The 72,089-nt window shown below is 44.4% G+C and overlaps 1 protein-coding gene and 1 pseudogene across 1 annotated transcript; both read left to right on the top strand.

Moving 5' to 3' along the window:
- The window catches only part of LOC120849675, an 899-nt pseudogene extending 675 nt beyond the window's left edge, over positions 1 to 224 (top strand).
- Positions 225 to 25,450: 25,226 nt separating this feature from the next.
- Positions 25,451 to 28,770, top strand: LOC115315065 (PI-stichotoxin-Hcr2e-like). Its single transcript, XM_040221891.1, has 2 exons — positions 25,451 to 25,523; positions 28,595 to 28,770. Exons 1-2 carry the CDS (start codon positions 25,451 to 25,453, stop codon positions 28,768 to 28,770), a joined length of 249 nt encoding a protein of 82 aa, XP_040077825.1.
- Positions 28,771 to 72,089: the final 43,319 nt, after the last annotated feature.

Here is a 72,089-nt window from a genome sequence, read left to right on the forward strand (position 1 = left end):
AGACCATGGCGCACTTTGTCAACACGTCTTTGAAGGTGCTATACCCTATTGGATTGGAAGACCAACAGGGGGCTGCTACTTTACACGAATGCGGCGTTTTATATTCACACAGCTGCCCTCCTCCTGAAGGAAGGCTTTCTACCTGTGGATGTTGCACGTCAGCTGCCTCGCCCACGGCATTCACCGCATTTGTGAAGAGCTATAAAAACACTTCAAGCATGTAAACGATCTCGTTGCTGCAGTGACGGCTGTGTTCCTTAGGCCACCCGTTTCGTGTTTGTTCATTTAAGGAACAGCTACCAGGTGTGCCTCTTCCACCAGAACCCATCGTGTCGCGATGGGGAGCGTGGCTTAAAGCTGTAGAGTATTACAGTACTGACGTTGCTTGTGTGAAGATGGTCATTAACGGGTTTCCAGTAGACGATAGTGTCTCAGTCAGAAAGGCTCAAGATATCCTGCGCGAGGACACTCTTGAAGGTCACTTGGCGTATTTGTGCTCCAATTTCACGTTTCGGGCGGACGCAATCAAGAGCCTCAAAGCGCTGGCGAAACTCTGGCTCGGAACATCGGGTTCATTTCGAACGTTAAGAAGGAGTCAACGCCGTCTCGCAGTCCGCGCTGCTGTACAAGTTCGTTCAAAGCTTCAGTCCGTCTTGAGCAAAAATAGTGTTTTTTTTTTTGTACTCAAAGAAGTCTTAAAGGTCCTCATCGGGGAACACTCTTTTTCGCGTACAAAGTGGTTCTAAGCGACAAGAGGCAGAAGTTTGATCCCAAGAATCTTGAGATGGTGCTTGTTTGCTATTGTTCTCTGAATTTTTACCGCTGTTTCTAGTTAAACTACGTACAGAATGGGACAGCTAAGTACCGGTGTGGGCTTGAGTCAACTATGTTTTTCGAATGTTCGACAAATTAAATTGTAATTACTATTGTACCGCTTTATTCTGTATTTCTTTGAATAGGGCATAGGCCCTGAATGCTTTCAAAATGACCATGTGCATAAAAACTGATTGTGCCTATAAATGCCTAGTACGAAGTTTTAAGTGCCTTTTCTAGGCGCCTAAAAGTGGCTTTTTTAGTGCCTAAACATCCGGCCTCTAGTAATAACTGACTAACAACTTGCACATGTACTCTTCTTTTTCGCACGTGCAATCGTATTTTTTACAAGCTGTTCATATCCACATAAATTAACAATTTGTTTTAAATATTATTTATACAATAAAAATATAAGATTTACCGTTACCCGTTCTTCCTACTTGTTATGTGGGCGAGGCACACCGCAAACACTGTTTTTCTTTGGTGTGGATAGTGATGAAAGATAAGGCGAGCACGACCTTTGAGATCCAAACAGTGTTGTAAGCGAGCATATAATGTTTTGATCCACACTTTAAATCGGGCCGAACCATTTTGAGCTTTGTGTAATACGAAAATCCCCCGCCTGCGCGTGCCCCAGATCCAAGAATATAATAGATGCATCACCAGCGACAAGCATTTTTTTTAAGCGCGCTTGAAATAAATATTTATTTATTCTGGATAGTGTTACCGACCGCGGCGAAATTCCGGCTACCAGTGTAAAGAGATAATTAGAAAATGAATTGCCTAGACTTCACTAACTTCTTAAAAGTTCAGATTAGCTGGTGCATTCCAGTAAAAAGATGTGTTGCCCGTCTTCAAGATATGCTCCAACTAAGCACTGCTTCGCACCATTCTTTGACAAACTAAAGCCACCAGGAAATGTGATACCGAAATTAAACGCAGCAGAAAAGCGGCGCAAGTTCCACCCGGAAGCAATGTTGGTAATTAAGTAATCTCGATTCAACAACTGCTGTAATGTGTTTTGACAACCGGCAGCAAACTTCAAGTTCAGATGTGCCAGTTCATATGCCCAAAGGTAATCAGTAGATTTCGGGTAATTATTTGGTGCGTTATCATTTTATCCTTTACGCCTGGCGTCTTCCTCGGCAGAGGACGTTATTCTTAAGGAAGCATTTGCTTACTTAGATGCCTTTTGTTGAGCATTATGAGTAGGAGAAGTACTCTCTATATCTGTATCCTGTTGAATCCATGGCCACTCAAATGCGGAAGTTCGAATAATAGCTTTGTATCTATCAGCGGTTTAGCTATTTGTAACCTTTCATGATTATAGTTACTGTCGAAAACCACATTACTACATCCTTTCAAATATGTATTTTTAACTTTGATGACATAAATTTTGGTCCTATCTATCTAGTATGGAAAGATATCAGGTAAAATTAGCCACTCCAAAAATACGCCATTTTTTGCTTATTTTAACGATGGGGTAAATGTTCTTATAAATCGATATAACGTGCTTTTTTCGCGCCTTACAAAAACTTTGTATATAACCACATTTACTTCAGTGGTATACTCGCGAGTGTACATGAAGTGTGAAACACAGATCGCTTGTAAACCTACCGTACCAGTCTGCTTGTATCAGTGTACTACAGGCCTATGTCTTCAATACAATATCAAATGATGAATTAACTCGCCTACAACAGGCATCATTTGTAAACCGAAGCTGAATGTATTAATTTTTCATGGTTTTGGTCATGTTCATAAATATGACCAGATTGTCTTGTTGATAAACAACCCCAAATTAGGTGATTATTCTTATATTTACGGCAAAGCCAATAGTTAGTAACATTGCACTAATTAACATTTTTCATATATTAGTTAAGGGCGTTGTGTGTGCATGTTTGTGTATTCATAGGACCCACCGCAACCCCTCGGCCCTTCCGTAAGTAAAATTCAATTCTGGCCCAGCAATGAACGAAAGCTAAGAGTGATACTAGCCACCATGTCGGCTGTTTTTTGGCCGTACGTCAGGAAAGCCAACAATTTGTGAGGTGATATCTGTGCAGAACCATTCAAAAAAGCTGATGTAGTAATCGAATGTCTAAGTTTCCGCTCTACAATAGAAACCATGCTAAAACGTTTACAGTAATAATGCAAAACCCTGTGTGGGGATGGCCCAGATGCAGTCAAAGTACAACGTGTTGACTTCATTTTGCCGAGAAATGTGCAAGTATAGTTCGAGTCGCAGCTTTGTAGCTGCTGTCTTTCACCCTTAAAGCTCAACAAGCCAGCGTAGTAGTAAATCTAAAAATATAATCGGACCATGGCAAATAATGTGTTATATTAAATAGTCAAAATTATTTATTAATTCAAACATAGTCAAGGTTTAAAACACTTGGGGTTAATCTTCACCATTCCCTATATTATTGCGCATTTACATATTGCTAATATTGCTAATGATTCGCTTGTTTTGTAAGCATCGCTGTAGGCATCTTTCATTAAATCGCACATTTTCATTGTCGGGTGCACATTGCATATTAAATCACCTACAGAAAAAGCATACACCTTTAGAGGGTCCACAATTCTTGGCTGCGTATTTTCGGCACCGATTTGGAGTCCAGGGGGCTGGCCAGTGACGTCACGGATGTCAAAAATAACAGCTTTTATTTTGACGTCTTAGTTATTTTGACGTCAACAACACGTTTTCTTTGCATGCCGCTGACTGCATTTTGAAATGTCGGCCGCTCGGTGTGTGCGTGGCCGGGTGCTCGGCGACTCGGCGGTGTTCGCGCTGGTGCGTGTTGTCAACATCGCCGGTCAACATCGTCAACATGACGGATTATCACCCTCGCATAGAATAGCTGCGAAGGCCTTGCAAGCGGCAAGCGAGTAGCCTTGACTAAAGTCACTGGATCCTAGGAAAGTAGCGCCATTGCCTTCCCTACCTGCTAGCCGGACACAAACGGATACTAACATACAGACGACCCAAACCTCGCAAGGCGAATCGGCCTACGTTGCCATGGACATCGCCATCTTGGTTTATTGAAATCTTCGAAGCTTCCAGGGGGTCGTTCTAAACCAGTCGCGCCAAGATCGCCATGGAGCATCATCGTACTGGAAGCGTTCCTCTTCAATATAAGTGTCTTTGGCACTTCGTATGCGATCAACTTATTAATCAGGCCCATCTCCATGGATCTCTTACAATTATATTGTTCTTCTTGCGCATTTCAAGACAGTAAACTTATTTTTCAGTGCCTCCAAGCACCGACAAAGCATCTGGTGGTGGTACGAACGTCTACGCCTGTTTCGCCGGTGTGCGGTTAGCAAAATCTCGGTATACAAAAAACAACTCAATAAAGCTACCCGTCACCAGCGAATCTAGATAGGCTCACCAAGAATGAAGGGGTCAAGTAGAAATTGCTCATTTCATGGACCAAGATGGCGGCCACACGCGGAGCTTGGCGTTACTTTACCAGGATCCAGTGACTTTAGCCTTGACTGGCATGACTGGCGCGGATGGCGCGAGCCTTGACTGGCGCGATCCAAAGCAACTAGCTTGCGCTTTTAGCACTGTCGTCGACAGCATTTTTTTTTCAGTGCTAGTCGTAAAGAAGACATGTTGTAAATATCGTCAAATGCCTAACAAAACAAAATGTTCGAAAAAAGAAGTAAGCCTCCACTGCGGATCGAACCCACGACCGCTTGCGTATAAGGCAGACATCTTAACCACTAAGCCACGCTACAGCTTCGAAAACCACGTTTTGACAATTCGTTTTATACGAGACTTTCGGACGGCACTTAACGCGGAGTACCATCGGTGGAGTGCCGTCGGACGGCACTTGAACGCTCTGTAAAAGTGCCGTCGGACGGTACTGTAGTCACTACGAATCTTCTTTTGCAACAGGAGTGACAGACGGTACCGGACGAACGAAATTGGAAAACACTGTTTCTGCATACGCGACGAGCACAGGCGGCACGTCGACACACACCAGCGATTACACCGCCGAGCCACCGAGCACCCGACCACGCGCACGCACTCGCCGACCGACAGACGTTTTAAAATGCAGTCGGCGGCATCCAAAATAAAACGTGTTTACATCAAAGAACACCAAATAGAATCTCGACGTCCGTGATGTCGCTGGCCGCGCCCCCTGGACTTCAAATCGGTGCCGAAAATACGCACCCACAATTTTTGAACTAGTGTACATGGTTGCTAATGAACTCAACGCGCTTAACTCTCGAATATATTGTGAATGTACATCTAATAATAAAGCAAATTGTATAGAGCAAATATTGCTCGTCAATAGGCGCATAACAGGGTGAGGCGGGCTCTCTGGTCACTTCAAGTTTTGTCTTTACTAGAAGGAAAATATACTGAAGCAAAAAAATTAATTTACTGAATGGACGCTATAACTGGAGCGAACCAGAAAAATAAATAATCTCAAATCAACAACAGCTGCAACATATTTTGACAATCGGGAGAAAATTTCAAGTTCAAATGTGCCAGTTTATATGCCCAAAGGAAATCAGTAGATAGTAGGTAATTATTTTTTGCTCTCGTCCTATCCTTTATGTCTTACGTCCACCTTGGCAGAGTACGTTATTGTCAAGGAAGCATATGCTTACTTTAGATGCCTTTTTTAAACATTCCTAATAGAAGAAATGCTATATATATATATGTGTATCTTGTTGAGTCCATGGCCACTCAAATGCGTAAGTTCGAATAAAAGCTTCGTAGCGATTAGCTTTGTAGCTATTTCTAGCCTTTCAAGATTATAGTTACCCTTCAAAACCCCATTACTCAATGCTTTCAAATATGCATTTTTAACTTTATGACACACATTTTGGCCCTATATATCTAGTATTGAAAGATATTTAGGCGAAAGCTAACCGCTCCAAACAATTCACCATTTTTTGCTATTTTCAACGATCAGGTAAATGCTTTTATTAATCGATATAAGGCGGTTTATTCGCGCCTCACAAAAACCTCGTATTTAGCCGCGCTTACTTTAGTGGGATGCTCGCGAGTGTAGATGAAGTGGGAAATGACCAACCAAAAAAAGCAGCAACACAGATCGTGCGTAAAACTCTCATACCAGTTTGCTTGTATTAGTGTACTACATCCATATGTCTTCAATATAATATCAAATGATGGAAAACTAGCCTAAAACAGTGAACCGAAGCTTAATGTACTCATTTGTTCGTGGTTTCTGCTCATGTTGATAAACATGACCAAAATGTCCCGTTGATAAAAAACCCCAAGGTACGTGATTATCGTAATATTTATGGCAAAGCCCATAGTTTGCAACATTTTACTCATTCACAATTTTAGACATTATTTTAATACCTTGTTTGTGTGTGTGTTTGTATATCCGTAGCAATACCCCAAGAAATTGGGCCAAACGCACGTCGCCCGAGTAAGTAAAATTCAATTCGTGCCCAGCGATAAACGAAAGCTAAGAGTGATACTAGCCATTATGGCGGCTCTTTTGACCGCACATCAGGAAATCCAACAATTTTTGGGCTGATATTTGTGCAGAACGATTCAGAGAGGCTGGAGTACTAATCGTATGTCTGATTTTTCGCTCTACAATAGAAATCAGGCTGAAAAGTTTACAGTAATGATAAACAAATCCTGATCCGCGGATGCCCCAGATTCAAACAAAATACATCGTGTTTACTGCATTGAGCCACAAAAGTGTGCAAGTATAGTTCGAGTCAGAGATTCGTAGCTGCTCTGTCTTTCACCCTTAAAGCGCTGCAAATCAGCGCTTTAAGGGTGAATCTAAAAAAATGTGTAAATCTAAAAAAACCCAACCATCGCAAATAATGTGTTATTTTAAAGTTGCAATTTATTATTCATTCAGACGTATCAATCAAGGTTTAAAACATTTTAAGGTTAATGTGCGTATCGCTGTAGGCATCTTTCATTAAACCACGCATTTTTATTGTCGGATGCACATTGCATATTAAATCACCTACAGAAAAAGCTAAGAACTTTAGAGGGTCTACAATTCTTGAACTAGTGTACATGGCTGCTAGTGAATTCAGCGCGCCTAACTCTCGTCTCGAATAGGTTTTGTATGTACATAAAATAATAAAAATATATTGTCTAGAGCAAATATTGTTCGTAAATAAATGCATAATAGCGTGAGGCAGGCTCTCTAATCACTTCAAGTTCTGTTTTTACAAAAATAAAAATATATTTAAGTAAAAGATTTACCTGCTGCTCAATAGACGCTATAAAGAGATCATTTTCGGGATGAACCCAAAGATGATCATCACAAGGTTATTTCAAAACGTAATTTGACCAACTCGCGAATATTTATCAATATGACTCAGGCCTATCGCATTCTATATTTTCATAGAAATCTATTACCAACAAAACACAAATGCTGTTCATATTGATTTTCACTCGTATGTCTGTTTGCTTCGCACAGACGACACCAGCCCGCCCAGCGCAAGCAGTAAGTAATGGACACCAGCCAACGGAATGAGAGGGCCAGGGAGCAGTCCCTGCCCCGACCTTCCTACCTTCAATCACACTTCGGCGTCTCGTGCGCCTGGAGCGTGCATGTGAAGCGGAAGACCAGAGAAAGTCAATGAACACTTGCTGGAGACCGGGCCTTCGGAAGACATATGCCCTTCCGTTCTTACCTTGGCAGTGGCTATAGCCGACATGTGGACTGTGTATGACCGTGCATCAGGCAAAATGAAAAGTATATTGTTACGTTTATACAAGTTTTGTGTATTTCAATATGGTTCGAGAGTTTTGAACTGCGAATTTCTAGGAAATCTATTCGGATACCATGCTTGCCCTGCCAGGCTGGGAATTTTCACGAACATCACAAAATTATATACCGAAACAAAATATTAGCTCGGACTTTTTAGTTTCAATGAGAGTGGTGCGGTGGCGTTCGGATAGCTAATTGTACGGTTTTCACTGAAATCAGGGTCATATCTTCTCAGCAGTAATATAATAACTCCGGCCTCCGGGTGCCCCAAAACACATCGAGGCATGACATAGCGAGTTCAGCAAGCAATCGATATTTGTCAGCATGTTTGAGGAATTCTTTTTCACAGTTATCGTTAAGCTTGAAACTGCGCATAAAAGTATAAAACATACTTGCAGAAAAGCATTCCAGACTTTCGTATGTATGTGTTTTATTTAGAGTTCTGTATTTTCTGACAGATGCGAGATAATCCGAAAAGACTACCCGGTAAAAGGTGTGTCAATTCAAATTTATTAAAAAATCCCCTCATTTTGACGTCATGAAGGCAAAAAAGAGGGTGTTTTACAACTGAAGTTTATAGTAGTACAGGGTCAGTGATCCTGGAAAAAGGTCATCTCAGCATCCTTTCCTATCTTGAATTATTGAAAAAGGCGAGTTTGCCTCTTCTCTCATCAAGATTCATTCAGGACCTCTTAGTCACGGCAGATGACATTATCTAATCGTAAAGTTTCAACCTACCTATCAGTGCTTTTTAAAGGAGCGAGTGTTTCAATAGCAGCAAAGGCCAGGTACCCATAGCTTTCAACGGAGAGGAGTGTCAACTCACGACTGCGTCGAGGAGTTCTTTCAATGTATCGACGGTTGTTAAGGCAACACATCATTGCGATATTTGTCGTGTGATAGTTCGAATTCCCGATGGCGAGGGCAGTAGTGCCAATGCAGCTGCAGAAATATCATTTGAGACAAGTGCGTCATGATGAACTTAGCACTGATTTGTGTCTGGACTATTTCTTCTGTATTTCTGTTTCGAGAAACTGAAAACAAAAGTTAAATGGCAAAGAAGACAGAAAGAAAAAAACACTTAGGACATTCGGACGACGGACACTTCTTTCATTTTGAAAAAAAAAAAGAAGTGTCCGTCGTTCTTTGTCTTAAGTGTTTTATTCTTTCTGTTGTAGTTTTCCAAAAACCAACACGCTCCCAAGTTTATAAAATAAAATGAACTTCGAATAAAAAAAAATTAAATCTGACAGAAATAAACATCGATAAACTTGGCTTTTCAGCGAAAACAATACTCTGAAGAACACCCTCCGAATTTCACTTGAGAAAAACTCCGAAAACACGGAACCCTAGTTATATTATACCGCGATCGTTTTTAGATCGTGAAGTATACTAAGGCAGTGTTGAAACACACAAGGCCCAATCACTTCCGCGAATACGATTCTCTTCAGTACCGTTATTTTCGCTAATTCATTGTTTGCCATCTCAAAGTACTTGTTTTTCTTCCATCACTGTAAAAGCAGTATGTGAGGTAAAGGGGCGACGCAACAATTAGAACTCCAAAAAAATACGCAGTTTTAAATGGTTATTTTTTTTTTCTCGTACCAAAAAGGAATAGAGAAACTACGTCACTCTTTTGAAATATTGCACCTTCGTCGTGTCAAAGCAAAAAAAAAGAACGGGAATATTTTGTGTCTTCCAGCCACGGGGTGACGGACATTGAAACTAAAGCGTGAGGCGCAATGGGTATAATGTATTAAGTTGCCAAGATGTGACATTAAGTGGTCAATCTAGTGCTACATTTGATAAATATTGCCGCTTCAGCATGAGTAAATGTGTCAAGAACATCATATTAACAAGGTTGTACTATTCGCCTCGAGATTCGATCAACACGGCTCATGCGGTGAAAGGCAGAGCTACACTTTGTTTAACACAATACTTGGAGCAAGACGAATGCTACGCACAAGGTGCCGAAGCCATGTGAGGCGCCAATGCAGCACTCGCATACTGAAATCAACTGCTAAGAGCTCGTGCTATGTACACTTGCCTGTGTTCTGTGCCGTCAGTGTGGATGCTTGGTCTCCACCCGCATTGTAGAGAGATGACATAACTACGTGCCTCATAGAGAACCATGGATAAACAAAAGCACGCTTCCACACAATTCAATCTGGGTCTTGAGGCCAATATTCAGTTTTTGTGGCGCCAATTGTCAGAAGAGAAAAAAAAAAGAAAAGGAATTATGCCTCCCTTGAGCCCCTTCGTCAGTCGAACTTCTTTATGGAAAGGCAAACTCTTTGCTCCCCCTCCCCTGGTCCTCTTTCTCCCCCTCTCCATATTACTCAGACCAACTTTGAAGGTCGCCATGTAAATCGCCAACAGACGCCGTGCGCCCTACAGGCTCTGAAAGAGAACCCAACCGGATCCTCCCTAGTTTCATTGCGCGTCACTGCTCACGTGACTTGGAAGACGGTGTAAGCTTTGAGAGTGGTTAGGAGGCGCCCAAACATTAATTGTGTGACTTTTTCTTTTCTTCTAAACAATATTTTTTGTATTTTTTCAGAATATGTTGCTGTCTGTATGGGCCCCCAGGCACTCTCAAGCTGTCAATGACAGCTTTTTCGCCCGGGGACCCCCAACACTATGTTGGAAATAAAAATTGAAATTGAATTGAAACTAACACGCGTAGGGAAAATTTGTTTCAGGTCTTGAATTCAGACGTAACAGAAAACAACTACCACAATTATTTGACCAAAGTCCAAACATTTACCAGCAAGAGGAAAATATTTCGCGTAATGCATTAAGTTTATCGCATAAATACATTTTTTTTTTTTTTTTATGTTAGCGCGGTTGGTGGCGTGTGCTGATTTATCCGAGGCCCGTGATTAGTTCCGAGGACGCGACTCTCGAAGATTCGGCGCTGCGTACTCCCTATATAACATATTTTACGCTTAATTTATCGATCTGGGGTAATGGATAATTGTAAATTTTAAGCGATGCTGCACACGTTTTCGCAAGCCTATACGAGAAACGCTATTTTATTTTTCATTGCCGTATGTTTAATTTTTGTTTTTGTGCGTAATACGACGCATTACCTGAGAACCGATTATACCTTGCACTAAAGTACCCAAACGCCAGAAGTACGCTGCGAGTGTAGTAAGACGCATTGTACGTGCTGGCGTCTGCAGTAATCACTGTTCAAAAGCAAAAACCTGGAACAAATTTTATCTTGCACGCGCGTTCGCCAATGCCTTGCTTTTGGTTATTTAGTACGCATCTTTTATGCGGGGAAGGAAAGCGGGTGTGGCGTGCAGACCGATCATTGCCACCATTCTCGCTAATGCGTGTGTACTGACTTTTCAAAAAGGTATTTTGCTTTCTTCTACAACGCAAATAATTTATTCAAATTTAAACGAGTCGTAGTTTCCCAAACCAGGCAAATCAGGTAGCAGGATAAACGGGAATTGAATTCCTTCTAAATTACAAGTTTTGCACTAGTTGGCAGAATATTGCGATGCTTGTATAGAACACCTGTAATATTCGCGAGTTTAAAAGTAAGCTTTTAAATATAAGAGTTCCTTGACATATGTTCGTGGAAAATCACACCTAAAGTCTTAACGGAAGTTACAAATTTAACATTGGAGGAGTTCAATATTAATTTTGCGGTGGCATTGCACAGTGCATCTTTTGCTGTGAAAACAACTGCTTTTGGTTTACCTTGATTTATTATTAAAGAATTTAAAGGCAGTTCCCGTGTCAAACGTTTCTCAGAAAATGTTAGCAGATGAAACCAGTATATCAAAATTATTATCCGAAAAAAGAGTAGTATCATAAGCATAAATTACGAATAAGGTATTATTTGCAATGGTGACTATATAATTAATAAACAGGTTAGAAGGCAATGGTCTTAATTATAGCCTTGTAATCTAGGAGCTGGTAGTTGATCGAGTTTGATACCTTTTTATCTCGGAGCTGGTAATTGATCGACTCTAAAGCTGGAATATACGATCTAAAGCTGAATCAATGTTTTATTTTCAGAGTAAGCTCCCGGCGGATGACTCCAGAGACATGCGATGGCGGATATACTATTACCGATGCGCTCGAGATTTTCTGAATAAAACAGCGCACTATAAAACCGATTTTTCAACGTATTTTCTTTTCTCCTGACGACATTTTGTGTACGCCATTCTTCAGGGGCAGATTTTTAAACTGTTTTTATTACTATTGTTATTGTTGAATAGTATCACTATCACCGAAAACATTATTTATGTGAGAAATTTACCCGTTAGGAGACGCTAACCGGTTGGTCGAATAAATCAACCGAACAGAGTAACGAATCGTATATGGTTACGCTCACTGCAGTATTTCCTAAAAATTGGATTTGTTTTTGCTTTTCCTATAAAATATCACCGGTTTAGTGTTTCCCACGAACCGGATAAATATCCTGAAAACAACGACCGTAAATATGCTTCAAAACCTGTTGTTGATTATTTTTACACCACACGCTCTGATAAAAAAGTGGCCTTAACGTACTAACGGCAGCATTTGTTACTCTGAACTCCGAATTACTCCCTAAAAGGACCATCTGGTTCAAGCTAGGTACCCCGTGTAAAAGCTGGGGACAAACTGCGCTCGACTGGGACTAACCGATAGGCGTGCGCGAGCAAAAGCAGCCATTAGTCCCCCTCGGACAGGGTGCATCTGTATGATTTAGTCCCCGAAGGCAAACGGAATGTTTGCCAGGAGGACGGATGATATTTCGTCTTGGGGATCGGCGAGACTCAGCCCAGCACGGCTGAAAGTGTTGACAAAACTCGGACGAAACTGGCGAATTTCTTTATTGTGCCACGAACATTTAGACATTACATGGAAGAGCTTCGCGCGTTGTCCGAATGCGAGTTAACGAATGTGTTGACTCTACTTCACCCAACTATGTCGTCAAAAATGATCTGTTGGCATTTCACAAGCCCCATTCACGTAATTTGCCTTCGCGCAAAAAATTAGCATTTATCCAAACGCAACACCTCCAAATACTAACACTTTTTTTCTTTTAAATGAAACTTAAGAGTTTGTAGAAGACGCGCTTTCAACACCGGAGTCTCGCAGTCAGAATAAATGGTCACTTCAAATACTAAAACTGAGTTACTGAGAACACGTCTCTGCGTCTCACCGTAACCAAACTTTCTTGGTAGTCTAATGTCGAACTCAAAATCCGCAACGACACGCTTGATGCACGGCACGTTCCACTTAGAAAGCACATTCAGGGGCAGTATTTAGACGCCTTCATACGATCGTTGTCGCTATTTCATATAACATTCCAGATGAACAATGAAGAACGAACCGCGCCTGGAACGTCATCCATGGCAAATCCCTGCTAATACAAAACAAATGCGAACTAAAAAGGCCCCAAGCAAACTGAAAAGAAAAAAAAAAAAGAGAAAAAAATAAACGTGTTTGCTTGTACGTCATTTAGCCGGCGTGTTGAAAATGGCGACCTTCGACCTTGTCCCGTCCTTGGGGCATTGGTGTGTCCGTGTGTCGTGTGTAGTGGGAGGGGGAAACAGATTTTCGGGTGCACGCCCTTCCCCCTCCTGCTCACGCGGGGGGTTGGGCAGATGGGGCAGAGAGGGTCCGTCGGGAAAATGGGAAGGGGTTTTTGTTTGAAAAGAACCCGTTTTTAGTACAGCCTTCGTCAAAACTTAGAAACTGGTCGCCGTTTTTTCTCCCTGTGACGTCTCCGATCATTGCGGGATCCGGTTTGGATTCGCGGTGCTGCAACACTGCACTTGATCTGTTCTGAAGTCACAAGACAATGGAACTCAATGAAGGTACGCCGAAGTACTTCTGTTTGTGGTATATTCATTAACTGTGGCTTCAGAAAGAGTTTTATTTTGAGCGCGTTCTCTAGCTTCCAAAGCGCGCGCCATGCTCTACTCTTTTTGGCATTATGCTTGCTTATTTTGTTATGCAGCACAGAGACCTGATATTCAATCGTATCGGGCAAAACGCCAGTTCCACCGTAGGCTTATTTTTTTGTGTTCTGCAGACCCTAGCAGGATCGCTTTACCATAAAGGCCTGTTCACACATGCAGCAGAGAGCTACAAGCATAGCGCTGACCTATCGCTAAGCGCGTGCTGACAGGAGCTTTCACCAGCTTTGTATCGCACCGTCAACACTGTTGTTCATGGCAGACGAAAAGCAGCTCACGACACATGAGCAGCGCTACTTCAGCGCTTCGCTACGTGTGAGAACCGGCTTTAATGGATACATTTATTCGATTGTACAGACTTTCGCGTTGATGGCGGGAGCTCGTTCCGTCACTTTGAAGCATAGTTTGAGCCCGCACACGCTGGGTCTGTAATTCGCAGCGAACGGTCTACTAAAATATAATATTGCGCTGGTCTGTTGTCAACAGATCGCATGTTAGATATGAACTATTGTATCACTTTTGTAGCTTATGCGTTATTTTATTATGTGTATGTTATATCTCATACTTTTGTTGAGCGATCGGGTATTTCACGCCTCCCCTGTTGCTAATAATCCAACTTCCTCCCAAACAGGCAGGAAGCGGCCGGTACCCCAATAAACGGTGCTGAGACCACGACCGGTTTGGACAGACGTCCCAGTGTTCAAGCCATCGTCGACGCAAGTGCACTCTTCGAAGTTTGGCCTTATCGTGGATTCTACCGCTCAGGAACTTCAACTTCAGTCACCCTTGAATGCGATGTGTATCTAAGAGGCAATAAAGCTACGTTTAGCCTGAACTGCACAATTTCGTTTGGGAGATTTGTGGCTCGGGACCAAATGTAAAGGATAAACCTTTAGTCCCAGGGGTCTAAATCCAAGGGCGCAACGTTTAGACCCTGGGGTCCAAGCGCAAGGGCCTAACAGTTGGTCCTCGGGGTTCAAATGAAACTGTGTAACAGTTGGTCCCAGGGGACCAAGTGCAAGGGCCTAACAGTTGGTCCTCGAGGTGCAATTGAAACGATTGAACAGTCAGTCCCAACGGTGCTAGTGCGAGAAAGACTAGTGGAGGGGTGCAACTGTTACGCCCCCTCCCGTTAGTCCCCGAGGGGACTAACGGTTGTGGCAACGCTCTTGCTTCCCTCGGGGACTAAGTCGCGCTCCCCTTTTTCTTAGAGTGCATTACTTGAAAAAAAAAAATCTTTGTTATATTTTGGTACCATGGAAATAAATACCGAGCATGGAAAAACACTTTAGCTGAAAAGAAACGAGTGTAACATACAGATAAATACTTGCGTATCAGTCAGCGTCCGCATGGACGGGGCTACTCTGGCGAAGAAGCAAAGGGCCGCAACGGTTGTCTTATCTTGCGCATCACACGTAGACGGTGTCGTTGCCATTTTCGACATGAGTATAACCAGACTAGAGAGTTTACACCCCTAAGGGTGTATAAAGTTTTAGTACGATTATACTCCTCGTTAGTCAAACCAAGTGTACAAATTCAGTAAGTTTATTGCGAGTACTATACCCTTTATAATGACGCTATAGGGTATCGTCGCATTGAACGACCTAAAATTTTGAAGATTGCAAAGAGGATGTAGGGTAATATGGGACAAAATGAGACGTGGGGCAAAAAGCGACAGTTTGTGTTTAGTGCCATCCAACTCCTAGACAAGCAATCGGAGTACATTCAAACTTCACCGAATGGTGCCATGATCTGTATACTTTGCATGTGAAACCTTGAGAGCTATCGGCATGAGTGCTCAAAAGAAAATAAAAGCGGAGTTGAGGTTGACGTGTTTACCCCTCGCCGAAAAGGCTCAAAATTCAGCGCGATGTTTCGCTTCGAGACGTGTACCCTGGTTAGCACTTTCTATATTGCCGAAGTAACCTTTACTTTTATCGGTACGCTTTATTAGATTCATGCGAACCGAATTTGAGCAATCTATGGTTGCGTTTCTGTAATGAAATAGCTATTTGCATAACAGGCTACGCGGGGGTCAAAACACCAAAAATCTGTCACTTTATGACGCGCATCTCAATAACGCACGAGTCTCCTGGTTCCTTCTGAGCCATATTCATTTTAGAGCGCAGCTCTTAGGCGCCCGTTTCCGGCTTGAGCGGTGTCGGCGTCACCGTCGGCGTAACCGCGATCCCCCCCCCCCCCCCCCCCCGAGGGCCTCGGGAAGACCTCGGGTTCCTCGGGGAGGGAGGAGGTCACGTGACCCTTCCCCTCGAGGTCACGTGATTCCCCCCCCCCCCCCCCGAGATCACAAGACCCCCCTCAGTTTCCTTCCCTACTCCTCCTCAAGAGCTGCGCTCTAATTCGGCGTTACAGGGAGTTGTAAACGGATTTCACTTATTAACCGGCGTCTAGGGTGGCCCGAACGCATAAAAAAGCAAGGGCTTCATAACCCAAAAGTTACATAAACAAAGGTCGTGAGAGTGTCAAGCAATAGCGTCACTCCCTTCGCACTGCTGCCACACTTTTTTGGCGTTCTAAAGGATGTGCTTCAAAGGCGCGTGCCAATCGGGTTGGTAAATATGAAGAGCACCGGCTCTACAAATAACGGCTGGGCTACAGAAGGCGCGTTCTTTCCCACGTTTCGAGCTTCAAGTACATTTATTCTGTACTTAACTTAGGACACAAAACGGGAAAAAGCAGGTCGAATAGCCATCCTGTTCTGTGGTCGTCGCCCCACACGGCAAAGATGATGTTGGAAAAGACAACCGAAAACCGGGGCGTTTCCACTGTGCCCCCTTCCCCCCCAAACACGCATACATACACAAGATTACCGCGAAACCAAAGAGAAAGATCATAAGTGATCCCCCAAAGATGCGCGCAGTCTCTGAGCATTCTGCAGACTGTGCGGTGTACAACACAAGGGACTAACAGTGCCTGGTATGCAAAGAAATTTGGAGTCAAGCAGCCCCGCATTTAGTATGAATTAATTGCATGGAATGCGAGGAATGGGCTCGTGAAGAGTGCTTTGGAGCTCACACAGTGCGTTTCAAGTGTTTTGTTCAAGAAACTTAACGGCATATCAGGTTTTTGAAGTGTGCGTCTTTGTACCCTCATTTTGTCACATAAGGCAGGGCAAAATTAGACATAGTGTAACTTTCCGATATTGTGGCTTTGTTGCGCACAGGAACATCAACGCCTTCAGAAATACGTCTGTCCTTGCCCTGTGGGTCAGCCGTGTCTGCCAAAGTTCTCACTAAGGCCAACCTTTCCACAGGTTTTTGTCGTGGCACGAGGTTAAACTTGGGTTCCTTGTTTAGAATTTCCGTTACCTTGCAAAGCGCACATGCATCCTCCAGAAAGGTAATACCGTTGGACACCACTTCCTTCCTTGCTTTTGTCGGCAGCGTGGCTCGAAGCTTGTTCCACATAAAATCCGTCACTTTTGAGTCTTGACGCAAGTCTGAGAAGCTCACCGTACCTTCTGCTTGCTTCACGTTGAGTGGCCGTAGAACTCACACACAGCATCCTTCAGAAGTCCCGGTGCCTGCTGACTTGCTTCCACATTTCCCTCCTTCTGTTGCCTTATTCGATAAGGAGCAGGCTTTTATCGGTCACTCAACAACGACCGCAGGCTTTCCAGGTGCTAAATGAAAGTCCATCATCTTTGCGCATGTGCGGTTTTATTCATTTTATGTGTGTCCTTGAGTAAAGTTCAGTTGCATGTTACGCCTCGTCCCGTGTGCTTCTTTCTTTCTCCGTGTTTTTAGGCGTAGTTACTACCATGCATAAGTACCAACTAGCCCAACTCGCAGTTTTAACTAAATTCACCCACACTACAACGATATAAAGTACGCACAGCGTTGTACGGCCTTCCGAAAAAAAAAAAAATGCTCAATTTGGACATGTTTCTATGTTTCAGTTTCTTATTGGAGAGCATCTCTGCGCGGGCGGCGCGGGCAATCCCGCCCCGTGTCTAACACGCGCAACGTGCGTGCGCCGCCTCGTATCACACGTAAAGGTACGTCTTCACAGTGGCACCGACGTCAACAAGGCAAACCTGATGTGATAGCCCCTTCTACGTTCGGTGCGAGGCCGCAAACTCACGTTGCGCGTCTTGGACAGTTAAAGACAACACGCTCTGTTCGGCGCCAGCTCGCGCGCCCTGGGCCGAGCGCTTGTCACATGCCCCCCGCCCCGTCGTCTTCCATCCTCGTCCCTCACAAGCTAACGATTTATATCGAGTTGGTTCATTCTCAACCATGATGAACAGCGACACTCAATTTTTAATACGGTATTGCCTTTTCCTGCTCAACTTCCTCTGTAGTGCGCAAACTGTGCAAACAGAGAAGTTGCATAAAAAGAAAGATTATAAGGAAAAAAAACTCGAAAAATCTGTCTTGGCAATATACATATTTTTAATTCTGTTTTTCATGTTTTTTTTTTGTTGTTTTTCTTTGCGGATTGTACTGGGCAGGATAGGTACGACATTGAAGTTCACATGCAGATGGGCTAAATAAATGCACGTGGCAACTTCTCATGCTTTCCAGCTTTATTTCTGCTCACATTTTTGCCTGGAACATTCTAAATGTGTGGGTCGTCCAGATTTTCGTAACTTATAACGTCTGCCGCTTGATAGAGGCTTTAAGAATAGACTGTCGCGAGCTCACAGTGAGATAAAGTAGAAAGTTGGGCTAGTTGGTTTTGGTTATACATAATGACAAATACACAGCGCAAAAGGACAAAAAGGGAAGAGACAGCGCTCTGTTCTATCCGGTGTGTCTCTTCCCTTTTTGTCCTTTTGCGCTGTGTATTTGTCATTATGTATAACTCACAGTGAGAATTGACTCTCTAGATTCTCCAAGACGAAAAGAAAATTAAACAGGGACCCATGACGCTTCGAGGGCAGATATGAAAAATGTTACAACCTAAAAACTAATTTCCGAACATGAAGAATGTACCAACGCTGGTTCTTTAAAAAAAAAATCAATTATCATCTGCCTTTACATTTAGGTACATGTTTGGAAAAAGTAAGAATAAAACGGATACGCTTTCTTTTCTCTTGAATGTTTGATGTATACCTTTTTGTTACCAATTTTCGGATGATTTCATAGAGCAGTCACTAGCATAAGAATTGTTCGGATTTTTTTTTTTAATTTTATTACATCCCACAATATATAAATATGTCCCAATACATTATTCCAGAAGTCTATACTGTAGGAATTGCTATAATGGTCCCGCTATCTTGGTGGTAAACTAGAGAATTCTGGTTTCACTTTTCGTCAAAAACAAGAATTACTTTGTTCACCTCCACGGGAAGTGCAATCGATCATTCCGGCGTAGGACGTTCCAACAATTGTTTGCGTTTTATTTGGCTGGCGTTGGCCACCTTTGTGCCTATTTTTGATGTTCTTTGATTTACATATTGAATTTAATTTCACCTTGAATTGGCATGAAGTGAAAAGTTTAATTCAGAGAAATTCGTTGTCAGCCAATGTCATATACACACGCCAACACAGACAAAGACATAATAGACGCTCGTGTACACGCACAGACGCTTGCACACAGACGCTTAATAACACACGCGAAGGTACTTAGGCGTGCGCACACAGGGTTATACACACGCACGCAAGAGTGCATTGATGTGACGTTCACGCGCACTCCCACACGTACACCGACACACCTGGCCACACCCACTCACACGTGCACATGCAGACACACGCTTACAGACGTGGGTACTAGAAAATAACTGCTGCATTACACGTGTGAAGGATTCCATACATTATAACTGGAAGACGATGTAGGTGGCTTTGCTGGTGCTGCAACATCTTCTGTTATTACATTTTTATTGTCATGAAACAAAGCCCGCATTAAAGCAAGTGTTTATCGCAACTACATTGTTTACGTGTAGGCTTCACGCGTAAAAGAAATATATTTTTTTCTAAGTACAATGCCTCTTTCAACATGGACGTCTGCTCCACGTGCTGAGACTCTTCCATGACGTAGAATCGCGAGGCTTCTTTTACCTTAAAGAGTATATTCACTCAAGTATCATTCCTGCAAACCAAGAGAACTGCAATGCCAACTCTTTTGTTTCTTTACCTAGGACCGATGGACAAAATTATGATGTGCAGTTATATTGACGACCGTTGCGTTTTCTAAGTCAAGTATTTGTTAGTCTAAAGTTCACCATACTGCTCAAGTGTGTAAGTCGCTAGCCGCAGGTGGGATGGTCAAAATGCGTGGAAATACGTATCCAAATACAAATACAAAATACTTCGCCAAAAATGTATTTAATTACAACTCTAATTACATTTCCGAAAAGCATATATATAAAATATACAGATACAACCAAATGTATTTGGTCTCCTCCAAATACTTTTCTTATTACATTCCTCATAATTTGACGTCAGCGACTTCACGACATTCTGCAAGGGGTTTCTGGTATATCATTTTAATATTGCATTACACACGTGGAAGTTACTGTGCGAGACTCTAGTAAAGTAATAGAAATATAATCATGCAGAAACGTAATTAGCCTGGACATAATAGTTGAAAAAAATTACCGAATTTCAAGCAGCTTTTCTTGTCGATTACATTTTGCTGTAGCCCAACAAAGAGCCGAGGCGACCAAAAGGCACAGCACTAGCTACCGAATAGCTTTTTTGGACAAACTTGCACCAGTTCTGATAATCTGGAAGACCCGCACATTCAGAATGTTCCGGGCAAAAATCTGAACCGAAATCGGGCAGGAAAGCATCAAAAGTTGCCACGCGCACTTATTTAGCCTCTCAGCCTGCGAACGTCAATTTCGTCACTATTCCTGCCTGGACCAGCGCCGTAATCACAACGTCACTAAACGCTTCTGTTTGATTGAAAGAGACTGCATTCGGTGCAGAACGTAGTTTTATTCCTGCTTAGGACAGTGCCTGTAAATTTAAAACGTAGCAGAAAAAAAAGCCCCCAAAAAGTCCCATGGTTAAATAAAGAATAGATACTATATCTTACAAGCACATCCATAAAAATATTTTTTTGGCAGTAACAATAGTTTAACGTAATATAGGCAAGTGCAACATGAAAGAGACCTTTTCAGTGCAGTGTTATTTCAGTGCGTGCTAATCTGTGAAGTTTCAACTAGCCGACTAGTACGACTTCAGCAGCAAAACCTTTTCGAACAACGCGTCGCTAAGACGGCGCCTGCAGGGGCATAGAATAAGGCTGCCAGGGAAAAGTAGGCTCCCTACAGAGGCAGAATAACTGAAGTTCGTATTATACCTTAAAAAGACGCGGTTCGCAGCGAGGTATTTATGCAGAGTCGTAATCGAGGTGCGCATGTTTTCCAAGTAACGAAACACCTCAGGGCGCACGCTAAATGCGCTCGACATCTCGGTCAAGGGAATGTGACCCGAAAAGTTAACGAATGCGTAGCTCTCATTTGGCTACGGCGCCCAGACTCCGGTACACGTTGTTGACAGATCCTGCGCACCTTGCACAAGGAGATCGCTGATGTCAAGCGTACCATCGCGTAGCATCCAACGGGTCTTACAATAGTGGTGTATACAAGAACTGATAAAAACATGTTTGTCACCCAGGCACTACAACCTTTGGAAACGTCTCTCCAGACCGTCCAGGACAGCGTGCGCGATGTTTTCCGTACGTGGATCTTGTCAACTTTCCAGCACTTCTTCTAGCTTGACTCGGACCGTGAACAACACCGGAAACAACTCGCCATAGTAACCACTGTTGCTGCTTCCTTGCAGGCGTTCAATCGCTGAAGTTAATGAGTGAGCTGTGAGTACAATGATCCAGTATGCGTGACATAAAATGAAAGAGGCGAAGGCACGCATGTTATAAAGCAATTTCTGTCCACGTTATGTATATTACGTTCTGGCATGTGAAATTAAATCAGCGCCCCAAAATGACAGGGAAGTAGAGAGAAACACACTCCACGCGCTCGTCCTGTGTGCTTCTTTTTTTTAAGTACTGTCTTTTTTGCGGGCAACTTCAAATTTATTAGGCCATGAACCAACTCGCTGCATTGCTAGGTTATTCCACTTTGCGGCAGGCTAATATTCATATCATAAATGCGAGCTAATTAGATTTATTTATTTTACAATACTGCAGGCCAGTTCTCTGGCCCAAGCAGGAGTTGTTGAATTGTTGAATATTATTCACTATCTACCTGAAGCAATTGATTTTAGAATGGTGCAATATTCCTCAATAAGCTCAATCTTCGAGGACTTCAATGAGGGCAGCTGGAGCTTGTTCGGGAGAAGTTGTAGGTTCTTGGTGAGGACGTCCAAGGCGTGGTACAGAGAGTTCGAGCGAGTGATGCAAGGGTCTCGTAATTTCTTGCCAAGGATAGATGTAAGAACTTCCGCTGATTTTGGCCGACATGAGGCGTCCCAGTATTATGAGACCCTTCTCGTCACGCTGGAATGGAGGCTGTCTATAGCGATTAAACTAAGCATGTGACACGCGCACCGCATGCAGGTACGGTGACAAAACCTGGCCTGGTGACTTGATCTCTTCAAACGTGGCGTGCTCAACGTAACCCGAAAATGAGATCGTTATAATAGATTATCGTTGTATCTGGACTAGAACCTGGTCGTTTCGAGTCTAGAAACTCTATAAACTGATCGTTATAAGCGATATATCGTCATATGTGGTATCGTTATAAGTGGATTGCACTGTATTTAAATTAATTCTACAGAAGAGAGGCCAGATGGTTGAAGATTAGAGAGAAATAATGACAAGATAAATAAGAATGCGCAGCGGGCTGTCACGCCCAGGTAGCTCTCAGTCGAAGTTTACCATACGTGGGCCGTAAAGCACACGTTTAGCGGCCCTTTTAGGTTCCGCCCTAACTCTCGCGAGATGGACATCGTAATCAGAGTCGACTCTGGGACCCAGAGTTCCTTCTCAACATGACATTTAGGGTTGTTGGGCAAGTAGATAAAAAACAAAGTATAAAAAAATATGTCCTACAAAACAAAAAGGAGATGACATAATCAGTCTACTATAACTGAAATACACAAGCCAACCAGAAGGTCATAAAAAAACGCCCCTCTGACGAAGGCCACAAACTCCGTTTGCTCGACGAAGGTCAAAGGAAGCATCCCTTCCACAACCAGATCCGTCAGTGAACTGTCCAACATGGTCTACGTGACCACGGGAGCACTTGGCACAGTCGCAAGCACTAGTCTCGTTTGCTTGAGGGCTGGTTCTGGGGCGGCGGTGCCATGTCTCTTTTCTTGGTAAGGATCACGCCGAACGTGGTCACCGAACTCGACAAAAACAAGAGGATGAATACGCTACGCCAAGTAAATAGAATTATAATAATTATATGCTAAAAACAGTAGCCCAAAATGTGAAAAAATCAAGGTCTAGACAAATTTTAGGATACCTTCAGGTGTGTCCTTACGTTGGACGTTGCCAACGGTGACCTTGCAATAGTATTTTGGCATGACTGGCAGACGGCCTTGACATGGTTATCTTCTTCTGCATTGAGAAAGATTTTCCATCAAGGATATTCGGTTTCTTCTCTCTGACGATGTTGACGATGATTGAGTCATGCCCTGCCTCTGTGTGTGTATATATATTTAAACTCTGTGCATAAAACTATAAAACTATTTGTTAACTTACATGGGGTGGTCTTTCAGAGACGACAAAACTTGTTATGGTACCGCTTTTACGTCTGCTGACGAACTGTCAGTCCGGTATTAACACCGAGAACGAAAGCAAGCGTCGCCATTGTAACAGCATAAGGATTGGACAATATTCTTTTCTTATGTCACGGCAAAGGTACATTAGTTTGGCTCACAATATATTAAGATTGCGGAAATAAAACGAAATTGAAATTAAACACAGCAGAAAGTCGTTTCGAGGTCATCAGCAGCAAATCTGCAATCGTGCAAATGTTCAGTACCCAAACAGTTTTTACCCCGGCATATTTTACTGCGGCGTAGATTCCGGCAGAATGTCAGAGCGGGAGGGTAGCCACTAGAACTTCGATTTCTACTAAATTCATGCGATCCAGCTGTACAAATCGTTTCGAAAAATCTGCATTTCAGAAAAACAATAAATGCACTAGAGAGGATATAGGAAATCGCTTCGTGCTTCTCTGAAACTTCCCCTTCCATCGAGCTTCCACGAAGTGTGCACTGCGACAAGAGCTCCACTCATCCGGACGAGTCTCGTGGCAGCCGGCACTAGCACTATTGCATGTTAAAAAACTTAGAAGTCCTTTGAAAAATCATACAAATTAAAAAAAAAAAAGCTTTCTCGCAATTTCTAGACACCGAGTAACTCAAAGCATCCACGGTTTCTGTAATTCAGAAAATGTTGTACTATTTGCTTTTTGTGTGCTGTGTGTGTAGGAAAAGAGAGGGGGGAGGGGCAAGGAGTCAGTTTCTGGAAGGATCGCTTGTCTCCAAGGAGGATCGAAGGAGGAGAGGGCATGACCTCAGCCGCGTAGCCTCCACAAGCCATGCTCCCCGGACGCCTCGCCTCTTTCTCATTTTCCTCCTCACTCTCCTCACTTATCAGCCCAACATGACCACATCATGTGACCGTAGCTAGCCTTCGTCTAGCCTTCGATCCCATAGAACCTGCCGGACGGAGCGCGTGCAAGCCTGCCAGGAATCCTTCTACAATTAGCCATCCTTCTCGCACGTGATATGTCACGCGCACCAATCGCCAGAGAGATCTGCGGTCACGCTGGACACAATATTGTTTAAACTTTTTTTTATGACTAGGCTTCACCAATATTGCAACGTGCCCCCTCCTAGTACCTAGTAATGGGCCGAACTTTTGCCGAATCGAAAATTAGACGCCGAATCTCCGGATTCGGCAAATTGTATTTTTGTATTGTGGTTCTCCTTAGGGCCACTGCCTTTGGGAGTACCACGCTGGCAGCGAGACACTCTACCGCGAAGACGGTTCGTACTCGCGTGGCATGCTGCTCGTTGAGCGCAAACAGACACCAGTCACGTTGGTAACGGTGATAAACTCTGTTTATTTACAATGAAACAAATAACAACAAAACAGCGGCTATAAGCTGGTGAACGCCGTCGGTGTGGAGATCGCCCACGGCCGAACGGTCGTTCACAAAGGTACAAAGGACGGGCTAAACGCTCACCGGTGCACCGGACGGTTCCCCGTTGTCGCCGCCGCCGAATCTCAGGAAGAAGAGACAAGCGAGACTGCTGTCCGCTGGTTTTAAGATAACGGCGGGGGCGAAGTGGCCAATCAAGGAGCGACACGTCGATCTCCTTTGTGCGGGGGTTCGTTACGGAAATCGCCCCAAGGGGGGAGAGGAGGAAGCCACTCACAGTGGTAAGCAGCGCCACCTCTCGCTACGCCAAAACGCTGACGCGACAGAATGTTGAGGGATCACAATCCCCGCAGTATATAAATTGTATATACGCTGCATTGTATTGTAAATTGTAAATTGGTATATACACTGCATTGCTTGACCTTTTACAGGCCGTTTTTGATCGTTCAGACAGATTTCTTGGCTTGTTGGACTTGGAGATCAGAGTGCAAACAACAACAGGCATGTATAATTTCCTAACTTAAACGCTTCCCACCTGAAGAAAACTGTAGCCTTAAATAAACTCCTGTGTTCTATAAAACATTTGTTTTTCATAATACTTAAGTGTATAAACAGAAATCCAGCTGTGACAAAAATATTCACCATGTCCTCAAGGTGGACCCAGCTCCATTTTTGCCAGGTATGACGTACTGTTTACTGTAAAGTACACGAAACAATATCTATTGTCTTTCCACATATACCTCGAGGTGTTGATAGAACTGCGAATAATTTCGAAGTAACCTGGATAACAATGGGTGCGAGCGTAATTGCTTTCTTAAAGAAAACAAAAAAAAAATTGAAATAGCTCGGGGAATTGTATGCTGACGGACTAGTATATAAAAGCATCGCCAGCCTTCGAAAGGCATCGTCTACGTCTATCGTCCAAGATGAAGGCAACCATTGCAGTTCTTTGTTTCCTCGTTATAGAAGCGTACGCTATTGCGGCGGCGGATGCGATGGGTAAGTACGTGTTTTTCAAACCGTAACCATCACGTTTCTTGTATCTTCCTATTGCCGCGTGCACAGGTGTCCCAGCGGGCAGCGCGCTCGTGGCCTAAGGGATATGGCGCGTGCCTTCCGCGCAGAAAGCCAGCGTTCGATTCCTGGGCGTGAAGACGCAGTTTTGTTGACTGTACCGTAATGTTCTGGTAAATTCGAGAACCGTGTTGGCTGATTCGAGGTTAGAATGTTCTGCACACCCAACCTTCTACACCGATTGTTCCAGAAGCCCACGCGTGTACAAAAGGAGCTCGGCGTGGCAAGCAGCAATCAGTTCTCGCCCCAGCGTTCGACTCTGCTGTCACGCCGACATCGACGCCCGCGACGCTCTGCTTTCTTCTGCTCCCTTTTTATATTTTTGGGCACAAGTTCGTCCCATTAGACGTTTAGTTTCTTCAGTTATTACAACGTCATCACTTGTCATTCGTGACACTATATCCTTTCCTAGGGGTTGCCATGTAGTCTACCGAATATTTAGTCAAAAGCGAGTGTTCATACTCAAGCAGTAACGCACGCCGCTGGTTACTTGAAGAATATGTATGGAGCAAATATTTCTCGTATTGACTGCAAACTGATGCAATGAGGCGCTGAAACAAAGAACATTTAGGGTGGTTCACACCAGTTAAAATTCTGTAACTGAACTGTCACTCAGCTTTTTTTTTTTGTGGTTTTCGTTTTATATTTATTTTAAGACAACGCAAGAATCACTTCTTTCTCTGAGTCAGACGCTGAGTGGTTTTGGTCGTACAAAAGAACAGCGCTGCTCATTTCGCATTACATACGCTCGCTGACGAGCAGTAAGGAACATTGCGGATGTATTTTTGTTTGATTAAGCTTTGTCGCTAAGGTAGCGGGTACAAACTATTACTGCAGCAGCTTTTATTATTATTTTTTTTAACACCGCAACGGCTTACAAAACCTTCTCACTGAGAGAGGTCGTTTTGACCAAATGAACCGTGCGCACTTCTTTTTTTCTTGTGTGTGCAATTGTATCGCAACATCACTAAACGCAGAACTGTAGCCCCTCGTGATACCTGACTCGCCCTTCTGCGACGCCGTGGCCCTGCACTACTTCTATTGCTTGATGATATTAATGCGATATCATTTTTTAGCTACTTCACCGGTTTTCGCGACACGCTCTCTGGCCTTGAATGCGCCGCGGAGGGCGCCGAGCGGCGCCGCGGCGTATCCGCATGCGCAGGACGTCCGCATACGCTCATCGTCCGTCTACGCAGGCGCCGCGCGTATGCGGACATCGTCCTCGATATCTTCCTAGAGGTCGTCCATGAGGTCGTCCATGAGGTCGTCCTAGAAATCGTTTTTGAAGTCGTCCTTGCGATTGTCCTAGAGGTCGTCTTAGAGATCATTGTAGACGTCGTCCTGGACGGCGTCCTAGACGGCGTCTTTGACGTCTTCCTCTAGGACGTAGTGCTAGCAAGCGAATAAACCCACGCCCTGCATACATGGAGCGGCAGTACAAACACATTCACATTTGCGCCCAAGGTACGATGCAATTATCAGCTTGAGTTCAGCTAGTTGGTACATGGTCAATGATGGTGGTGAAACAGCTTTAACATTAATAGCTTCGTCCCATTAGAGCCACAAACACCGATTTTTGTGCGGCGACGCCAGAACGTTCAGTGTTGCTGACGCTGTCTTACTGTAACGACAAATACCCTCGACAAACTCCAACAAGTGCCGACAAACGATCGACGCGAACACGTGATAGTTTGGAAGACTTGAAAGGGAAAAAAATATCAAGGACGGGGACGGACACGGGAATTCTTGCGTTGAACAGTTTCAACGTTCTCGAAGAAGGTAAAAAGAAAGTGAGCTGCGTCGTGAATCTTATGATTATGGGGGGATCGGTGGCCGAGTGGGCTAGCGCACAGCAGCTCGGAGCACCTGGAGCGGAAACTCACGCTGCAGGACGCAGGGGTGCTGGGTTGGATCTCCATTCCTGCCCGTTTCGATCTAAATGAGCACCATACGGGCGTGTAATCTTGTATCACTACTGCGTGGTGCACGTTAAAAACCTTAGGCTAGCAGTGTTACCGCACTTACTATATTGCTCATCTAAAGCTGAGAGACAAGTTGCCCGTTCTGGCAAATTAAGTTCAACCTGTGTAAACATACACACACAAATTTACTTGTCTCGTGACAAATGCTATCGCAGTTCCTATACTCAACCAACAGCAGTGGTTTCTGCAGTCGATTTTTAGTAACGCAGCGAAAGTTCAGTACGAAGGCTTTCTTATGCAGAAGGTGCTTTCCCTGCCATAATTGACGTCGTTGTCGTGCGAGGGGCGGCGGCGATGGGACTGCAGGATCACTAGCACCCTTTCCGCACAATCGGTTTTTACGTGTGACAAGCAAAGCAAATCGTTGTGTGTATATTTATACAGCCGGAAGTTAGTCTGCCTCAGTGGGTCCGGTGTCTCAGCTGTAGATGGGCAATTTAGCCAGTGCTGTACAACCGCTAACCTGGGGTCTTTAACGTGCACCACGCAGTGGTGATACACGACCGCACGCCGGTACGATGCTCATCGAGATCGAAACGGGCAGGGGCGGGGACTGAACCCAGGATCCTGTGTTCTGGAGCGCGAGGTTTCGCTCCACGAGCTCCGAACTGGTGTGCGCTAGCCCACTCGACCACCGATCCCCCCTTTTACGTGTGAACATTGCCGAATTTTGCTAAAAAGGAGCATAAAAAGCTACTGGTGCCCCCAAAACGGCTACTTTTTTTTTTTTCGCCCTGTACGTCACATGCATTAACGGGTTCGAATGAAATGCGAACACTGGAGCGCATGACCATGAACCAATGCCGCAATTCCTATGGGGACCCCTGGAAACTGATACAACTGAGGGGTGGAGAGTAGGTCGCTGCGGGGGTGTGTGTCCTAGTGCGAAGTGTTTGAATCTCGCCCAGCACAACCCAAGCCGGTGTGCCGGTGGTGCGCTGGAAGTTCCGTCACTTTTCGCATTTCTTTCGAACACGATACTATCTTAAGTATGTCTTGCGATTTTTGCAGGGAGCCCCGGAAAACGTTGTACTTTGCCAAAAGAAACTGGACCATGCAAGGCCAGCTCCCCAAGATTTTACTTCGACAAAAAGGACGGGCAGTGCAAAAGATTTACTTACGGAGGCTGCCGCGGGAATGGAAATAATTTCGAAACATTGGAGAAATGCCAAAAAACCTGCAAATGAGGTAATTAAGTATCGTATTTTATTAAAACTTAATCCGCAAGAGCGCCTCGACCACGGTCACGCTACTTCCACATCGTACAAAAGAGACTCACACTGCCTGATGTGTATTTCTTCTAAGAGAGTCATGTAAATTGGTCGTATAAAAACTGTCTGCAGACGTGTTCCAAGCCTACATGTTTATGAATGTTTGGAAGATGCGTGAGGCCTGTCAGCAGATATGTTTCTCATCATGTCTGCGGAGAAACTCCGTGCCTTTTGTAGATGTGTGAGTATCGTGATTACGGCTGAACAGAGATGAGCACATTTCGAACGTAGGGCATGACACTGGCGCAGACACCAGTAGAAAGATGGTCTACTGATGCTGTCTAACGCCCGGCTCAAACATTTCCGTTTAAATGCATCCACGTGCCTTGCAATCGCTCTTGACACTGGCGCCATATATCGTATTGTCTAGAGACACTCCCCATACCCTTATATATTTTCGAACTTTTTTTTAACTTCCTTTACGCTCGTTTGTGTGTTTATTTCTCGATGCCGACATACGAGCAGCATTCAACTACATAAGCTTTTTAGATCTTCATTTTTTAAAACTTAATTTTGGTTACCTAAATTTTCACTAAACTTTTGGGAAACCAATATTCAGCTTATAAATTCGTTTATGTGAAGTCTAAAAAGCGCACTTCCTAATTCTTTTGTTCGTATTTAAGAAATCTGAAACGGGAGCACTCAAATATTATATACCGAGCCAACAGGAATACCGAACTCGGAAAGTTTGTACCAACCACTTACAGGAACCCAAGCTAAGTCATTACTAAATTAACGGGGCTAAAATGCTTAGTTAACTCATCACATATTTTTTAGCGATTTACGCTCTTATTAGTGATATGTAAAGCTCGCCCGCGCAATAGAACGGCACCACTACTGTGACAGATCATTAACCAGGCTTTCCTTTGAAATAAGCTAATGAATGCATTTAATGACAACATCTCCTCTATTAACATAATGTGGACGGTTGCCAAGCTCACATGCACCAGTTAATACTTTAGGTAGGTGCTTCCGCTGCACGAGCGTTTGTTGAGGCGATGCGCATTGTAATACAAAGAGCTCGCTCCGGTCATCGATGCTACAGCCCCCCTAAATGCGAAGCGTCCTCGGCAACCTTAGATTGTGCATTATAGAAAATAAGTGAAAAAACTGTATTCCTAATGGGACATCGAGGCCTTGAAATGGATAACCCCTTAAAACTATTTTTTCGGAACGCACAGAGGGCTGCCATTTTTTCTTTTATTTACCCTTTTAGAACCACTTGGAGTGATAATATCTGATTATTTACTAGATACACTGATTGAAATCAAATTGATTAAATATAAATCAAATAGATTTAATGTAAACAAAAAAAACTATTTTATTCTTTCCAAAAATATATAGATTTTTCGTTTTTTTTTTTTAACTTGTGTGCTGCAAAAATATAACGTTCCTTTGATGATGTATAATATTTGCACCACGGACAATATCTACCTGGTATACATTAAAGTAACAATATATTTATGATAACCCTTGAACCCAAGAATAAACGTGAATATTACAAACAAAAATGCATTTTACCGTGAGGTTGAATAAAGCAAATGGTTTCACAGGGAACACCCAGTTTTCTGCACCAATAAACCAAGCAAGAACCGATTTCAAAATCCCTGAATCGCGTACAACTCTCGTGAACTCATTTTAGACTTTGTTTTGCTTATCTCAATTCAACATAGTAGTGGAGGCCCTCCCCTTGCACTCAATTTCGCTTCTATAATAAAGCCCAAGCGCAATTTACTTCTGCACATTAGACGCAATTTTGAGGCATTGCTAGGATCTCTAGACGCTACTTATTAAAAAGTGACATTTATTCTTTCGAACATGAAAAATTTGATTTGTTCCTCAAATAATAATGTTCGCATTGTGCAAATATTTGAATATGATTCTGGAGAGTGCGAGGCTTTTCTGAGGTACTCTTGCCACTTGTGTATTTCGCGTCCAGCGTGAAGAATCTTGAGCATTTGAATATTTATCCGAATCCAAAGAGATTCTGGCATTAACCGATGAGAGAACAGAACGTAGCACTCCTTAAGAAGAGTGAACATAAGCATCGCCCTGTGCCTCTGAAGTTGTCAGGAAGCATAGACACACGAAACACGTCATAGGCATTTCGATGAATAATTTAGGAGTGCTACGGGTTTCCGCAATTCTTTTATCATTACCGCTTTCCTTAATACTCAATATAGCGAATATATTTATGATATAAATCTAGCGGTTTCTTATTCCTTCAATATACGGGTCAAAATTGAAGTAGACCAGTTTAAGCCTAGTCAAGAAGCAAACCTCTAAGGTCTTCAGAAGCATTGTGTTTCGCAATAATGTATTATTTGATTTGTGCTCGTGCCAATAAGCGGACTTCGTTCAGCTAGTTTTTCTATGCCGTTTAAATCGTGGTTCCTGTAAATTGCACAGCGTCTCTCTAAACATGCACAATAGAAGCACTCCGCTGCATAAGACTCCGGTGAACACCGGTGCAAGCTATTTCCACTAGTTTAATCTTTTTAACTGCTATGATTTTAATTAGCGTTTACCTTGCAGGAAATCAAGTCAAAGCTGCCTCATTCTGGACACGATGTCTGTCTTGGCGGTTGGAGATCAATACTGACAGGGCACTAAGACTAAATAAAATCTCGCATTTAGAAAAAGAAGATAGTGCTGGCGTATTTTTTCCCCCGTTTAGATTTTAGACCTGCATAAAGCCATCAGTTAATGCGATTGCTGTTGTTTGAGGTTCTGGTAAACTCCTCTGCAAACGTTTTTCTTTTTTATTTTCCACAAAAAAAAAAAAACGGTGGGTGCTTGATTTGATCTTTAAAAAACCTATTATTTGAGCCCACAACTCCTGCCAAACGTAAGCTCGAACCAGAACCCCAATAACGAAGTTTACGTACACTAGAAACATAATTCGAAGTGCGTGTCATTATTTATTTATTTATTTATTCATATTACCCCTAAAGGCCCTCGTGAGAGGGTATTACATAGGGGGGTACATAAATCGTTCCAATAGGAACTAGTGCACATTGAACAACATATGAGAATACTAGAAAACAATCAATACACTTAATAATAAAAAGAAAATAAAGGATACACTCAAAAACGAATAAAAAAAAAACACTCACTCATCACACTGCAATAAAGCTGAGTCAAGGTAAAAACAAAGCTATTTCCACTAGTTTAATCTTTTTAACTGCTATGATTTTAATTAGCGTTTACCTTGCAGGAAAGCAAGTCAAAGCTGCCTGATTCTGGATACGATGTCTTTCTTGGTGGTTGGAGATCAATGGTGACAGGGCACTAAGACTAAATAAAATCTCGCATTTAGAAAAAGAAGATAGTGCTGGCGTTAATTTAATTGCATTTAGAAAAAGAAGATAGTGCTGGAAAGCATTAATTTAATTGAATTGTCCCAGAGAGGCAGCACGGCCAAAGATGAGGGTGACATGGACTTGAATGCCAAACTGAAAACGCCCCCTCGACAAGCTTGTCATGCTCGAGAGGGAGCTTCACTTGCAAAATCTGACCGCATTACCTACCTGAAAGCAGCGTTGGAATTTAAGCGCTAGATTTATGGGGAACGCACCAACGGACTTGTTAGATTTCAATTGGCTAACAATTATTTTCTTTACGATTGTGCGGTATCGCCTCTAAAGGTGTGTTAGTCGTTACTCGATCGTTACTTTTGATTCCTGTGATTTTTGTTTTCGCTGTAAATTAAATTAATTCGTATTTTGTAAAGTCATACCATAAAGACACAGAGCGCTCGCGGTAAGAGACATCCGTTTTGTACACGACAATTAGTCGGCAGTTGAAGGTTTTAAATCTTCGCTCCAGGTAATTCGACACGAAGGTTCTATGGAGAATTAAGACTTCGGGGGTGGGTTCGTAAACCGATCGAGTGTCTCGGAGCATTGTCTATTCGGCGCGCTTCCTTCTGACCACCTTTTACCCCTCAGGTGCCTTTCTTATTAAAAAAGTGACTGGGTCGACCCCTCTGCTTGACTAAAAATTAAAGTTTATTGCTTAGCCTTATCGTCGCACATAAAAGTCATTGGATCATTCGCAAAGAGTACAAAACTCCAGCAATTATAATAAAAATCAAAATATATTTGAGAAATTCACTAGAAAATAAATACTACGAAATCTCAATGTAAAAATGTTATTGTTGCTGAAGTTCGTTTCTGCGGCTTACCACCCTAAATAATGCTGGAATGTAAAGCAAACGCAAGAGTATTCATTCTTTTTTTTTATAGCTACTTGCTCTCTTTATGCTGATGAATGTTCTGCTCGTATTGCTTCAGTTACTGTATTATGCTCATATTTAAAAAAAATAACGAGTAATTAAAGTAATTCGTTACCAACATTTAATGACGAAATTACATTACAAATTACTTCCGAAAAAAATCATTTACAAAATTACTTGAAAAAGTAACGGATTACTTTCAAGTCTAGTCTAGACCACTGATCTCTGTCTATTTGCTGGATCACGTTTGCCCACTCCACGAATGCGGCCAGTGGCAGCCATCTTTTTGGCAATGTTATATTACCTCTAGCCAATGTATAGCTGGTGCAGCCCTTATCCTCCATTCATGGCAGACAGCGTTGCGGCAGTTGTGGTGGCAGGCTGCCATAAAAATAGCCTCGGGTGATATTTCGTTCTCCGTGGAAGTTGTTCGACGAAACATGTTGAAACCCGTCGTGAACGGTAGCCCGATATTTGAGGACCCGGTGAATGGTTCACGAAACCGCAGCACCGGGGAAAAGCAGCACAGCACGCATCGAAAGTCGCATCGAAAAAAAAAAAACATTAAAAGCTTGACGCCGGTATTAACGTTACTGGCCGGTACGGCGTCTGCAGAGCCACTAAATGAGCTGCGTTCATTTAGTGGCACTAGGTGTCTGTTAAATAAGCGTAGCTTATTTAATGGCACTAAGCGTCTGCTAGGGGGATCGGTGACCGAGTGGGCTAGCGCACACCAGCTAGGAGCACGTGGAGCGAAAGCTCGCGCTGCAGAACCCAGGGATCCTAAGTTCAATCCCCGCCCCTGCTCGTTTCGATCTGGATGAGCATCGTAGTCGTGTGCGGTCGTGTAACACTACTGCCTGATGCACGTATAAGACCCCAGGCTAGCGGTTGTACCGCACTGGCTAAATTGCTTATCTACAGTGGGTAACGATGTCGCCACGTTCTGGCAGACGAACCTCCTGCTCTATAAACAACTATACTACTAATTTGACCTTTTGGCGTCTGCTTTCGATGGGAGCTGCGCTGCTTTACCCCAGTGCTGCGCTCTTGTAGAACTTTTGCCGGGTCCTCAAAGATAGGGCTACCGTTCACGCCGGATTTCAAGAATCTGCTTCGTTGAACAACTTGAATCAAGCACGAAATATCACCCACGGTACAGTGTACTACAGAGCCGTTCATACTAAGGGAATTTGGCCTTCTTAAGGAGATTTTTACAGCCTGGCAACCACAACAGCATAGTCTGACAACCGATTGATGACTAGTTCCGTCCGCTATTTTGTGGCTCTGATTCAAAGGAACTCTATGCGATTTCTTAGGAATAAAAACGACAAAGAAGTAACGCTGTGTTGTGTTATAGTGGAATCCGCTGGCTCTAGCGGGCAACAAGCTCCTCCCATTGACCAAACTCCGTCCGTATGAACGGCTCTGCAGGGGTGTACTAGACTCACGGCTATTTTTATGGCAGCCTGCCAAGGAGGTTAGAAGTACTAGGAGGGGGCACGTTGCAATATTGGTGAAGCCTAGTCATAAAAAGTTTAAACGATTTTGTGCCCAGCGTGACCGCAGATCTGTCTGGCGATTGGTGCGCGTGACATGTCACGTGTGAGATGGATGGTTGATTGTAGAAACACTCGTTGCAGGCTTGCGCGCGCTCCGTCCGGTAGGTTTTATCCCATCGAAGGCTAGACTGTGGTGTTTTCTGGTACCCCATAGCAAGACGAAGGCTAGCTACGGTCAAGTGATGTGGTCACGTTGGCATGGTAAGTGAGGAGAGTAAGGAGGAAAATGAGAAAGAGGCGAGGCGTCAAGGGAGCATGGCTTGTGGAGGCTACGCGGCCGACGTCATGCCCTCTCCTACCCTTCTATTCTCCATGCAGCCTGCCGCCATAGCGCTGTCCGCCATATTACTATGGTGGCTAGAGATAATATAACTCTACCAAAAAGATGGCCGACCGTGGCCGCGTTCCCGTCCATAGGTGGAGCAGGTCAAACGCAATCCAGCAAATCGGCATAGAGATCAGTGGCGTCCAGTGAATTTGCAGCGCCATCTCTAGATAGGGCAAAGAATCATGGCCGTCGTTCGGTGTCTCCCCAACAGCTGCCGCTCCTCCGTAGAAAACAATCGGATTTTATTCTTATATTTTTATACTCGGAGTTCCGACTTGGAATTTCAGCCCAATAATCTGACCACTGTAAGACATCGTAGCCACCGGCACTGTTGCGTAGGGTGGCGCACCGACTGCGAGGTTGCATTACAAAGCGAGGTAGGAGCTACGATGAACGAGCATCGCGACACACGCACAGAACGAACACGACGAGCAGCATCAGCAGCTACGGCTCAGCGCTCCATGGGCTGGCCCTGATCTTAAGTAATATTGTACACATGTAAATAAATAGTTAATTTGGTTAAGAACTAAAGGTCTCGACGACTACAAAATTTCCGAGAAAGCTTGCTACAAGATCCGTCAAGTCTCTGATTTTTGCAAACCATTATAGCGTGTAGAATGTTTTTTTTTTCTTTTTTTTTTTTCACTTACCTTGGCAGGGGCGTAAGCCGCGGTGTAATGTCCGTCGACGCCCGCGTCGAGAACAACGAAATGCACACAACAACACATTTTAAGAGCCGAAAAAATAATAGAATTAAGTAATTGTGAAGCGCGCGCCACCCTACACCTTGTTCACCCTTAAAGGGACAATGAAACAATTTTGAAATCGAATTTAATCCACCGCACGTCGTAGAAGGTGTGAAAAGAAAACCAAAACACGAAAATAGAACAAAAAAGTTTTCGCTATAGAACTTTTAAAGGAAAAGCGGACTCTTTTACACCTCCTCTCCTTCAAAAGCTTTCTGCATTTTCACTTCAATGCATCCACGGTGCGAAGGCACGTCCGACGAATCCACGTGACCTGTTGGATAAGAGCCTACCTCACCATCACAGTGATCATAAACAATAAATAAACAAAAGTTTTGCTAAAGAATATTCGGATCCACATTTTCTTAAATAGGCCTCCTGCTTTGCCCAGGAGGCACTGCGGAAAAACCGCCTGGCAGCGCCCGCTACGATTTGTTTTCCGGTATTGGGTAGTACAAACGTGCGCATTCCAGTTTGTCCCGCGTGAAAATGTTAGCCGGCGGTATGAATTGCTTCCTTGCGATTGTCTTACGGCAAGGAATCGAGCCAAGTTCTGACGCGGAAAGCTTCTTTCGTTCCTCAACAGTTCGCAAAGAGAATAAACTCAGCGATGCAAGCTACGTCTACGCTGTACAAGAAGCCACAAATGTGGTGTCGGCGTGCTGTCACTCGCAAAAACAGCGAGCTTCCTATGATATCGAGCTTGAGGTGAGCATCATGAGATACGTTAACGCACCTCGTGAGCAAAAACTCCCAAACTGCAGCTACCCCAACCTCAAAAATGCGCGAAAGCGGAGGCAAGCGATCGAGAGTCGAGCGGCTGTCTCTCGGCCGAGCACATCGTTGATAGTGCTACTTCTTTATTTAACCCTTGAGGAGAGTTTGGTCACCACAAAAGGCAAGTGGCCTGTACCCGTAGGTGTGTGGCCACGGTACCATACAGAATATTATCCGCACACACACTTAAATAAATAGGAATGGAACTGAAATGGAAAGGGAGGGAGAGGACAAGCGTGGCATCGAGCATAATAATAATAATAATAATAGTAATAACAATAATAATAATAATAATAATAATAATCTTTATTTGCAGATAACTTTTACCCCGAGTGGCTTGCTCGGCTAATACAGAAAGGTGAAAGCCTGTACCTTGTTCGTCTGCTAGCCAACCACCCAGGGCAGGGGAAAAGCAAAGGATATAAGCTGCCTCTCGAGCTCTTGCAGCTTTTCTTGCACATCTGCGATGTAAGCTTCACGTAACATAAGATCAGAAGTAGGTGCTCCGCCTCCAGCACATGCTTTTTGCTTTCCGTGGTGCGTTGGTGGACGCGCATGCTCGGTGTACACTTCGTTTCCGATGCACCAAGCGCGAGCATGAGGCCCAGAACAGTGTTTGCACTGCACGAGCGCGCGTGCTTGGCAGGGACACTGAAAGCTCGCGCTTCTAGCATCGGCTGCGTCTGGACTTAAGCTCGGATCGCTCCATTGGTTGGACAGTATAGCGTGTTCCCGTTTGTAAAATTCGCATGACGCATGTTTCAATGCACGCCACGGCCGTGCCTTGGCAGAGCAACCGGAAGGTGAGAAAAACAATAGTCTCGCTTACTGAGTGCGCTGGGCGGCTAGTATCGCTGCCTTCGCTCGACTTCGCACGGTTTCGATGGGAATCTGTAGAAGTTCACTCCGGGGCTCTTCCCGTTCTTGACAGTTGACGACGCAACACTACCGTCGACGGCGATGTCTCGAACGCTTCGAGGCCGCGCTTCTGGTTCCCGGTTTCGACGTGCTTGGACGAAGGAAAAATTACTAGCTTGCGGTGACCTCGGGGCCCCGGGGTAACGTTGTGCGGTGGCGACTGCGGGTGACATATTTTGAGTCGTGACCACGCGAACGCGAAAACGTTAGCGTTCAGAGGTAAAAGCCGCCCGGACAGGTTTGTTATTGTACGGGGCCGCGTTACTTGTAGTACTCAAACACTCTTTTTCCCGCCACCGGAGGGCACCACGATACGTTCAAAGCTTCAGCGCTGGAGGCCTATAATTAGCCATGTGACGAAAATTGCCGAATTTTATAATGCTGGGAGCGATTCGCCATCTATCGTGTGGTAAACATAGCAAGAGAAAAATCAAACTGGGCCTGCGCCGGTCGCGGTTCCTGCAAGGATCCTGCTCTGCTGAAAACATGGCGTCGTTTGTGATCGTCGACGTGGTTGGCGTAGACTGCAGAGGTGGCAAAATTACTTTCAAAAAGTAATTATATTACATTACTAATAACTTCTATGAAAACTTCAAAAATGTAGTTAAATTACATTACAAATTACTGCAGATAAAAGCTTTTGAAGTTACAGTACTATTACTTTCCAAACGTAATTGAATTACTTTTGAATACCTTGAGGCAGTAAATTGCGCTCATTTTATTTACCGTGTACACCAGCACAGTGTTTATAAAACAAGCCATCGTTTGCCCCCACAGCGCATGTGCAGGAACCAGTTAAAGGAGAAGCGAGGCGCTGCGCATGCGCAGTGCCGACAGCAGCGCCACTGCAGTGATGTGACGTCAAAGAGCTGAGTGGGTCTATATGTACCAAAACTCAAACCTTCCTGTTTACACCGTATACCGCCTTATGAGCCTCAAAGTGGGCCATACTGACCAGTGGTTTTGCTGGCGCACTTCCAAGTACTACGAGCTGCGGTCCGCGAAAACACTCAATCATTGATCTCTCTAGTTGTTAAAAATAGGTTGTATTGTATAAAGCAGTTTGCTTATGGAAATGTAAAATTACATTAAAAGAGAAGGCAGTGATACACAATCAACAATGCCCTTCAACAAAACGTTTCCTTCGTGCATACCGCTAACAATCGTTGCGACATTTGACGTAGCAGGGATTGTTCATAGTGTACAGTACGCCGCAATATGTAAGACCCACTGAAAGCGCCTGGCCGAGGCGATGGCTGGCGGGGGCGCTGCGAGCGCTCCGGGCTATTCCATCCTGCTTCGAGAGGAGGACGCTCACTCAGGTCTCAGCACAAACTGATAAGCGCGCGGTTTAGCTGAGCTTCGAGTGAGCGTGCTCCCCTCGAAGCAGAATGGAACTGCCCGGAGCGCTCGCAGCGCCCCCGCCAGCCACCGCCTCGGCCACTCGCTCCCAGTGGATCTTTCATATTGCAGCGCACTGTACGTAGGGGTGAGCAATCTATATTGTTTTTCTCAGAATACAAAGTTGAATCGTGGTATGCCATATCCTCCTTTAGGGACAAAATTGATAGCAATAGGCGATTTCAAGCAAGGCATGTGGCCGTCGCCATGTCACTGCTCGTCCAGGCAAGCAGGTGCAATTACAAGCTCGTCAATGTAACGTAAACGCGGATGTTTCGCGTGCTAGTTCCTATAAGGCACCAGTCGGAGCGCTAAGCTTCCAATTGTCCAGGGGTGGAATACACTGGACGCCATATTTGAGGGCGACGTTTAAAGCGCATGCTCTGAACGAGCTCACATTTATAGTAGGGATGTGCGAATATTAATATTTTTGAATACGAATCGAATACGAATAGTTAGCTTCGAATATCGAATCGAATATCAGTGGCCCAAGGCAGGTGCATTAATTCACAGCATTTTAATTTCACATGTTGGCGCTGCAGTTAATTTTTTCTTAATTTATTTGAGAACTGCAGAATTGCAGTTGATTTCTCTGCAAGACAACTTGTATTCTTAACAACAGCAGAACAAGCGTCCTCCGCATTGCTGTTGGAACACCGCCAGGATCGCCTCAGGCGACATTATTATACTTAGGTATGACGTCGTCAGACAGATTTCGAGGGACAACTGTTGAGGATGCGTCAAACAAATGAGTCGAAGACGCCCTCTGAGAACCACAGGCTCTTGGCGTTCTTTGCACACCCTCATACCAGAAGTGCCACCTCGATGCGCCACCAACGTTAAGTAGAGTATTGTTGGTGCATATTGAGTTTCGCCAAAAAATATTTCGCATCGATACCAGCGGAAAAATTATATCAGCTTCTATTTGTTTATCATTTCTTGAGATACAAGTACGTTGGAACCACTAATCATAAGAAATGATGTCCACACTTCAAGTTTAATCATGTTATAACAGCAACTTGTATGAATACCAACATAATAATGTACCTCGAATCCTGCGTAGCATCGTTAACACTTTAGGTTTGTAAACAACCAGGCAACATGTTAATTGATTACATTCAAACATCAAAACCTTTATTCTCTGAGTTTTATTCATCAGAGTGTGTACCCATCTATGGCGCGTTCACGTTCGCTTACATAGCAATCCCCAAACAGTGATTTCTCTTCCAACAAACTAACTACGAAGACGTCTTTCCATGCGTTCAAAAAAGAAATACGTTTACACATAGAATCTGTTTGATTTATCTACATGTTTCGTGTCTGTTAAACTAATGTATATTAAAGCGGAACTTTATAGGGGCCGGTCAGTCCGGTCCACTAAACAAAACGTCAACCGCCAGAGATCAATCCCCGGACAGCGGCGTGGAAGCTAAGTGCTTTGCTGACTGAACTACAGACCCAGCACGCAGGAACGGGAGGACCAGAAGCAGGTGGAGTGAGAAAGCGCGCGGAGCAGACAGGGGTGAAACTGGCAAGGAAGATAGGAGGGTGATTTCAGATAAGATCGACCAAAGGGTGGCTGGTCGACATTTTTAAATCAACTGATGTTTTTATATGACATTGTCTACTGTCTGGTATAAACGAATCCACACTTAGTTTTGACCAGAAAAAAAATTTGGAGACAAGAAAAATCGTAAGGCAGGGAGAGGTGGACAGTTGCAATAACGCGCACTGATGGAGGGGGCAAGTTTGAAAGTGAATAATTAAAACAATAAAATTAGGAGAATTTTAAAACTTTTTACAAACAAACTATGGGTACAACTTGCTTGTAATATAAAGTAATAATATTTATTAAAAATCTATTTAGTTTTCTAAAAATTGCCAAACATGCCTGCTCGAACGACAAATGGCAAACTTTGGAAATCTGTATCTCATGAAATAATTTAATCATCATTACATAACTTGCAGACATTATTTTACTAATATATGGCTTTTATTGAAAAAATAAATAAGGTATCTGAGTGACACAATAGTTACAATATATTTAGGCAAACATGGGAAAAAAATCAAACAAAGAAAAATTCCGATGCGAATAAAAAAAAAACGCCACCTTCGATTTTTTTAAAATTTGGGTACCCTGTTATACTCTTTTTCGGCATTCATTTCTATTAAAAACATGTTGCATCATTGCACTGTGAAAGAAGAAACAACTCCCCAAAGTAGGGTCCTTTTTCAAAACCTACACTTAGCAGTGTCCTATACAAGAAGTGACTCTGAGTTCCAGTTTCATGAAACTTGCACAAATCTTTTATATACATTTATTCAGATGAGGTCATTGATAAAAAGAGCGATCGGTCACACAGTAAAAGGCAGGAGAAACTATATACAGCATTTTACATAAGCGTACAAAGTGGTATCATATTAGAGACTAATGATTTGAGAAAAGATGACGCAGTGTGAAGTTGTACCTTCCGGTATATTTTACATCTAGAGTAAAATAAATAACTTTACTTCCACACACAAAAACAAAGATATAATAGTAAGATATTTAGGTTGGCTGTGTATTTACGATTAGAAACAATTTCAGGTGACGGATGCCATAGTGCCTAACTGGAGCAGCTTCGATGCTCTCGGTGTATGAATGAATCGTGGCAAGCCGATATATTTTATCCTGCTCGAGGATAACATTTTGGGATTTTTTTATAGTGATCAGATAAAAATTATTAGTAACCACCAACAAAAACAGTAGGTTAAATACCCCGTGAAGAAAAATGTGATAAATAAGATGTCCCTGCATTCAAAATGAGCAGTCCTTGGGAAATCAAATTCGGCACTTTACGCTAAGGTTTTCCTCGCTGTACCCATGTAATAAAGTTGCTTCCAAGCAGATTCGACTGTCCGTGCTACATATACGTCACAGGTCCCTTCTGTTGATGACTTGCTGAGCCGCCACGCCTGCCAAGACTGAATGCCAGGGAAGGCGCGCACCGTCAGCCACTCTTCTTTTTTTTTTTTTGTTCACGATACCGAACAACCTCATTTTCGTCCAGATATACAAGATGCACGCCTTTCAGTTTCTTGGATAGAACGCTCACCATTGTCCTGGCCGTCTGAATTGCGCTTACTGAACGTTCTTTCAGGTTGTTCAGCGTGGCCTGGTGCTTCACGAGTCCGCCAACTCCGTCACATGCATTTTTCCCATGTCCAGATGCAGAAAATAGCCACTGGGCTTGTGGGCAATCGTCCTTTGCAAATTGGTGAAGCTGGTAGCGATTCTTGAAATGACTGGCGGCGCCGTCACTTACGTACGTCACGTACGAGTATACCGCAACGTTGTCTTCAACCCACTCCTTCACTTTTTCTAGAGCCAAGCAAGCGTGAGCGGCGTCGTGACACAGGTCCTCACTGATGATGGCAAAGCTGTTTGTAGATTTTCTTGTCGTCACCACACATGTAAATATCGAAACTTGTTTTTTTTTTCCAGTGATATGCTTGCACTTTGTCAGGAAGCACGATGGTCCAGTTTTCAGCAAAGTCAAAATGAAAGACAATGCTCCCGTGTTGCATGCACTGTTTTTCATCGTAGATCGCTTTACCTTTCGTTTGCCGGATATGGTTGTGAAGTACCCAACTTCCAACCGTCACTTGGATGACTTTTAGGAAAGTCTCAGGTTCCAAAGCTTTTTCCCCAGGTCGCCGGACTCCCATGTTGCAAGCACAATCTCTTCATCCTCCGGGATATCAAGTTCCTGGAGTGTAAGAAACTGGCCTTTTGGGCAGTGATCACAGTCTCCTTGAAGGCACAGTTCTGTTGCTGGGTCGCACAGAAATGCCGAGTTCATTTCACCAGTGTTGAATGTTGAGCCTGTAACGTTCTCTAGAGCGGCAATACGAAGATAATAATTGGCGCAGCGCACACAAACGCACACTTCCTGGTGTGGAATACATTGGACCCATCTAGGGCGCAACGAATAAAATTTCGTTAGCCCAACGCCGGAATCGGGATGCTTGCCTTTGTATATACGGAAGGCCTCTCGTATTGAGCGTGTCATGAAGCGCTTTGGCACGAACGTTTTCTCTCAGTTGAGCATGACAGAGATGAAGTCCTTCTGGTTGGGACTTTGGCGCGAACATTGTAGCTCGTCTTTTGTGAAGTACTCTAGGGCAGCAGACAGGTTCTCAGGGCTCACCTTGCACCTCGTGTAAGGATCCGGCTCATACCACACGCCATGCTTTTCCTTGAGTTTTCGGGATTTACTGATGAGGTACATTGAGGCCTGTGGAATCATCTTTTGAACCTCATTCTTCGTCAGTGTTGACGGCAGGAGTGTAAGCAGTTGACAACGTTCCCGGAGAGAGGTGGCGGTTTCAAAGGCCTGCCGAAAGTTGTCCACCCACTCAGTGCATGTGGAGCATGTTGGTTCGGACGACCCCGATGGTGCGTCCCTGACGTACGCAATACGTAGCCTTGAGCGTATATTCTTGACAGCAACCTGCTCCAGTTCTGTCTGCTTTCTCTTGACATAGGCAGGCCTGTCCCGACTTCTTACGACGCTTGGTTGTCTCAGCGGCGACACATCTGTAGGTAGTATGCTGCGATTTAGATCTTCAATTGCTTCTTCAGCTGGCACAAATATGTCAGGGCACTGCTCTGAGCTTCGCATCGAGATCTCCTTAGTGATGTGCATGAAGCAATGGTAGCACAGGTAGTCCGTCGCACTCACTTTGGTGGAACAGTCAGGCGGAAGAATTTGCTTCAACGAGTTTAGGTCCAACTCGCCAACACTTCGAAAATTCCGCTGCTTTGGTATAGTCCTTTTGTGTTTGCAAAAGTAATCTGCACAAAACACTCGTTCGGAGCTCCAGGACGTCTTCATAATGTATACATAAATAATAGAAATTAAACCCCAACTGATGGCATATAATTGCCAAGTGAAATAACTACTGGGTGCACAAGTGACAAGTCCGAAGCTGAGGAGCTCACTCACTGCAAACGTACATTTGAAAAGAGAGGTCACAACTGAGGCTGTCGGCAAAGCTTGATCCACGTCAAAGGAAGAAAGAGGGAAAGTCTCCAGACAAAAAATTGTGGTGAGCGGCCTTCGAGAAAAACTTTCCGGAATCGCACTGTCGTCCCTCCACGCGCTGATATGAAAGCACCCGAGCTTCTACCACGTGGTTCATGACACAGCCTGAGCCGTGTCGGCGACCGGTTCGCGAGGGGTGGGCGGTGGGGTTACGTTGATGGTCACTCGGATTAGCCCTTGCTGTACTGAGCTACCGCCTGCAGTGCCTTATCGCCGGCTGGTGTCAACAACGAGAACACACACACCCTGTCTACACCAAAACTACAAGCGTTCACCGCACACGCGTCGCCGCCGCTTTTAAGCTTTTGTGAAATTGCTTTCTTTTGCCGCGGAGAACCGCCTTATCTTAACTACGCGCCTGAAATCCTTCCAGGCGGGCGTACACAATATCAAGCGTTTCGAGAAATGCCCGTGGAGTAGAACTATGGGAAAATTCGGCGCCCGCGATGTCGATATCGTCGCCGTTGTGTTAGTACGCCGTCGCGTACTGCAGTCCCCCGTTGGGGGAGGGGGGGGGGGGGCGGTCTTACTACGATAACATGGCGACAGCGTTTACACTCTATGTATTTACGCGAGGCTCGAGTATTTGGGGATAATGCTGCCGGTTGGTGTGCCCCTTTGTGCCTGATATTATCGCCCGTGACGCCAGCGAGTGAGATGGCGACAGGCATGACTGCTCAGTAAACAGGCGTCGCCGGCCATGTTTTGCTGGTTGAAGCGAACCCCCTTGTCCTTGACAGCGAGCGGGGAAATGCGAAAAAAAGATTGTATCTTCCGTTTTGCCAGAACTAGCGACGAGTGTCGTCTGCGGTTTCCGGCAACTATTTTGCCATAATCGTGAGCTTAGCGAGGAAATGATTTTTGCTAGCCACAGAACACTACCACGCAGAAAGGGAATGCTTGAACATGTTTTTGTTCTGGATATATATCAGGGATATATATGAGAGAGAGAGAGAGAGAGATGAAGGTAGAGCGGAAGAGGGAATAGCATATAGTGTCGCAGGAGAATAAAGTAAACAAAGTTCCTAGTGGCCGATGGCTGCATGATCTTTTCTCGGATCACTAGTCCGTAATATGATACCTCTTTGTACACAGTAGTTTCTCCTTAATTTAAGTGTGTGAACGATTTCTTTAGTTATTATTGGCCTCATCTGAATAAAAATATATAAAAGATGTGTGTTGGTTTCATGAAACTGGAACTCAGAGTCAGTTCTTGTATAAAACACTGCTAAGTGTAGGCTTTGAAAAAGGACCCTACTTTGGGGAGTTGTATCTTCTTTCTCAATAAAATGATGCAACATGTTTTTAATGGAAATGAATGCCGAAATAGAGCATAACAGGTTACCTAAATTTAAAAAAAATCGAGGGTGGTGTTTTTTTTTTATTCGCATCGGAATTTTTTTTTGTTTGATTTTTTTTCCATGTTTGACTAAATATATCCTAACTATTGTATCACACAGATACCTTAGTTATTTTTTAAATATTAGCTATATATTAGTAGAATAATATCTGCAAATTATATCATAATGATTAAATTATTTCATGAGATACAGACCTCCAAATTTTGCCATTTGTCATTCGAGCAGGCATGTTTGTCAATTTTTAGAAAAATAAATGAATTTTAAATAAATATGATTACTTTATATTACAAGCAAGCTATACCCATAGTTTGCGCCTAAAACGAATTAGAGTTCTCATAATGTTATCACTTTAGTTATTCACTCTCAAACGGGCCCCCTCCATCAGTGCGCGTTAATGCAACTGTCCACCACCTCATGTCTTACGATTTTTCCTGTCCCCAAGTATTTTTTCTAGTCAAAACTAAGTTTGGATTCGTTCATACCAGACACTAGACAATAACATATAAAAACATCAGTTGATTTGAAAATGTCGACTAGCCATCCTTTGGTCGATCTTATCTGAAATCACCCAGGAGCAGAAACAGATGGTGTAAAAATTGTGTGAGGAACAAGGCGGAGTGGAAAGGGCAGGAAACGCGCTTCCCTTCTCTTGGAGAAAATTCAGCGGAAAGGCTTTAGATCCGGGCGGTGCTGAGGAGAAGCACGGACAGCGTCCCAAAGAGACAGTGGTGTGACGTAATCTGTTTCCATACAAAATCCTAGCTTAGGCACCATCTCAACTTGAGCACCACCCGTGCCAGGCATTGAAAGATCCTGCTCTAGTAACCACACGAACTAGAAGCCCCGCCCACCATCTAAACCTTCCTCATTTGACCAATCATGCATCCAATTATGTCTCAAAATTTATTGACCCTTTTTCATTTTTTTTTCTTTCTCAAACGTTAGAAGCTTTTTTATTGATAGCGTTTTGTGTGCTTCTGAATATGCATTAGAATTTTATAATGTCTTTTTTTCATCTTCCGATTTGTTTCGCATATTTTTGTTTTAATGATCTATGCACCAAATTGCTGATTTACGTTGCGTAACTTTGGTCTTGTTAATTTACCATGTTCTTTGTTTGATTGATGTTAAATGCTGGGCTGGACTTTGATCTCTAACTAATCCTTTCTTACCAAAGGGAACAAAGGGTTAGTTTTCTTACAAAGCTTTCGATCGTCTGCCTAAATAAGTATGTTAAAACTAACAACATGTTTGAAATTGGAAATACACTTTGACTTGAAGTGCATATGTTCCGTGCACAACAATTTTTATTCTATACCCGTGTTCCCCTGAAGAAAAAGAAGGAAGTTTGGCGCCTCGTTTCTACGCCGTGCGAAGTAGTTCTTACAATATTTGGTTGGCGCAGGAAAAAAGTGATGTTCTTGGGGTTTCAAAAGTCTACATATTGATAAGATATCAAATATCTATTCTAGAAATTACTATACATTTATCTTAATTATCTAAATAAAATGGAGATTTGGTAATGCTCAGCGAGGAGCCGGACTTTTTTTACTACGGCTCTTCAAGTAAAAAACAGTATTGTATACTGTTAAAAATATGCGCAGGTCACAATACGCTTAACGAAGATGCACTGCGTTAATTAAAATATATATAATTGTTATACTTGTGAGAAGCTGGAAAATGCTATCTCACCAAGCATTAAAAATTAACTCGGTGTTGTATGATTAAACTATATAAATATTTAAAAACCTGTTTTATACTCCCCACTTATGTTTATCTAATATTGCCTCCACTCACCCATACTTGAAGTACAGCCCTAAGTACCGGCATCTTTTCCGAGATAATGAACGTAGCCAAAGTCTGCATAATGCACGAGGGTGGGTCGCAAAACAATTACATCTGTGCTTCACATTTCTTTTAAATGACCGAACGTGGTATAAACAAAAAATCTGATTGAGTCTTGTGATAAACCTAACCTCATTACAAGTCCCCAGTATGAATTAAAAACAGGATATAACTTAACTGCCGCTGCTAAATAAAAAAATATTGGACTACATTGACAGTAATGTTTGTACTGAATACTTTTACACTGCAAAAAATTCTATGACTCCACAGAGCACGTCATATCTTACTTTGAAAACTACCACTATAAAGGATAAGAGACACTGCATTAAAGTTTATTTGCAGCTACTTAACTTCTCATTTATAATATGCAGACCTTAATAATGCGCGTTCCTCACTAGCTGAAATTCAGTACGGCGTACCTCAGTGATCGATTATTGGGCCATTATCGATTCTTTTATACATTAATGAGATTGCAAACATTCCGAAAACACCTTAATATAATTCTACACGCGGATGATAAAAATGGTTTGTTCTCCAGCAAGTGATCAGAAAGACTGGAAAGAGAGGCGAATACTTGGCTAAAAAAAATTCACTTGTGCTTACCATCTAATAAGCTACAGTTGAATGCTTAAAGGACGAAATGTATAATTTTTAGAGAAAAAAAGTAACCAGATTACTCGGAAAATTAACATCTATTTCCAATTTTTGGGTATTGAACGCATGGAATCATTTATATATCTTGGTATTTGTTTCCACAAAAATTTAAGCTGCACCGCCGATGTGAATGATCCCGGAAGAGAAATTTTTCGATCAATTGGCTTAAGGTTTAAGTTGAAATATCTTCTTCCAGGGAAAATTGCAGTATTGTTTGTTGGCTTGCGGCCATGACAACATACTAAATTTAAACAAATTCTTACATTACAAAAGCAAGCGGTTCGGCTAATTGATAGTCTACCTCTGTCCTTATCCTTCGCCCGTTATGTTATCGAACATAAAATATTGTAATTGCTAAAACATTTCTGCTTGATGTTCGCGATTTCAATAAATTCACAAATCAACACTGATTTTGTTAACTTTTTCGACACATAGCCACATAAACAAACAAATTACAACCTAACACATCAGCTTTTTTGAAAACAAAAAGTTCGAAATAATTACGAAACTAACAATTATCTTATAGAATCCCGGATATCCTCAACAAACATATCTACCAACTGAAACATGAATTTTATTCCGTGTTCATTTATAAGAAATATATTAAGAAAACCCTGAAAAGAAAAAAAATTTTTAACAGTTGGGCTGGGACTTGCGTGCCCAAAAATTAATTTTAGGCAAAAAAAAAAAATTAGAGGAATATTGACGGCGCGTAGTCCGTACGTTGGTCCGTAGTCACCTCCTTCCCATCTGTTTTTTCTCTCGGCATTTCGGGCGCATGGAGGACACGTGGATCGGCTTGTCCATCACGTTGAGGTGGAGAGAGTGTATGACCATCTGGTTCAGGTGGAAAGAGTGTATGACCATTCCGTGACGTCATCGACTTTGCGTGCAGAATTTCAAATAAATCTCGCGCCGTCAATATTGCTCTAAAATATTTGTTCCCGTAAAATAAATTTTTGACACGCGTGTCCCTCCCAGACTGTCGAAAAAAAAAACATTTTTATTTTTTTATAGGGGTTCTTTAAGGATTATCTACTCACCTGTAATCCAGTGCTGTAACATCAAAATTTTTGATGTGTGTACCAATTGTAATAATTGAAAACAAGCGTGTTGGTGAATTGATAACAATATATGAAAGGATAAAATATGAAGGACAAGGACAGAAGAAATTTTTTTTAATTTATTTTACTTAGCAACAACATAGAAGGACACGGAATATAAACATCTCCCCCCCCCCCCCTTCCCCCCCACCCCTATGTTTTCGACGCTCTCGATGGGGGAAAGAAGAAATTTGTTGACGGAAAGGAAATTTTCTATAGTTCTAAAAGTTCATAAAGCACTAGCGTCACGACGAGGTATCAGTATTCTATACTTCGTTTCAGCTTCGGTCCGAGCGCGGCCGATGTTATGAGCCGAAGGGCCAATCAAACAGCGAAACAGGCACAACGTCATGGCGTGCTCTCTGCAGTTGAAAGGACCAGCCGATATTCGCCGTGTCTGTGCGTGCTCCTCCGCCGGCTGCGCTGGCGGAGGAGCACGCACAGACATGCGCTGTTTGATTGGCCCGTCGGCTCATAACATCGACCGCGCTCGGACCGAAGCTGAAACGAAGTATGGTCACCTCCTTCCAGTGCTTAAAGTCAGGAGGTCTCAGGGGATCTCAGACCGCACTCCCCCCCCCCCCCCCCCCCCCCTCCTTTCCCCCTAATTTGGACGGGGGTCTGATATCCCCTTGGGGAGTAAAACCAGCCGTCAAAACGCTGTCAGCGTTTTGATGCGCGTGAATGTTATTAGTTTAAAGGCACTCCGCTTATCAAAGTATGCCCCACCAAGCCACCCCCCCCCCCCCCCCCCCAACCCCCGGGGTGACCACAACAGAGACTCCCTGCCACCGGTTGGAGACTTTAAGCACTGTCTATGGTGTCAGGAATTCTACCTCTGTCTTTATTAGTGATAATGAAGGTGCAGAAATATGATTGTTCTTGTTCGCAGTCCCCGTGGCAAATGATTCGATGATTTATCTCGCAAATCTGTTGTTGTGCCCGCCCATTATTTTAGTATCGGAAAACTACGGAGACAGACATCCCATGTGAATGCCGATTAGATGAAAAGTCTCAATTGAAACGTTTCATGCTTCCAAGTTGTCCTCTTTGAGTCGATGGTTAACGCTTCTCCCAGTTTTTCCGATGTACTGACCGCAGCAGCTTAGTGGAATTGAATAAACCTTTTTTTCTCTACGAAATACTTGGCATGTTCAACATTGCTCCCTCTGGGACTGTTGCTCTCATTTACCTTTTTTCACGTGTGCTTAAGGCGCATACTACACAAAAAAAAAAAACCTCACTAGTGTCGAACTTGGAGGCGATAGATGTTAAACGGTGCGCGGAATTGTGCATGCAGGGAATCACAGCGAAACGACTGATCTTTTACAGCGAAGCTGTTATGTGCTGGCATCTGGAAGAAAAAGCGTCCATGGATGTTAACGAAAACCTCCCGTTTGAACGGTGCTCGTTCGTTCCGATTCGTCGTGGCAAGAATAAATAAAAGGAAGGGGAAACCCGCGTGAGTCAGCCTTCCTGGGCATTATTAGATAGTCAGGTCCTGATACCTTTATTTTTATCATGTCTGGTCACCGACTTATATCAGCTAAGAGTGCGCTGTGACAAGGCTCAAGGCAGAACGTGCCGATCTAACCTTATTTTTTTCGTTTGCTTCGCGCTGCTGATAAAGAGACATGGACGCAATCGAAACAAAACTGTCCTCGAAAAGTGCCTCGAAAAATTGGGTTTAGAAGTTGCCCATGAGCATACCTCGGCATTCTCACTCATGAGTGCGATCACTCACGATCACTCACGCTCACCATCAGATTTGAGGTGATCGTGAGTGAGGCCACGAGTCTCGAAAAATTGTGATTGTGAGTAAGAGTGTGATCGTGAGGTACGTGAACTTATGAGTGTGAGTGTGAGCGTGAGTCCTGAGAACTGATGAGCGTGAGTCTGATCGCGAGTGTGATCGCGAGTTCTGAGAACTAATGAGTGTGAGTGCGAGTGTGAGCCCTGCGAACTCATGAACGTGAGTTTGACCGTGAGTGTGATTGTTAGTTCTTTAAACTCTTGAGTGTGAGTGTGAGCTTGAGCGCTAAGTGAAGTACTCATGAGTGTGAGTTTTTAGGTCTCGAGTGTGATTGTGAGTTTCCAGGCTCATGAGCATGAGCCTGAATCAAGACGTGAGTCTTTGGGTGGATATGAGTCCGGTGATCGCATTAGTCTGCGTGATGGCGTGAGCCTGAGGACCATGGCCAGGATGAGTCGCGGTGAGCGCTGGTATATTCTTAGCTGGGTTGGTCACGTGAGCTCCCGGGCCGTCTTAGTGGGCGAGGAGACTCTCGCTTCGCAAGTACTGCGTGGGGTTCGGGCCTTCAGAGTTGGTTTGGGTGTCGCTCGCCTGCTCCTTCGCCATGTGAACGCGCCGGTTCCTGTGGAGGGCGGAGGAGGGGGGGGGGGGGGGGGGGTGCTTGTTCTTGCAGGCTCCTCCTTGCCAGCGCCCTCCGCAATGTCTCAACCAGCTGTAGAGGGCAGAGGGGGTATGAGGAAGGGGAGAGGGGGGGGGGGGGGTCGCTTTCGTCTCTCCTCGGCGTTCGCTCTTCGCTTCACGGCAGACTGCGAGACGCCAACGGACTGACGGCGCCTCGAGGCGGCGCGGTAACGTCGGAGTTGGGGAAGCGCTCCAAACGGCTAGCGCTCCTCTCTGTGGCATAGAAAGGTTCGTGTGTATTTCGGTTCCTGTTGTCAAGTTGGTGTCAGTGGGCACAGAATTTTATGATTGCGTCAACTATAACGTTCGCACAGCTGCAATAAAATTAAATGACTCGCATGATCCTCATCAGCACCCGGAATTTCATTTCTCCGCGCACCTCAACGTACCTTTCGCAATGAGTCATCACTCAGGAAGTGCGACAAAGGCGGTGTCATGATCGATCGAAGCTTCGAGTGAGGTCTTTCACATTGTGCGATATCATGCTTTTAAGTGTTGTTTGGGGCAAGATGGCGCAAGTGCAGGACAGCCAGCCGGCAATGGCCAGGCGGCGCCACGAGAGTGCTGCATTCGGCGCCACAAGCGGAGGGGTCTCTCTTAATGGGTCGGCCAGTGGCTAGTCTGCCTGTCGGGCCGTGGCGAGCGGCGGCGAACCCGATTTCAGCAGTCCCCGTGTGCACGTGTGCGCCATGTCCCTTTTTATTTTATGCGGTTTTTTAAGACCATCGGGAGCCTTGATAGGTCCAAGTGTTAAGAACATAATCTGAAGCTGTCATTTAGATACCTGTTTGAACTGTCTTCGTGCGCTTGCGGCGTCGCCAGGCGAACGCAGCTCCCGGCGTTCGGAGAAATACCGTAGAGGCCAGCACCGTCGTGCATATAATTATGGGAACAACACCCCTACAAACGCCGTGGCGTCGGTGGCGCTGTCGGCGTTGTGGCGTTTTGTTGTCGCGTGGGGAGCAACGGTCATTTGTCTCGTCGGTTTTGGATGTGCCGGACTCGGAGGAGCTCTGCTGGTTGTACTGGTTGTACGGTGACGGCGCCGGCGGTGAGGGCAAAGACGGGTCGGCAGGGAGCAACGGTCATTGTTTCGTCGGTTTCACATGCGCTGGACTCGCCGGTGTTGTGCGTTTTGTACGGTGACGGCGGTGACGGCAAAACCCGACGGGTCGGCAGGGAGCAACGGTCACTGACTCGTCAGTTTTGGATGAGCCGAACTCCCCGGAGTTCTACTGGTTGTACGGTGACGGCAGAGACGGGTCGGCAGTGTCGGTCGGCTAGCTTTGGTTTCTGTGAAGAAAGTCGCGGTGTCGCGTCTGGTCACAGACAAAGTGTGAATCGTGCCTGGAATGTACTGCTCTGCGAGATTGTGCGGCAATTCTAATAAGACGCCAAATGTTTCTCTGATGCTGTTCGCAACAGATCACAGGTATGGTTTCGGTTCGGACGTTTTTCACTTTGCTACTGCGAAGTCTGGTGAACGTAAGTTCTTAGTATACGTTATTATTATTAATTTAAGGCACGAGAGGTGGGCATCGTACACCAATATGCCAAAAGATCAGAAGAGAACAAAAGAGCGCTATTTCTGTTTAGCTCATTTTTCGGCGGACGCATTTATAAACGAAAAGCGCTTTAAAAAACAACGCCGTGCTTTGACTTTACCGTTTACACTTTTAGCATTTGGCTGAGCAGGACTAGAACTTGAGATAAGGCTGTTTTCAACTTTTCTTCCTTCCCGTTTTTTTTTTTTTTTTTTGGAGACATGGTTGAGAAGAATCGTGTCTTAAAAAAAACGTTTTTTTTTTTTCAACGGCAGGAAAACAAAAAGCTTTTTTTTGGTTAGCAAAAATTGTCGTCCTTGTATGTAACTTTTAATTAAGTTGGCAGTTTTAACATTTGCAAACATGCACCGCCTAATTAACCCCTCGTGGTTTTTTTTTAAATTTATTTGAAAGGGTCTGGAATATAGTGCTATATAAATTGGTGTAATAATTTGTAAATGTGTGTTCATTTGCTGTACCTTCTGGTATGTAAATAATTCAGTGCAATCATTTTTGTGTTTCCATGTTCACGAAAAAAAATAATAAAAGCAATGAAATGCACGTGAAAAAAAATACCTGCTTCTCTTTCTTTGTGCACGAAAAAAAAAATTACGCATATATATATATATATAAAGGGATACAAGAAAAAAAAAGTGGAGAACGGGAAGCGAACGGGCGCAAACCACCAGGGCCACCCGTTTGCCACAGAACACTGGCTAGGTGGCGCGAGTCAACGCCTGATTCAAGGGAGCCAGCCGTATAAGTCTATCCGTCCATCCTCTGCATTTCTTCGACTACTTGCGCCCCTAGCGGCAGGCGTGGTAAGTTGGCCCCTACAAAACTCTCTCCTTCCGTCCACCTTCTATCGTGGAGCACCCTCTCTTCTTTACTCTCCCCTTTTTCTTCCTCCTCTCTCTCTTGCTCCTCGAGCGCGTTTCAATGGCCAAGGCTACAGCTGCGTGAGCCTGGCGTCGCTCTATAACAATCGCCGCCCGATCGGTTTGTGATTCGCTCGTCTCCCAGGAAGTGACACAACGCAACGAGAAGGCAGCGAATAGGTTTACTGTACTTCCCGGTTGCCCGTCTTCGAGAGCCGGCAGTCCGGACCCGCCGACCCTAGTTGTCGCCCGTCGTTCATAGCTGGCAGTCGGAGTCCGTGTCCACGCCTGCGGATCGTCCTACCCACGCACTGCGTACGCTAGCTGTTCCGGGCTATCACAGCTAGAGTTTCGCTGCAGAATCACTCCTGGACCGTCATGGACTAGGCCGATACGGCCAGGCTCGCCGCTTCCGCCGGTCCTGATCCGAAGCTCGCTGGTGGAACGCTCCTGGGACCGACATGGGCCGGACCAGCCAGAACGGCTCTATCGTTCCTGCCCGGCCCCAGCCTCGTGCAGCACGCTCTTCCTCTTTCCTCGCCGGCTGGCCCCCGCTCGCGCCTCGCTCGCCCGTCCTCTTCTTCTCCCGGCGCCCCCACGACACTAGAATAAAATGTGGGTAATTAGAACCAAACTCTCCGTGCTAGAGAACAGTGCACAAGTCTGGCGACAGGATATGAGAAGGATATTTACGCTTCGCATGAGCTTTTCCCAGAAAAAAAGTGAGCATCCTGTTTTCCGCACGCCGTCACATTTGTTACCAGACTCAGCATTAAATTTGGTAGCCGAAACAAACAAAAATTTGTTCTACAAAAATCCAATATTTAAAAACTTGCATGCTTAAGGCTGCGGTCCCACGGCAGCCATCTTGAACAAGGCGTTAGTTCAACCAATAGATGGCGACACGCACCCGTGGGGTTGCCGAAACATTGGTTCACAGTGGGATGGCTCGAGCACCATCACGTTACCCTCGTGGCCTTGCTCGCGCGGCTGCCAGCTTTGCTCAGCTAGCTCAAGTAGCGTGGCCCAGCAAACGGATGTATGCGAGAATGTCAGGCTGGGTATAAATTGTTGTCTGATATAGGGAGATGCGGTCGGCGGTTGTAACGTGCTTTCGCAATAAATCTTACCCAGAAGGAATCAAATGTTGATTGACGTGTCAATATTCTATCAATGAAAATTTCCTCTGCAGGAATGCACGCTCAGTAGACTCAACCAGTGGAAGCGGACGTCCAGTAAACTGCTTCGCGATTTACGGTACTTACCTCACCATTTTAATGACGACTAAAATAACGTCACGAAATATTGTGTTTCACGGGGTCCGGAAGATGTTGTAAAGGTTGTTATATTATAGTTCCCGGAAAACAAACGCCGTTGCAATATTTTCGGAAGTACCGACACACATTATGTTGTAAGTACAGCTTAGGGAAACCATCAGAAGAAATAGGAAGACGTTTATTTGCAATGAAGACGCTATGAATGAACGGCGTTTAGCGACGGCAAGTTATGAGCGTTCGGGAATTTATAAGTTGACGTGATTGCTAACCATGGACATGCGGACAATGAAGACCAGTTTTGTCGGGAGATGGTGTTGTGGTGATGACCGGATATCGGACGACTCATGGCAGACGAACAAGCAAGTTTCTTCTCAGCGATTGGTAAGTGTCCAGTTTCAAGCACAACACCTGGCTACCGACGTTGTCAACGTTTCGAACACTTACCGCTTTCGACAGAAGTCCTGGCACCTGGGCTAACTTTGTGGAAAGACTCGAACAGTAACTGAAAACGATCCACTATTCAGTCGGTGGGTGGCGAAACGTATCCACATCTGCGGAGTCATGTACGATGCGTACTCTAAGTGGCTGGAAGTTTACACGATGTCTGCCACGACGTCCAAACACGTCATTGACGTTCTACGGTCTCTTTTACCTACTTTTGCCCTACCGAAAATACTTTTCTCTGATAACGCGCCAAATCTTTCTTCAAACAAAATAAACAAGTTTTTGAAGAAAAAAAAAAAACGGCATCAGGCATCACATTAGTGCACCATACCATCCTGCAACTAATGGGCAAGCAGAACAGATGGTGTGCGAAACAAAAAAAAAAAATCCCTTTTGAAGCTTACGGAAGAAGCAGTTCAGTGAAGAATCGCCAGGTTCTTGTTCCGGCAGCACGCGTCGGTCTCATCTTACACGGAAAAAAACCCGCCGAAGCAATATTCGGCGGAAGAATAGCCACACCCCTCGATCTCATGATACTATCGCTTACGAACAAAGATCGAGAAATAACCACATCGGGAGTAATGGCAGTTTATTCGGTCGGACAACTCGTCTACGTGAGGAATTTCAGCGGAAGTCTGGCCTTCCATGTAAAACTTGAGTAGAAAAGGCTCTATGTTGGTTGACCAGGAGGTGTCATCTCTCTGAATAGGTTGGATATCAATGCCCTTAAGTGTAAATATAACTAAATCACAAACCTTTCTTTGTGTATTGTGTAACTGCCCTTGTATTTGATAGTAGAAGCTACGGTGGTGATCTGGACCTTTCACACCAGACTCCTTTTTCTTATTTTTCGCCTCATACTCCTTTGCAGTTTAAGTATGCTTCAAGAATCTTTTGGAACGGGGACACTTTACGTCAACGAGGCCATTTGTTCCAAGTAGTCAATCAGGGAATGCTGCTAGAAATCCGTCCCTCATATTAACGAATAAGCCGCGCTTCTACACAGTGCAGTTTTCCTGTTCCACGTATAGTTGTAAAGCAACATCCTCATTGATTCTACCATATACTGTTGCGGGTGAAGAAAATCTTTGGGTACACGATACTTGAAACAAGTCTGGCACTGTACGTTGTGGTTCAACACCCATTAATGTCGTCGTCCTTATAGAGCCTCATCATTTAATCATTACCTCGTCACCTCATATTGCTCTTCATCAACAGTAAGTACAATAGGCTACCGCCAGATTACAATCCAAGAATTGAAAAATTAAGTCGTTCAGTCCTTCAACCAGTTTATAATTTATATAATGTTATTACGTTACATTACCTCGAGACGATCGACGTCCATTGTCGATCTTCAAATACTTATACCTGTATATAAATTAGACGCACAAGGGCGGGTTGGTTGCCGAGTGCATGGTCTAGCGCACACCAGCTCGGAGCACTGGGAGCGAAAGCTCGCGCTGCAGAACCCACTCCGCCCCTGCCCGTTTCGATCTGGAAGAGCATCGTACCGGCGTGCGGTCGTGCATCACTACTGCGTGGCGCACGTTGAAGACCCAAGGTTTTCGGTTGTACCGCACTGGCTAAATTGCTCATCTACAGCTGAGACACCAGACGCCCACTAAGGCAGACTAACTTCCGGCTGAATAAACATACACACAACAATTTGCATTTAGACGCATAATAACAAAGAACACAGTGTGCCGCCTCTTTTCTTTGGATGCCTTTTTTTCTAAACCAGCGCAAGCTCGTGCGTTCTCTCTTTTGAGACGGTTAGAACGGTCGCGTATAAAACCCGCGTTTCTCCTACCCGCCCGCTTCCTCCTCTCATTATGTGTATTTGGTTATAACTAAATAAGCTATAATAATGGTGTATTATTCATATTTACTTTCAGTTTCAGTCAGGGAAAAGGAGTTTCGCGGCAACTAGAGCCAATAAATGAGCTGCGCTTAGAGTATCGGCACTCTCTTCCCCGACAGTGTTGTGAACGCCGCCATTTTGGTGCTTGTGCAGAGCAGGCGCAACTGCCGATCGTCATGATTTAAAAGTGCGACATCGTCAGCATTAGATTCGGTGTGAGGAAGCTCATGTAATGTTGCTTTGCTTTGTCGCAAACTGTTTAAAGTGGGGGACGGAAAAGCGTTTCTTGTGATTTCAGATAAAGCTTCAAATAACTGGCAACCATAATTTTAAGCCATACTAAGGCCAAGCGTGGCTACTCTGAAGCGTAGCTTATTTAATAACACTATTCATGCTCTTGTTCAAGAGGCTCGTAATACCTAGGGTGCCTCAATGTCCTTCTGTTTAGGGTGATGCCACCCTCTGTAGTACCCGATGCCGACAGCACGCGCTCACGGGGAAAATACAAAGAAATCGACGAAAACAAAATGTCGCCATAGCACAACCAGCGCCACGAGCGCGTGCAGGGACACGCTCTTTCACGCGCTTCTGAACAAAAAATAAAAATAAAAGAGGGGGACAAAATGCCTAGATGTCGTGCTCCACCCTAAGCAAAGGGCACATGAAGTGCTCCACCCAGTAATACCTGGAGGGGCCATATCGTAAGCCCCGTGGATTCCACAAGCCACTACCTTTTGACACCTGCCTCTTCTTCATTGTTCCCGCTTGTGCCAGTAAATTAGCTACGGTTCAGAGTAACGACACTTGGCCATATTGTGGCTTAAAATCATGGTTGCCAGTTATATGAAGCTTTATCTAAAATCACTGGAAACGCTTTTCCCTCCCTCACAAATGTTTAAACAACCCGCGACAGAGCATTGCAATATTGCATCAGCTTCCTAGCACCGCATCTAATGCTGAGGAAGTCGTACTTTTAGATCACGATGATCGGCAGTTGCGTTTGCTCTGAGCAAGACCCAAAATGGCGGCGCCCAAAACAATTTTGGGGAACGGAGTGCCGATACTTTAAAGCTCATTTAGTGACTCTAGGCATAAAGTGAACTCGGGTGTATTCTTTTCCTCTTCGTCTTCATTGTTTATTGATTTCAATCATATCGAATAATGAACACATTATATCACGCTACGCTTGTGTAAATATTGGTCTTAGATTTATTAGCCTGACCCAGTACTTAAACCATTCAGTTATCGATAGTAAATCTTCCAATATATTTTTTAAATGTGAGGGTAAAAAGACACGGAGATTGATGATGATACAGACGCCAACGCCGCCCTCGGAAATTTTTTGAACATTAGAAATCAGCAGTTTGTCTGCCATCCGCCAGGTAGCGCAACAAAACACCCAAACAGTTTTTAATTGTTTTTAAAATTAGCTAAGCTCTACACCTATTAAGAAACCAAAGCAATATCATTGTGAAAATTTAATACATCGCAATGTATATCTATTCCAAACTATAAATGTTATTAAATGCCAATAAATCTGTTTGATGTCCAAAACAGATATGCGTCAAAAACAGGTAAGTTTGAAGGGCTCCTGGAGCGTTATGACTTTGAAAATGAAAAAAAGCCATCGTCCACCTCTTGGGCAACCATTGTAGCTCTAAATGTTATAAAAGATTTTATCATAGTTTAATTATTTCTTCAGCGGCATTTGAACTACCATGACACGAAGCACAAAAAAGTGCTACGTTTGATATAAAATATCTAAACAAAAAAAATTTACACAACATTAAATTTTTTTCTGCATATTACCAATTATAAGCACTACATGTGTAGCTAAGTTCATTGCCCTAGCTCTTGTCATTAAAAACATATTTGTGCGGAAAAATGACAATTTTAGGGCAATATTTGGAGGGATGAAAAAAACAAAGTAGTGCAAATATAAAAAAAGTGGATCGTTAGATTCTGCTCCGACATCATCTTAACAAAACTGCTATATTGGAACCGTGCTATCTTTAATGGATCGTTCATAAAACATGAACTAGCGGAGCATGTGAGGGTCCGCGCCATCATATTCGCAACGCTACAAATGCGCATGAACAGTAAAAACCAACACATACATAATATCAAATGAAAGAGGATTGCATTGCCTTTCAAATGACATCAATCCCACAAAACAGTATTTAAAAGGAGATGAGTAATGGCCTGCCGAAAAGTACCTAAACTGCCACATTCAGTGGGACCGTGGCCTTAAAAGGTTTTGGTTGCAACCGCGCGTGCCGAACGGCGCGCGCGGTCGCAACCAAATGCACGCCTACAACTAGGAGTGCCGGGAACAGCTCGAAGGGCATCTCGCTTGAAGACCTGATCGCCTGATTCTCGACGTCAAAGCGAAGCAACAATCGGCCCAATTTTTCCTACTGTATTTCTCTAAATGGTTGTCTCAGAGACTCGTAAAAAAACTAGTATAAATACGTTATTTTGCAAAAGGAGTCTGTCAGACCACTTTCCAAGCCTGCACATCTATTTTCGTTCACTTCAACAATTAATGTAAAATTCACTTACTTGATGCATCGCACTCCAGTAATCCACTTTGTCGCCGTGTCGCTTCCCAAGGTCTTAAAAGGAAGCGGTAAAGCCTGACGCTTGGGTCACCTGCACAACCGTGGCAGTCTTTCACGCAGTAGTAGCGGCGTTTATTTTTGGGGAAAACTCTAGGCTCAGGGGAGATGTCACAGGAACCCGGAAAGGTCATAGAGACGTGAAGTTGAGACTTAATTTTATGAAAAAACAGTTCCAAAAAGGCTCACGCCGATCCGAAATGCCACGTTCATACGTGGTTTCTAAATGCGCCCGCCCACAGTCCTCGCGACCCAGGCCACCCAGGCCGTCCTGGACTATCCAAGTTGTTTTATTTTTCAGTCGCTAGATGGCACAACGTACAACGTGTCGTGCCAACTTCCAAGCTGCATTGCTGGTTGCCTATGGGCACACTTAGCAAACTGTGGAAGCTAGGACTCAGTGGGCCAATTAGAGCGTCGCATAGAGACAGGTGGCATCTGGAATGGACGCCCGTGAGACGCTGCCATGTGTCTTACTCCAATAAATCTACTGGCTCATCGGGATTCGCAGAATTCGCCGTGTGCCATGTGCCTTCGCTGACGGAGGCGCGCAGTGGCCGCAACGTCGCGGCGCCTGCCCCACGGCCACGGCCGGGTTGCCAGCGCGCTGGCTGGACGCGACTCCGAGGCGCCAATTGCCCGGGCTTCTCGGGCTTCGTGCGTGACGCTGTGCTCCCCTTGGCCGTTGTTTATTCGTGTTTCTTTTTTACGTTGTTATGGTCTAATGCATAGGTGCTCAGAGTGAGGCAAGAATTTCTTGTAAAACAAAAATAATATATCTGATAACCAACTTTTTACAATTCAATTCTGTAACACTTCTTATCGTAGGAAGGCATATGACACATATCGCGATGATTCAAGCCCCTAATGAATTTTTACAATGGTGTAGCGGACGGCAAGATTGATCAGCGGTTCGTTGAAGTGCGCTACTGCGTTGAATGAACACTTGTTAACCGAGCGACAGAAAATCTGTCTCGAACTGATGGTTACAGAAAGGCCGCGAATTTGATAATTATGCAACATAAATTATAATATATCTTGTGCATTTGCAACTAAATGTCCGGAGAAACCGTTTGTCATCATTTCCGCGAGTTATGAAAAAAACAACAAAAAAACACTCAACTTCAATTTCCCGAATGTGCTGCTAATTTCCGGGAACTTAATGCGCGAAATAATGCTAAATATTGCATTTAAAAAAAACCGCCAAGTTTGATTTTGATATGGGCGGACATTGTGCCCGGGACTTCGATATTTTATTTTACAATTAGAATAGGATTCAGGCAATGTTGACAGAGTCATAACCTGTAGTGACGCGTGTGTGCCGAACAAATCACTTAATACCCCGCCAGTATTCGTACCCGTGGCGACACCTCGAAAACGCGAGGAGACCGATTTTCCGTGACGTTCAAGCGTACCATCAGAGTAGGCTCGTAAAGGCCGGTTCACACATCTGCCTTCCGAGCTGCAGGAAAGACAGAAACGACACGAACGACATGACACCGGGACAACCGTGACACATGATTGCTTGACAAAGCTGCTCATTGCATTATCTGCCACGCTCTGTAATACGAACATAATCGTCCCCTTTGTCATGTCGTTCGTGTTGTTTTTGTCGTTTCTGTCGCTCGAAACGCAGATTTGTGAACCGGGCTTGGGATAATAGACCGACCTCATCGCCAGTTTCACAATGCCTCCTCTGTCACAATGAATTGAGGGAACTGTGATCTTTCCGCACGAGTGTAAACGCCACGGTAGTGCACGAGACGAGCCGTCTCGTGCACTACCGCTGCCTCCTGTGAAGTACAACTATGGCTGCGTCACGCACGCTCTTGACGGTTGGTGAGATCGGTCTATTGGTCAAAGCCAACGTTGGTCAAAGCGAACGGCGAGCTCTCGTTTTCTTTCTTTGTCGGGGGGTGTTTACAGATATTGCGTTTTCCTGGTTGAAAACAATAAACTATTGATATGTTGGGCCTGAAATATTCGCTACAGTACACACGGATGAGCACTATATAAATAGGATTAAGCTTCCAGCGAGAGCTCGCGCACGTAGAAGCGGTCAGCTGCCCTATGGCAAAGAAGACGACGTAGGCGATTGAGGAGTTTCAGCGACGATGTCACCGCCCTGGCGGCCGGTCGCCGAAAGAGAAAGAGGGGGATAGGTTAGCTGGGCGTTGGCTTTGTGTATATGCGTTGGCCACGAACGTAGGCTTATAAACTTCAGCAGCAAGAATATTACGCGGCTCTAGTGTTCCGGTACGAGCAACAGAGCTGACACGATCTGTTACGACTAGCTACGACCAGCCGCCGCAGCGATGCAGACGTCGAAGGAGCGCAATCGCAGTCAGTCGCCGTCGCCCGACGCAGGTCGTTTGGCATTCAGGGCTTTCCGCCCAGGATTCTTCGCTTGTACTTGGAACCGAGTTTTATTTCCTGTGCTTGTGTATGTGCTCAGTGGTTGGATATGGACCTCATAGAGCAGTTCTTCAGACTCAACAGCGACTCAAAGTTGACGGCGAAGGTGCTTGCAGCAACGCTTTCGTTTGGTGCACGGGTGTGACGACTACACGGGTAAAATTTAAGATAGCTGCTAGCATGGCGGGCCATAGCCGTGCAAAGGCGAATCTACCGCGTTTCTAATCCACCTTTGTTTTTGTTGTTGTTCTTATCACGCACGACCGACTACTGAGCAAATGCTTCTGTACCGATCACGGAGTGAATGTCTTCGGCCTTACATTGCGGAACGCCCAATAAAAAGTAATGTTCGTTCGGCGAGAAAACTTCCCTTTCGAGGGTCCTTCTTTGATTGATTGATAATTTCTCCCGTATCTAGGTGCCTTAATCAACATGATCGATTAAGTTTGCTTCCCTAGTTAGGACATTTTGCTGCCACACGCGGCACTAATGCTTGGCACGATGTATGCCACTGGTGGTATTGTGAACTGGTTTACTTCCAAAGCTAAAAGTGTAACAGGTGGGACCATTCAGTTTGCTAAAAATGTGATGATATGGGAATTTCGTCTACAGCATAAGCTTTCCAGATCTAGAATGGGTGTGCTGGTGGCTACAGCCTCAAGGTTTTTAATGGACCAAATGGGTGGTTACACGGCGATAATGCGGTGGAAAACTGCCCATTGACTCGGTGAGTTTTGATTGTGACCATTGGTGTGCTGTTGGCAAATTAGGTAATGGCACACCTTTTCCCTGACCATCTGGCTTTAAAGAACATCGTGTCTAGATGTGCTTAAATATGTTTATTTCAAGGTTCAGTTGACCCCTCTGCATCATTACAGGAAGGCAGTCTCAAGCCGCAACAAACAGTGGTGAATATACAATGCATAATAACAGGCAGTGTCGAGGCGTTTAGTCCGCAGAAGCCAATTTGAACCTAAAAATTATTTTTTTTAGATAGTTTGCATTTGGTGTATACTCCGCAGGGCCTGGTTTCCGCGACCAGTGCATAGTCCACCAAGCTGGTGCGTTGTGTCTTCGTGCTTTTTTTCCTGGGTGGCATTTTTTTCGCAAGTTCTTCGGCGAATGCTATTGAGCCTGAAGAACTGCTCTTGAGGCCCATATCCAGCCACTGAGCACAGACACAAGCACAGAAAATAACACTTGGTTCCAAGTACAAACGAAGCACCTGGGCGGAAAGCCGTGAATGTCAAACGAGCAGCGTCGGGTGACGGCGACTGACTGCGATGCACCCCTTCGACGCCTGCATCGCTGCGGTGTGTGGTCGTAGCTAGTCGTAGCGAGATAATCTTCACTTCAAGCAAGAAATCTTGCCATACTATAGTCAAGATATGTGTGTACGTGTTCGACGACGTGGGCTCTCTCACGTTGGTGCAGTTGTCATCAAGAAAGGTACATATCAACAATGTTTGGCGTTTGAGGCTGAAACTATGACGCATACTTTATCTAAACCTAAATTGATCGGTCTGCGGCTACAAACAATTTCGTTGACGTTGCTTAGATGATGTAACCATTCAGGCCTCGCATTAAATGGTGTTGCGAACTCTTCGGTTGTGTATGAAAACCTATTTTTGCCCTAATAAAATACATTTTCAAAAGGACACGTGCCTTCTGCTGATACATATCTTTCAATTTACAATGCAGAGGCAAAATAAAATTAACTGTGTACATCTACCACTTAGCATAAGCACCTTTTGCCATTCATTCTTGAGCACATTCAAATATCAGCTTAGGTTGCTTTTGTTTCAGAAGCTTTGCCCTCTTTTGTAAAAAGAAAAAAAAAGTTCAAAAAGCTTTACCTTTGTTCTTTTTCTGGCATTTAATACAGACTTGTTTATTTTGCAGATCGCACACAGCAGATATCACCGTGGTACGTACAACTCGAACAACCGATGAGACTATTGCTATTACAATAAAGCTTTCCACAAGAGCCAAAAGGAGGCTTGTAGGGGTGCACAAGCACATCGAATTGAGATTGGCGCTTCCGGGGCTTGTTTACATTATGCATAAAAACAGGACGATCGGCGACCAGCTGATCGCAATATAACACCAAGGATACTGATTTTTCCATACATAGAACGTAGGATAAAGACCTCAGTCGTCCCTTGTATGCTGTAGCTTTCATCCTTTCCATCCAACCGCTTTTTAGCCCTATTAACTATACTCCGTTTCACCTTCCGTCCGAGCTCAGCGGACGCTAGGAGCCATCCCAGCCAATGCGGCGTTGAGGGAGTGTCATGCGACCTTGAGCTCCCTGTGTCGCCCCGCCCCACCGGCACGTCACGCGACTTTCTCCCGGCGCTGGATCGGCTGGGATGGCTCGTGGCGTCCACTGCGCTCGGACTGAAGGTGAAACGGAGTATAGAACAACCGAAGAGTTCGCAACACCGTTTAATGCGAAACCTGAATGGTTACTTCATCTAAGCAACGTCAACGAAAATGTTTGTAGCCGCAGACCGATAAGTTTAGTTTTAGATAAAGCACGCGTCATAGTTTCAACGCGCCAACATTGTTGATGTGCACCTTTCTTTGGACCCAAGTACATTCGGTTCAACTTGATGACAGCTGCACCAGCGTGAGAGCTCACGTCGAACACTTGCACACATATCTTGACTATGGCAAGATTGCTTGCCTTCGACTGGCTTGAACACTTCATTTGTAGCATCACGGTAGGTCTTGGTTGAAGGGATGATCGTCTCGCACACGTAAACAAAGAGAACAGCACGCTTTGTTTAATTTATACGCTACCGATCTACGGGCGCCGCAAATCTATCCCCCTCTTTTCCGCCATGTTGGATCGATCGGAGTGCCCCCTATATTCGCTCAAACTCCTTATGCTCCGACTCTATAACAATGCAAATACCTCGTTCATTGGACTTTTAAAGACTACCGAAACCGACAGATTAACCTCTGCGTCACTACCTATTTCGGAACACTTTCAAAACGTCAGTTTTGGAATTTCGCGTGCATTACTGGGCACAAAATAAGCCTCACATGACGCTACAAAAAATGAGCGGTATACTAAGCCACCACTGCGTCGAGAAAAACTCCTTTTAGAAAAAGTTTGGAATGATTCAGCATCTCGCGAGCGTCAAGTGTGCACGCGGCCAAAAACACGACAGAAAGCAACAATTACGTCCGACCGTCTGGCTGCTGAGCTCCGAGCCTCAGCTTCCCCCCCCCCCCCCCCCCCCCCCCTATAGGGCACGCTCCTTTCGTAAACCAATATCCGCTAGACAGGCCGAGCACGCGGCCAAACGGTCATACGTGTGCAAAAGGCCGCCGCGCCGCACGCACCACTCCAGCAACGTAAGCGACGTAAGCGCACAGCCAACACCACGCACAGCACACTGCACTGCATGCGTACAAAGAGTGAGGAGCATTTGCGCTTGCGCTACCTGCGCCCTGTCCGAAGCGGACACCGTAGTGCGCTGCGAACACGCGAAGAACGCATGACGTCAAGGAGCCAACGCCGCGTCGATGAAAGAGAGAGAAAAATAAATGTCGTCTAGACGTACGAGTAAAACAAAAAAAAAAAAAAAAAAAGTGTCGACGAAATGTAGTAATATGGTGGCTGAGTAATAAGCTCTGTCGAGCATCGAATGTCGAAGAAACGATCTTCGGATGACACATCGATGAAACAAATGTTGAAGAAACGATCTGCCGATGAAACATCGCAGTGTCGATGAAACAATCTGTCTATGAAACCTTGTTCGACGAACTGATTGCCCATTATAAAACTGCGTGTCAAGAATGACGCGGCTTGCCACATGAAAAGTGGCGCGCCCTACATGATCGAGAGCGCGACAAAGAACCACATGGGAACGGCCGCAAACCCCCAAACCACTCCAAACCAAACCAAGCAAAGTCATGCCAAAGTCAAACCAATCCAAACGAAATCAATTCAAGGACGGCTGCATGTATCAAGATAATGAATGCTGACAGTATTTTATAAAGGCCGAGATGACTGAAAAACAATGCCAGCCGATGATTCTCCTTGAATCGCAGCCTACTCCGGCAAGCACGGTCGATCACCAAAATCAGAAGCAACTCAAGTGAGAAGAAAACTCGGCCACCGCGGCCTCTGTTCATAGAATAGCATACAACTGACAGACACCACTGTCAACAGGGATTATGGTGAGATTTCAAACCGTCGTCACGTGCAACCACCCTACCTAATATAACCGTTCTCCCCCCCCCCCCCCCCACACACAAAAAAAAAAAAAAAAAAAAAATATGGGTCGATGCCCATATGTTTACTATATATACATTCTGCATAAACTTCCGTAGAAGTACCTGTGGGTGGCACAAAAAAAGAAACGGAGGTGATATATGTAGTAATTGTTTATCTGTGTACAAATGAGCGAGGTATGCACAGCGAGGCGATGTTCTAACCACTGCGACATTGTCTGTGTAACCTGTCGGAAGGCGCGTTTCTGTTTTCCCCGCCGCCCTTGTCAGCAGGCGAAAGTTAAACGCACCCACTTTCGTCAGCTTGCATTTAGTTTCTTTCGTAATTCATCCAGGTTTACGAAATTTGGTAGAAATGTGCGGAGCATAAACATTAACATAGTACATTTCTTTCAAATTGGATTAGTGGCTCAGAAGTTTCCCCGCCGCACGACTCACGCGAAGACAAACCGAAGGCTTGAGAGAAACAAAAGAAAAGCACAAAGAAAGCGACCGGCAACCGTGATGACCTGTGAGTGTGAGGACCTGTGAGTATGATGAACGTGAAGACCTGTGTGAAGACCGTGAGGACCTGTGTGAGTGTGAGGACCGCAAGGACTTGCGAGTGTGAGGACCGTGAGGAGCTGTGAGTGTGAGGACCTGTGAGTGTGATGAGCATGATGACCTGTAACAGTGAGGACCGTGAGGAGCTGAGAGTGTGAGTGCCGTGAGGACCGTGATGACCTGTGAGTATGAGGACTGTGAGGATCTGTGAGTGTGATGACCTGTGAGTGTGAGGACCGTGAGGAACTGTGAGTGTGATGACCTGTGAGTCTGATGATTCGTGATGACCTGTGAGCGTGATGACCGTGATGATCTGTGAGCGTGACGACCGTGATGATGACGGCGAGTGAGTTTTGGTTTTGCGTTGAGCCGTGAGGGTGAGTCCGGGTGATGGTCCTATTTTGAATAAATCGTGATCGTGAGTGGGCGTGAGTTCTGATTGAGGAAAAAATAGTGATCGTGAGTTTGAGTGAGGACAGCTTAAAATGCCGACCTATGCCCATGAGTGACCATAAAACAATGATAACTTTAGTCACTAAGAATTAAATAAAGACAATTAAACAACGATGTCGTATACGTGTCTTCATTGCAATCATATGTAAATAGAATAGATGTCGAATAGTCGTCATAAAGTTGTCGTAAAGTTGTCGTAAATATAAGGGCTTCGCTGGTCCTTCATCTTCACGTGAAGTGTATGGGCTCAACAATTTTCTTTTTTTGGTGACACTTTGCAGAAGTTGTGGACCGGGAATGAATCTTTGAAGGGTGAAAGGAAGTAGGACTGCAGGAAAACTTGCTTTAATTAACCTCTGATGCTGCAACTTGAGGCTACGTTCGGACAAATGTGTACTCGACTTGGATACTCTAAGAAGTTATTAGAATACTGGGTGGGCGCAACCAGATATTCGTGAGATAAATCATTGAAAAATGTGCCATGGGGGACTGTCAGCAACAATATTTCTGCACCTTCATTATCACTCACAAAGACAGATGTCGAATTCCTAACACCAGATATTACTACATCACTTATACCTAGTCGTGATGCTAGTGATTTTTTAACTCTTAACCTCATACTAAATTTCGCTTTTCCCGCCTCACCTCGCACCGGCGAGGTGGGAATTCGTCGCCGGAGAGAGGGACAGTTTTCGGAGGGCGGGCGGACAGAGTTGTTGGGTCGGGAGGGGAACCTGACGTTTGTAATGGACTGTTTCCAAAACCGACGCGCCCCAATGCGGCGAAATACCCCGCAGTGCACTCTGGGAACTAGTTGGCCACTCAGTTTCGGTTTCGACTGAGCAGATTCATCTCATGCTATCACGCCGCGACCGAACGCGCTGCTTGCGTTTTCGATTATCTGACTTTTTTTTCGAATGTACAATACACTCATTCTCGAGCGATACAAAACGAAGGCCGGGGAACTTTCCTCGGTTCCCGAAACACCGGATATTATGAGTGCGTAAGCAAACGTAGTAAGACGTGGCTTAGTCACCTCATCTTTGAGTCCAATTTCAATAATCCCGTCTAGTACCAGTGAACTACAAGTGAAATTCGGTCACCTGGAGCATTACACGTATTTTGTTTGCCAAACGTCCGCTTCTTGTTACTTCATTGGGCGAAAAGCAAGCCGCATCCTCACAGGAGTTTCAAAGTTGAGCCCAGCGTTGACGCATGAACTTTTAAGGAAACGCAATAAATTCGACCTCACTATTGCACCAAAGTTACTATGATGTCGTCCTCGTGTCCTCACATATCGCCCAGTCATATTTTATGCTGATAGAAGATTAAGTTTTCGCAAACGCTGAGCCTCGGCTAGCTACGACGGAGGCCTTAACAAGCGTCCCCTACTCCTCGCTAAGCCTTTTTAGACGAGCTTTTACTGACGCCGAAGATCTGTGCCTGAACGGTGTGTCTGAAATTATCTCGGCATACTCAGGCAGGAAGAAAGCAAACACATAACACATATTATGGACATTAGCAACCGTCAAATGCACTTTGAATAATTTCGTTTGTTTGGCGCACCGCATAGGGGTTCTTGCCCGTCCGGCGTACTTCTGGCGAATAATGCGACATTTTTCACACAAGTGCTCAACTTTTGCTTTCTTAAAACGGTTTGTATGCGCGAATGGGCCTATACGATTGCAGGATAACTTTACGCGCATACGCGACGTTGAATATTAGTAAAATGCAAATGGGTGGGGAAAGCTTCGCTTCGTGCAATGCTGCGGGTCAGTACAGATAAGAGATAAGAAGTGTGTTATAATTCAATGGCACCTCCGAGTTTTACCACGCGTACACAGGCGTATTAAGAAAATCGATAATTGCAAAAAGTTATATTTCGTCTATGGACGCACGAAACGAACTTCCTGATCAACATCACTAATGTAAAGGCGCGAGCTCGATGTATGCATACTTATTGGTGTCTACAGCTTGTTGATTCGTACACAAGCAAGATTCCCGAGCTCCCACTCCCAGCACTCCCAGCACTGGCTCGTCCACATACCTCGAAATGCTAACAGAATGGCTAAGTACAAAAATACAACAAGCATGTCTTAAGACAAGCTATACGTCTCGGGCTTGTGCTAAAGCTTCGAGGTCTGACCATCTAGGTTAGTTTAGAGACCACCAATGACGCTCTCGGGGCCAGAAAACATGAGATAACGGCCGTTAATAGTCCATGCTCGGTGTGTAATCTCTTGTCGTCGTGTCGATCGAAACCGAAACCATGGCACTCTCCTCCCTGGCCAACTAGTTCCCAGAGTGCAATGCGCGCCGTGTTGCATGCAGGGCTTTATGGAAGTAGTCTATTGCGGGGTGATCTGCGGAAAAGTGCAGCCAGGCGACGCCATACTTGAGGCTTCTTTATCATTGGACTCGCCGCCGTCGTATTCCTGCTGGACTATCATCGCGGATAGCCTGACGATTCCCCTTCGACCTCAATTTGAGTGAGGCCTGCCCTTTCAACTTTTCGGGCTTCACGCTTTATTCTAATTGTTCTCCCGTTCGATGTTTTGTTCCTTTATTGAATTCTTCAATGTTCTGTACAGAATGCTTTGTTGTGAAATAAAGACATGGAACTTCAAGTCTAAATGAACTAACCGATTTATTGGTTGCAGAATCCTCTAGCATTTGGGAAACATACACCACCCACGGCTCACAGGGTCATATTGAATGGGTTAAAACAGCGCAGAAAGACGAAGGACCAGTAAAAGAAAACACACAGACACAGCGCTGTGTCTGTGTGTTTTCTTTTACTGGTCCTTCGTCTTTCTGCGCTGTTTTAACCCATTCAATATGACCATCAACCAACTCGCCCAACTTTCCACCTTGTCTCACAGGGTCCTTTATAAATGCCTACCGGTAAAGTCCAAAAAAAAAAAGTAACTTCAGGTGAAGTTTTGTGAATCCCGCCAAATCCGATGACTACCGATAATATACGGTCAATTTAGGCAAGTCCATTGCCTCCTGTAAATTCCAGTGATTTCCGTTGAATCCGGCTATACTGAAAGCGAAAATGCAGTGAAATCGATCTTTTAGTGGAAATGACTTTCTAGTAAAATATATTTTTCAATAGGGCATCCTGACCTATCCTCGGCCAAGTGGCAACCCGACACAGTTTCTGGTAGGTTTTCTGACCGTCGCTGTAGACTGCCATCACACCGCCATGAAAATATCGGAGGAAAGACTGTCTTAATGTACTGGGTACAACTACACAAAATTGTACGTGGTGAGGTCGGCGAAGGAGGAGTCCATCCTCGCTGTGCTCATATTCGTCTACCGACCCATCCGTCCCGTTTTCATCCGCTTGATTGGGCTGAATGAAGCATCGAGATCATTTTAGGCACAGGTCGTCTTTTTGCTCGGCTCCTCGCAGCTCGTCCCGGCTCACAGGAAAAGACCAGGACCCCTAGTCTGGACTCTTGGCGGAAAGGTCGGTGACAAACCCAGCGGCCGTGATTGGCGGGCGCCAAAGTCTGTATCTATGAGCATCAACAGCATCAACAACATCAACTGGTTTTGTTCTGTGTTTTGTAGCAAGTGTGCATGTGTTTGTATGTGTTAATATGGTCGTGTCAAGCCTGAGCTGTTACTGCCTACTCATTCCTTTCCTTTTTTAATCATTATATTTTTGAGTCTTAGTTCATATCATGTTAAATTTTTGGACTAGCCGGTGACATTTCAAGGCTGCCAGAATCTTCATAGCACCATCTATTTTCCCATTCTTCTTTCCATTGCAAGAAAAACGCAACCGAAAACATAAATAAATATGTTGAAACCAACAAACAAGCTGCTTTTAAATAGCTTCTACATCCTTCAAGTTTAGATCAATAAAAAGTTGTTGTTTAAGCCGTGCTTCAAAGGCTTGAAATTTGCGGTAATTACTTCTTTTGCGTTGTATTCAGTGATCGCACAAACTAAATAAAATAAATCCGATTTTTTATCTAAAAAATTATATTGTTTTAATCTACTTTTAACTATTAAAATATTTAACTAAGTCAGACCCATCACGAGTCTATTAAAGCAATGTCGTTATAATGTTCCTTATTTCCTGTCACTTTTTTATAGTCTGGAACGATTCTTTTTTGTTGCTGTTGCCCTTGCTAGGGTTTAGGTGTGACGCGAGTCTTGGCACCAAGTGAACGGTTTTTGAATGTCAGGTCAACCTGGAAGGTGTTGCATTTTGTGTAATATAACAAGTTGCTGGGGAAATCAGGGGCGCCTTAAACAAGGGCACATGATCGAACTGAATGCAATGTACGCATTCAAGGTCACAAGCGGAAAACAAAATCATAAGCGCCATATGTGTTTTCTCGATGCAAGACTTTATTTAGTCTAAGTGCCTTGTTTGAAGTGTCTTCCAGCAGCAGCTGCAGGCAACGTCTTCAGCATCAGTTGCGTCTGGCACCTTTTTTCCCTGAAAGTTTAATGTTGGTTATAAGTAGCAACAGTTAAGAAT

Source organism: Ixodes scapularis, unplaced genomic scaffold (genome assembly GCF_016920785.2).
Source record: "Ixodes scapularis isolate PalLabHiFi unplaced genomic scaffold, ASM1692078v2 PGA_scaffold10__122_contigs__length_95168666, whole genome shotgun sequence".
Lineage (NCBI taxonomy): Eukaryota > Metazoa > Arthropoda > Arachnida > Ixodida > Ixodidae > Ixodes > Ixodes scapularis.

Bases quoted from the DNA above. Each gene is read 5' to 3' on its own strand.
- LOC115315065 (XM_040221891.1), top strand. From the start codon at position 25,451: ATGAAGGCAACCATTGCAGTTCTTTGTTTCCTCGTTATAGAAGCGTAC. The intron at 25,524-28,594 runs GTAAGTACGTGT...CGATTTTTGCAG, and splicing joins TGCGGCGGCGGATGCGATGG to GGAGCCCCGGAAAACGTTGT.